This window comes from Mytilus californianus, unplaced genomic scaffold (assembly GCF_021869535.1).
Source record: "Mytilus californianus isolate M0D057914Y unplaced genomic scaffold, xbMytCali1.0.p SCAF_1, whole genome shotgun sequence".
NCBI classification, from domain to species: Eukaryota; Metazoa; Mollusca; class Bivalvia; order Mytilida; family Mytilidae; genus Mytilus; species Mytilus californianus.
The window spans coordinates 110,366,220-110,438,308 of NW_026262581.1; the positions used below are offsets into that span (position 1 = coordinate 110,366,220).

At 32.9% G+C, this 72,089-nt stretch overlaps 2 protein-coding genes across 2 annotated transcripts in view; both read left to right on the forward strand.

Moving 5' to 3' along the window:
* Positions 1-14,988: 14,988 nt before the first annotated feature.
* Positions 14,989-59,552, forward strand: LOC127730380 (receptor-type tyrosine-protein phosphatase epsilon-like). Its single transcript, XM_052238759.1, has 26 exons — positions 14,989-15,202; positions 19,774-20,019; positions 23,997-24,188; positions 24,863-25,000; positions 25,254-25,388; positions 26,379-26,513; positions 26,964-27,101; positions 36,085-36,219; positions 36,607-36,709; positions 37,689-37,879; positions 38,582-38,703; positions 39,460-39,547; positions 40,224-40,300; positions 42,488-42,524; positions 42,791-42,888; positions 43,349-43,477; positions 44,063-44,205; positions 47,312-47,447; positions 48,210-48,359; positions 52,098-52,197; positions 53,343-53,416; positions 54,489-54,614; positions 56,824-56,952; positions 57,539-57,696; positions 58,635-58,770; positions 59,338-59,552. The coding sequence occupies exons 1-26, from the start codon at positions 15,130-15,132 to the stop codon at positions 59,407-59,409; spliced, it is 3,261 nt and encodes a 1,086-aa protein (XP_052094719.1). The 5' UTR covers positions 14,989-15,129; the 3' UTR covers positions 59,410-59,552.
* An 8,409-nt stretch (positions 59,553-67,961) lies between these two features.
* LOC127738691 (DEP domain-containing mTOR-interacting protein-like) overlaps positions 67,962-72,089 on the forward strand; it is an 18,213-nt gene continuing 14,085 nt past the window's right edge. Inside the window, exons 1-3 of the mRNA XM_052250030.1 lie at positions 67,962-68,035; positions 69,134-69,312; positions 69,846-69,966. Coding sequence (XP_052105990.1) covers positions 67,962-68,035; positions 69,134-69,312; positions 69,846-69,966 — 374 coding nt within the window. The remainder of the gene's footprint in view (positions 68,036-69,133; positions 69,313-69,845; positions 69,967-72,089) is intronic.

Below are 72,089 nucleotides of genomic sequence, written 5' to 3' on the forward strand. Positions count from 1 at the left end.
TAGATTACTTAAATAGTAATAACTAATTGCAAAATCATGCAAGACCTAATTGTAATATGAAATCAACACAATTTTAACACGTTGATGAATATAACCAACACCAGTAACACATGTTTTAGAAAGTAGTTCATAGATATTGTTTTAATTATTTCAAATTCTGTTTATACATAAGAAAAAAAATCTTTTTTTATCTATTTTTTCTATAAATAAACGAAGCAAAAACAATACTTAAAACAAACAGAAACGCAAATCAATACTTACAATCTAAAGGCCGTGTCAACTCAGTTCGTTTAAGGTCTGTTTGATTCATGCACTTAAGCACTAACTAAATAATCTCATAAAGAATCATAAACAAAGTGTTCTAGAAACGTTGAAATCGTTATCAAATAAAACGTTAAACTATTTTTTTGCTGATACGCATTTCAATTCTCTTAATTTTATCATGATGAATAAAATAATCTCATGCATTAAATGATACCTCCAAAACAGCACTAACCGTTGAGTTACGTACCAACCATACCTGATACGTAGCAAATCGGGAAACCTCTAATACCACCCAGAGATCCAGCTGCACAACAGTTAAAACTTGATTGGGTAGTAATAGGAGAGACTTGCATTAACAAGCAGCACGTTCCTCTCGAACTAAAGGTAAAAAAAAAACCCAACATTTTGCCTACAGGACAACCATCAACGTTTCAACCATGTACAAGCAAGTTTGACATCCGGAAAAATTACACAGATCCTTGTAACGAAGGACTTGCAATCACCACTCTTTGAAAAAACAAGGGACGATGATAAGCCTGGAACGTCATATGAAGACAAAATGTTCATGAAGCAGACGAACAACGAATTTGTGAGAAACTCAAAAGGAAGTTGAGTAGCACTGTTACCGTTCCGTGTGTCAAGACAGCCATTGCCAAGCCACAGACAACAAGCTCTTCATCGTGCCAATCTGTTAAACGCCAGTCTTAGTAGGAACCCGGTATTCTAAACGAGAACAATTTCTCACATTTATGATAACGATTCTTGAAAACGATCAGGCAGAGCTTGCTCCACCTTTGGACGACAACGAAGAGTGCTGGTATTTACCATTATTTGATGCTTATCACCCTAAAAAATCCGATCAGATCAGGGGTGTGTTTGATTCTTCCGCCAAATGTAACGGAGTTTCACTTAATGGTGTCCTGTTTACATGCCCAGACTTAAACAATGATCTCTTGGGAGTACTATTGCGTTTTAGGAAAGAAATGGTTGCATTAACTGCTGACATTCAACACAGGTTTCACTTCACTGTTTTGAAAAGACCACCGAATCTACCGAAGATTTCTATGGCATAATAACAACGACCTAAACGAAAACCTTGTCGAATACCGCATGAGGGTTCATATTTAGGAAATAGTCCGTCACTTGCCGTTGCTACGCTTGGACCCAGAAAAGCAGCTCGGGCATCAGAACAGGAGTTCGGCAGTCACGTTACAAGATTTTGTAACAAGAAACTTCTATGTCGACGATGGTCTTACGTCATGCCCTACAAAAGAGGAAGCAGTCAAACCCAAGAAGGACACCCAACAAGCATTAGCAAAATATGGAAACTTAAGGCTTCACAAGTTCGCCTCTATCTGTGCGGAAGTGTCTGCATTTCAAGCCAGTGATTTGGCCTCCAACCTTAAGGATCTAGACTTAAAGGCCGACAGCAAACCCCTGCAACGTAGTCTTGGACTTAGCTGGGACGTGAAAACTGACAACTTCCTATTTCAATTGTTATCAGAAAATAAACCGATAACACGGAGAGTAATTACATTAACAATATACAGCATCTACGATCCTCTTGGATTTTTAGCGCCGGTGATTTTACACGGAAAACTCCTACTAAGGAAAATAGTATCAGAAACCGTCAATTGGGATCAACCTCTCTCTGATGACACAGCAAATGAATGGAAATTTTGGAGAGATACTCTGATAGCTATTGAAACCCTACGCATTCCACGAACATACGTGCCATATCTCAGCAAGCCTGTCATCAAAAAGCTACATGTCTTCTCTGATGCGTCCAAAAAACCATAGCAGCTGTTGCAAATCTCCGCACGAATGACAGTAGTGGTGAGCCAAACTTTGAGCTCATTCTGGGTAAAGCAAAAGTTGCTCCAACAAGTGGTCACACATTTCCACGACTAGAACTATCTACTGCCGTACTATCAGTTGAGATCGTATAATGAATCCAGATTTACATATAAGGACTATGAAATTCTACACAGACAATAAAGTGGTTTTATGTTACATTAGTAACGTGAAAAGAAGATTCTTTATCTACGTTGCAAATAGAGTGGAATGAATAAGGAAGTTTAGCGTTCAAAGTCAATGGAACTATGTACCAACAAATCTTAATTCTGCAGATTCAGGAACAGGATCCGTACCAGCCCACGTAATTCATAAAAGTGATTGGTTACTAGGACCTAGACAACTTCTTTCCTCAAAACAGAAAGAAAATTCCGAGGACGAATATCGACTCGTCGATCCAGATGAAGATCGAGAAATCCATGCAACTGTTAATGTTGCAAAGACATATGCCACATCTGAGTGTAAAGGTATCGGAACTGATAGATTTCATCGATTCTCTAATATTCTTTTTGGAACGTTTTTCCCGTTTACACGGTTCAAAAAAGGCAGAACCAGTGACTTCTCTGGAAAGTTTTTCGAATGCCGAAAATTTCGTTTTAATGTCCGTCCACACAACACGAAGTTTACGGAAAAGAAACAGATACCATTCAATGTAAGGTACAAATTCCTAAGCGAATCCCGGTAGCGAACCTCAACCTGTTTTTGGACGAACGCGGACTATTACGAGTAAGAGGCCGTATCGTCAAATCTGACTTGAACCTTCGTGAAAAGAAACCAGCGATCGTCCCCGGACGCCATCACATAGCAACACTATTAGGCCGACACTCAAATAACAAGATTAAACATCAAGGACGCCACTTCACAGATGGAGCGATTAGATCCAAAGGATTTCGGGTCGTTTGAGCGAAACACTTGATCTGGTCTATTATTCACAGATGTGGCATGTCGCAAACTAAGAAGAAAACCCGAGTGTCAATTTGCAAATTATCTCTGATTTGCTAGATGACCGACTTGAACCGTTAACTCCGTTTACTAACGTTGGAATAGACACCTTTGGGCCAAGGACAATTGTTTCACGTAAAACCCGTGGTGGAAACGCCAACTCAAAACGTTGGGCGGCAATTCTATTCACATGTTTAGTGACAAGAATTGTTTACATCAAACTCATCGAGGAAATCAGCTCTTCAGCCTTTAAAACGCCGTCAGAAGATTCATAGCTATTAGAGGCCAAGTTCAGATTTTCCGATCCGACTGTGGAACAAACATTATTGGCGTAATCGATGACTTGAGAATCAATCAACGTTGAGGACGCACCCTTCAAGAACTTTTGAGAATGATTGGTGTCGCCAGGAGAATACTTGATTCTATGCTTTTGAATGCCGCCAGACGGAGCTCAACACGTTAATAGCAGAAGTTTCAGCAATAGTGAACTCTAGACCTCTGTTAGTGGTATCGACAGATCCAGAAAATCCGTTAATCTTAACTCCAGCTATGTTAAAGACAAAGGAGACTGATTACATCTTTACTTCAGATCAACTTGGAGAATTCGACAAACGGGACCCATGTCTAGCCAAATAGAGACGTGTACAGGCTCTGGCCAGTGTTTTCTGGTCCCGTTGGAGGAAAGAAAAACTGCCGTTACTACAACAACGACGAAAATGGACCGAAGATCGCCGTGATCTCATCGAATGAGACGTCATTCTTCTAAAATACAAAAACCTTTGCCGTACTCAATGGCTATAGGAGTTATAGTGAACTCATTTAAAAGTTCCGACGAACATGTCCGGAAACCAGATGTACGAATAATTGTAAATGGAAACGCCACCATCTACACACGACCAATCGTGGACATGATTCTTCTCATAGAGAACGATTGTATATAATTTTGTGTTAATAGTGAAACTATGGATTTAGATATTGAAAAATCGTCTTATCAATATTGGCTCATTTTATGGATTTATATAGTGAGATATTCAAGTGTGTTATTTTTGGAATAGTGATATCAGTTAGACATCAGACGGGGCGTGTTCTGTTCCACATTCAATGTTTTTATATGTATTCATTCATTTCTCGGAACAAATCGCACTGGACCAATTTCTTACATCATCGTATTTATTTTACTACGTGACTGCCTTTAAATTTCGTTTGTACACCGTCTGCTCCAGTATTTCAACACATGTTACATGGACGGCATTTTTAATTTTCGGAGGAAATCGAGACATATCAGTGTCAAGTACGTTTGATTCATTTATAAACTGTGATTATTAAATCTGTTTAACTCCGTTAATTTGTATAAGTTATTTATCAAATGCATACGAACTGTAAGTTATTTACATCTGAGATTTGAACTGTAAATTCTACTTTCGATTTTGGTTGATTGATATATATACTTTTTGCAATTAAACTTTAATATGTTCTATACATTCACATTGTAAGTAATGAGTTTTGTTTTATTGCAGCTTATCAATACACTGACTACAGTAACCATTATGGTGAAATATTATTATTACAATTTTCAAAACAAGCTGTTTGATTTATAATTCGATTGCGATTCAGTCACTTTGTTATACCTACTGGTCCGGTCAGTTCAACAGTTGAGCCAAATAAGGAACTCTTAGGTAGAAATGTTAGATGTTCATTCATTTATTTTCTGTATAAAAATAAGAAGATATGGTATGATTGTCAATGAGACAACTCGCCACCAGAGGCCAAATGACGAAGAAGTTATCAAGTATATGTAAAACAATTCAAACGAGAAAACTATCGATCTGACAAATGTACAAAACAATAAACGAAAAACAAATATGATATACAGCAACAAACGACAACGACTTAATTACATGCTCTATCTTGGGACAGGCTCATTCAGTATGTGGTTAAACATGTTGGCTGGCGCCACCCCCCCCCCCCCTCCCTATTCTAGGACAGTGATTAAACAGTACAACATAAAAACAAACTATCCATACAGGGAAAATGAGTTTGGCTGAAAGACAAATCATTTGATTCGGTCAAATGTTTACAATATGTATGAAAACAACATAAAATTATAGAATTTCCGCGCTTATATCAAAATGTGAAGGTTACAGCCGTTATTTGTCGCACGATGAAATCGCAATTTTGCGACATTAGCGAAGAATAATTGTCGTATGGGTAATCATACCACATCTCCTTATATTTTCAAACATATTTTATAGACTTATAGAATATCTCATCCGTGGCTTTACAATAAATGCACGCAAATATGAATTAACAATAGATGTGGATGCATGGGCTTTAATTGTTTCCGTGCTATAACTTGTGAACCGTTCATCACAATTTTCAAATTTTAGTATGTCGTTATTGAAGACAAAATGGAGGTCAAGTTCGATGTTGACGCGTTTCACTTCTTCTGTTCAGGATTTATGGTCTTAGTTATGGTTTGGATATTACATTTTATGTGGTTTCCGTGCAATACGTTTAGAAAAGTTTAATCAATGCGTTTTAACTATGGCGATACTGATGCAAAACTTATGTCGAGATAGATATTGACGATTTTCGATTTTGCAGTTCAAAGTCCCAAGAGTTATGGCTCTTCATTGCTTTAACAATGACACTAATAAATGAAATTAAAACCGGTTTGCTGTCATTTTGACAGCCTCAAGTTTTTTGCGTGATTCACGCTTATATATTGGCGAGTTTTGGAAGTGTCTATGGGCCACTCGATATCCTCAGCATCACGATTCTCGGAACGTCTCGAAAATTTTCCATCATTTATACAGGTAGTTATTCATGTCTTTGATACGGTCCCTCTAGGGATAGGCTACCACGTGACATTGTATATTTCAACAATCCGGCAAAGTTCATTTGTAGATTTGAAAGTAAAACAATAAAGACTAGGTTGCATTCTAAAATCATTTATATGTTAGAACCTATCTGCCTTTTTACAAAACATATGTTTTTAATTATGTGAATATTTATTGAATATCAAGTATAATGATAACGCAATTATATAATTCATGCTTTGAGACGGTCCCTCTACGCGTTGTGTGTGTAGTATTTTATAAACCTGGGAATAGTTTATTGATAAACAATGACTCAGAATAAACTGATTATTTCTGAACGTTTATCATTTGATATTTAGTATTTCAGTCATAGCATGAGAAAATGTCGGAAAGCATGAAGAAAATTAAGAAAACGATATTTCTGTTTAAAATATTTATCTAAGATCGGAAACACAGTGGTCGGAAAGCAGAAAGATAATCAAACAAAATGATTTTTCTTTAAAAAAAATACCTAATTTCATTAATAGATACTACCAGACTAAGAGAATATTCATTGTTAGGGTAAAACTGAGACTGAATTTATTCCTAATAATTATAGAATATAATTAAAATTGTAATGTATACGTGCATTATGTCTCACAGGTTTGATCAGTCATTACATTTATGAAAATTATATGTAACGTATGAGCACCAATGAGCAGGGGTGCGTACCCAAAGTTAGCTAAATAACTAAATTTTAAACGGTTGTGAATGAAAAAATACTTGCGTGGTTTCAATTCACAAGGATTTTAAATCCTTGCATCTCACAAAAAACGTAATTAATATTTTACAATAATCGTAACAAAATTAATTGCTATATATCATAATGCCAATTATTTTATACTGTTTAAGAAGGGATTTATAAGTCTCTACTTATATTTTGTATAGCAATATATTCATATAGTGGAATGTTAGACTTTAAAAAGAGATTCATTTAATAAATAAAATGTCCATCCGTAAATACTTGACATTTGTGTTTATTGATATTATATTTAAGCCATTTTCGGAAAAAAGTTCACTAACAGGAATGTATGTTTATTATAAAATTTCAATTCTTTTTTTCTTTTATTAGTTTTACCTTATATCATCTAAATATTTTCGAATTTTCTCTTTTCTTATCTGAATTCAGGACACGACAATAAGAGCTTGACATGTGACTTTCAAGCACGGTCATCATTGCTTACGGTATTCTGACCTCTAGCTGTTTCTCTTTTGTTTTCTTTTTTGAGTCACTGTCCTTTTATAAACTTTGACATTTTCGAAATGCCAAGGAATTTCTACCCAAGGAATAGATTACTTAACTTCGTACTTTATTTTGTCTTTTTAACTACTTTTATTCGAGCGTCACTGATAATTATTTGTAGAGTTAACTCGCGTCTGGCGTACAACATGTTAATCCTGGTATCTTTTTATATCTACGTGTCTTTTTATATAAATTGGTTCTTTTGAGAGTATTTTCAGGTATTCATAAAACTTCTGAAAATAAGATATTCTTCAAAACCAAGTTTCCCTGTAGAATATTTGGATTGATTTAAGTAAAATCAGGAAATCCTTAAAATTTGAGATGTTTTATGAGACCAAAATAAGTCTCTATATAAGAGGTCCAAATGAAGCTGGTGTGTTACTCTCAAGAAAAATATACGAAACCTTCTAATAAGTTGCATGCCACAGGGTTTCACTTCACATGGAAAATGGACTTTAAATGTATCTATACAATATCTACCATGAGTACATACAGCTTCAATAACGAGTTGGGAATATTAAGAAATGTACACCCTATTACATATATTTAATAAAGGTAGTTAAACTTCATCATTATCTTCTTCTATTCACAGTCAATTATTTCAATTCAAAAGCAAACAGAAATTCAGCAACAATGTTTTGGTGACCAGTCAGCGGTCTTAGGTTTACGTATTGCTTTTCTTTTTTTAAAGAAAGCAACTTGTCTATATATATATATAGCCTAGTCAATTTAGCTCTAAAATCACTCAACCTGCAACTAATTGCAACACAAGTTTTTTTTTAGTGCAAATTATAATATAGACTTGTACTAACAACATATTAAAAATATACATTGATAAAATTTGAGGAAAAGGTTGTTTTTGGGTGAATTATGTGGTTTTTAGAGAAAAAATGCTGAAAACTGGAAATGAAGAAAAATTGTTATTTATGGTTACATTTTTAGACCTAAAGCTTGTTGAAGACAGGAAACCTTATTTTAATAGAGTATTATGTAGTCCTCTAGTTTTTATTATTCATACTGAAGTAATTTTGAGGTGAAATGAGTGATTTTTAGTGAAAAAACGCTGAAAACCGGAAACGTAGAAAATCTCCGTTGTTAATGGTTAATATTTTTGAAATTTGATCTATAAAGAAAAAATAACATACTATTTTATGTTTATTTTGTGAAGTCCCTTAGTTATTAATATTAATATTTGGGTAATTTTGGTTGAATATATATTTAAGAGAGAAAAACTCGGAAAACTGGAAATGAAAAAATCTCGGTTATTGATGGCTAAAACTTTCGAATTTGGATCTAAAAAGAAAATAGAAAATACTATTTGATGTTTATCTTAGTAAGTCCTATAGTTATTACTGTCTAAAAGAAATTGTAATTCTTGGGTAAAATGTAATTTTTAGAGAAAAATTGTGAAAAATGGAAATAAAAAACTCGGTTATTCATGGTTAAAACATTTAACATAGGATCTTTATAGAAGACAGACTACTAGTATATTATCTTATGTTTTAATTATATACATATGTATTCCTCTTTTTATCGATATCAATAGTAATCTATTTGTTGTGTGAAATATTTGGTTTTACGAACTAATTACAAAACAAGAATGTGTCCGTAGTACACGGATGCCCCACCCGCACTATCATTTTCTATGTTCAGTGGACCGTGAAATTGGGGTCAAAACTCTAATTTGGCATTAAAATTAGAAAGATCATAATTATCATAGGGAACCTGTGTACTAAGTTTCAAGTTGATTGGACTTCAAATTCATCAAAAACTACCTTGACCAAAAACTTTAACCTGAAGCGGGACAGACGGACGAACGGATGAACGGATGAACGAACGGACGAACGGATGCACAGACCAAAAAACATAATGCCCCTTAGTGAGGGGCATACAACAATGAAAATTTTAAAATCTTGGTTATTTCTAGTTTGATTTTTAAAAACGTAAAATGGAGAATGGAAACAGGGAATGTGTCAAAGAGAAAACAAGGCCACTAGACAATGTAGAATAAACAAACACACAGTAAAACTCAGTTTTAAAGGACATTTTGTGGAAGTTTGAAATTTAATCTTATATGTTTCTGTTATGTATTTATAGTAATAATACGTGTAGGTATAATAAACAAAAAATGATTGTGTTAAAAAATAACTGTAAATCAGTTTGATTACCGACTTTGATTTTGTCATGTTAATTGCTGGAAGAGTTATTTTTCTAGTGTCCTTACATCGTCATTGACTGTAGTCCTTTTTTTGTATTTTTTCATTAGCTACTTTTACAACATTTGATTTGCATAAAGTCAGAGTTAAACACAGAAGATGTGATTGTAGATTTCTCTTAATGTGTTGCTAATTTTATTTAGCAAGCACTATCAATACCCACGTTTAATTTCAGATGTATACGCATTTTTAAATTTGGGAACCTATATATACTAGTTCACTGAATTAGCATGAAATGTAGATCTGATACTGTTTTAAGGCAATTTCAAGGGAAGCTTTGTCAATAAGATTATAGTTTACCTCAAGAGCTTGAATTTAAAAAGTAATTGTACCAAAATGGTCCAACTTTGTATGTTGAAAATGAGATAAGCATTTTCTAGATATTTAATGTCGGAGAATTCATACAATCAGTTGTCTCAGTCTGAATATAATGGATTCACTGTTGAAAGAATTGATGGGATCACTTCCTGGAGAAAGTGTTAATAGCAACTGCGCCTTATGTGTGTACCCTGTAAACCTGTATGTGGTGGTCTGAAACATCAACCAAATGATAATGACAAAGAATTCACATGGGTTGTCTGCTATATGAAAATAATACAGCACAAACAACATTTTCCAAAAGACCAAAAGAGTGAAAAAGTATATTTTAACAAAACGCATTTGACTAACAGGTCGAACAACAAATGTTCTTAAATCCTGCTGACTGCCATTGGCGATTGCCAAATAAACGGATCACCGATGTAATAAATGGATCTTAATTATAAATTTAATACTAAACAGAAAACAATGAACTTGCGGAAAAGATGGTATACCGCAAACAAAAGGTGCAAAGGTTTTTGTACACCATATCCGGATTTCGACAATTAATGTCTCTTCAGTGATGTTAGGGATCGAAACAGTATTTGGAAAGCCATACAATTTATCTCAATCTAGGATAGACTCTTGAATTTTGAGGAGTCAAAATAGGATGAACGGATCATATGAACCCGAAGGCATATATTTATATATATACGCTATCTCTGGCCATATATAAAGTAAAGCATTACCAAGTTACTTCTTAGATATCTCATTGAATTAATTTAATTTCAGTGATCTCTTGGTAGTATGTTTGATCGCTTGCCAGTGAAACTATGATTTATTGTAAAATCTCCCCACTTTAAAAACATAATTAGAAGATGTTGTAGGATTGCCAATGAGAAAACTTTCCACAAGAGGTAACAATGATGTGGGTGTGGATGTAAACAACTCTGGCTCAACGTCAAAATATAAAACAAGTCAAACGAGAAACCCAATGGCCTGATTAAGGTTAAAACAATAAACGGAAAAACAAATATGACGGACAGCAAACAATAACCACCAAGTAATAAGGGGCCACTGACTTGTGATAATCATATTCATAGTGTACAGGGTTAACCATGTTTGCGAGCACTCAACCCTCCCATAATCAGGAACAGTTTTGAAATAGCACACAACATAAGAACAGATTGTAAAACTCAGTTGGAAAGGGCTCGACTCAAAAAGATCAGCGCGGAGTATGAAACCAATTAACAAAAAGACACTGAGTTCTCATAGCTAGTTCAAAGCTAATTACAGTTGATGAATAAATACTGTTCGCACCGACTTTAATATAAATCAGTACACATCCGATCAGCAACCAAAGTGAAAAGTGAGAATCAGTGTTACATCCAAAAAAGCTTGCAAAGCGAAAGCTTTACTTATATGGTACTAGTATGTGAGTACTGAGATCGTCGCTAATAACATGAGTAGCTATTTGCCTCGAGGAGCGTGAAATTTCCTTTTCGAAAGATATTAAACATTAAAATCATTGAACACTCATCATTCTTATTTTTTTATGAGATACATTATTGGATTCTAAATCTAAACATGTTTGTTCCAGAAGGGAAATGAAAAAAAAAACCAATTGTTTTCTTTATAAAGTTGTGGGGAAAAAATACATTAAAGACTTTGAATTTCAAAAATTAAGTCTTGCATTAACATTTTCTTTACGAAGGACAAAACATGTGTTTCGATAACCCTTCCCCCAACATAAAAATAACTGTCAGTGCCTTTAACACAGTGGCAGAATTCTTTCAAATACCGAGTAAGGTTGTGACAAAGATGGTTAACTTAATTCAATACTGTTTACCAATATTGTAGGTTATATACCAATATTGTAGGTTATATACCAACACTGTGTAGGAGAATTAGATTCTTGGATTGTAAAATAGCAGTACACAATCTCGGTCTATATCTTTATTCAAATATACAAATTTTGAGAGAGGAAAGTGATTCATTTGTAATATTATTTTTGAAATTGAGACAATTATGTATTGTATCGTATTATTCAACTGTTTAAAAAAAATACAGAACATTTTTTGTATAATTTTATTTTTTTCAACTTTGGCAAATAAGGGGAAGCAACTCATATAACATAACTTTTACTACCAAAAAGTTTGATTAATTACACCACTTTCCGCAAAATATATTTTTGTATATTTTTAGTATGTTGTTCATAGATAGTAACAGACTTGTTTTTCAGAGAAAAACTTTGTGTTGCAATTAGTTTTAGGTTGTTTACTAAATTGACTAGACTAATAATAGCTAACGCCACGAGAGGTATATATATTTTTCGAAACAACTATTCCTTTTCTTATTCAATAGTTCAAAGTCATTTACTTCCCCTTTTTTACACTGTTTTTCTCATTTTTAAAGACAGATTGAAAAAACTAGTTCAACTTTGTTTTCATAAAACATATTGGCAAAAGTAGGTTTAGAAATGGACAATCAAATCTGTGTAACCAGTCTGATTATAATGTCACAAAGTTCTCTGAAACTGACATCATCAATTAAGATGATTGTTTATTGCTGACACCATTTTTTACGTTTTGCGTATCCTACCATGATTTCCATGACAGAGAATGGCTTCAAAGGAATCTATTGAACCGAGCATTCTTGATGGTATAACTGAACTTATTCCTTTAAATTAAAGTTTTTTCTGATGCCAGAATAATTCTGGTTGATCTTAGTGGAAGGTTAAAAGATGTGTTCCATGTGTTGAAATATAATCTCCTCCTCTTTTTATCCGTTTATTACATGATCGACAGCGAGTATCATCAAGAGTTTGGCGAAGGCACTACTTAAACTTCCGGAGTACCTGATTTTACTTACGGTTTTAGATGGGATGTGTGTTGCTCAACTTTAGTTTTCTGTATAGTGTTTGTGAAATGTTTCTAGTCTGTTAGTCTCTTTGTCTATGTTTCTGTTTGTCTTTCTTCAAATTCGGGTTTCGATTTTCCCTTTTGTATCTTCTGTTTTATGTAAATTAAATGAATGATTGAAGTTAAGTATTAAAAGAACTATTCAAATGAATTATAAGAAAATATAGAAACAATCTCTATTTTGTCCTTGATTTAACAATGGAGATTGAGAAGAGTACTAAAATCGATCCTGGTCTGCATTCAGCCATATTTATCAGTTTATTGCAAAACATTTGATCAATCGAGGAAAGGCTGAAAAAATATCCAGGAACTTAACATATTTTGAACAATATACGCGTATAACAGTGCCATTTTGTTGTCCGAAAAGAGAATGAAGTTTAACTTTCATTGTGCAGACATCAATATAGAAATACGGAGATGTGATATGATTGCCAATGAGACAACTATCAACCAAAGTTCAAATGAAGAGAATATTAGCAATTATCGCTATTTTACGAATTTTTCCTTTGATCTTGCTGACTGATAATTTCCGTTCTCAGCGGAGTCGAGTGATATGAAAATTATCGCTAGAAACTAAGGGAACACGTGCCGTTGTCAAGGAAATTAACAACGTCTTCATAGGGAAAATAGCGATAAACAGATTATCATTGGTCATCTCAACTCGATTGCTTTTCTCGCTTTCGCCGTACCGGCTCAAGCGAGAAAATCAATCTCGTTGAGATAACCAACGATAATCTATAATTATAGGCAACCGTACAGCCTTCAACAATGAAAAATCCATACCGTATATTCGGCTATTAGAGGCCCCGACATGAAAAATTTAATTGTGAAAACTAACGGCCTAATTTCATTTGAAGTTTAAGTTAAGTAGCTTGGTGACAGGGTATTTCGTGTAGTTTCATAGCCCATGTTTACAAATGTGTGTTTGTGAGCCACGAAGTCCTTTCAAATGAAGATTTTGTTACCACTATTTATATATATCACTTAAATATATAATTTACACTCGATGACAAGAAGATTTTACGGATATTATAATAGTTATCTCGTCAGTGATTTCCGTTTTATATTTCTGTTTCATGATAGATTATTGTAATATATAAAACGATCAAGACAATCATTAATATGTCATTATCAAAGATTAATTTTATTTAAAAAAATGCAATACATATAACTGGACATTCATTTTGTGTTTTTCATTTGTTGTTTGACAGATCATTTCTTGATTCCGTGCGATACTTGTTTGACCATTGAAGTACAATGCACTATTTTGAGTATTTACAGATGTCAATATAGTACATCCAGAATTTGAACCCCTAATGTTAAACTTAGAATAGAAATATGGTCACTTGGATTTCTCAATCCTGCAGTAAAAGCCATTCTAAATAGATAGTCGTTTGTTTTGCTGTATGGGATGTGTAAATTCGCAGCTACGTCTGATATGTATTGGACCTCAAATCTGATGCCTCGTGTAGAGAGAATGCCACGCTCTCTGCATGTTAAAGAACCATCGCAACCAACTCATTGATATGTCCGTTTTAGACATGTTGTAAGGCTAAATGTCTGCCCGTGCCCAAAGTATTATCTTTTCCTGGGGACAGTTTGAATATTCCGCCTTTCATCCATGTCGATCAACATGGTGATGCTCAGATATCTCGGTCATATTCCAGATGAGAACAATTTAACAATAAATTCAATTGGTAGGCATTAACATAGTAACAAACTTAACCACACATACATTTTTCATTCGGGGGAGAGTTGTCTCATTTGTAATCATGCCACATCTTTTTATTTTTATATTTAACTTTGGTTTTTATTGTTGAAGCGCTAGCTACATCCATGTCCTCTTATACATACAAGTGTCTGAGGTTAATAAAGCACTTGAATCTTGAAACTTGAATGATCATTTTTAAGCTGACAAGTTTCTTCATTTTTTACAAAACAGAGGCTTAAAAAGTTGATCTTTAGTTATTATGTAACTCACCATGAATGTATACATCATGGCTTTCCAAACTTTAAACCACTGGTCAGAACATAGACGATAGATGTAAACAATAGATATGCATTTCTACAGAAAATAATGAATTTATAAAACGGTTATTATAAAGAAAGTTTGGATATTCTATTTGATCCTTGTGATTTTTACGATTGTAGACCCACATAATTTTTATATTAAAACTTCAACATTCAACCAGTAGAGTTGATATATAACTTATATGTACAACAGGAATAAGAGATTTAAAAAATGAACTTATTTGTGCCCGATGATTTTTTTCTTATTACCAGTTTCTGAAGATTGATATATACACACCAATGTATGTAAAAGATTCATGTACAAATGTACAGTGACTCCACGTCTCCATTACTACAGGTTTATAAACATTAAGTATGTCCTTTACTAATTACAGATGATTCAAAATAGGATTTACACGTCAGATTGGATTATATTTGTGTATCCTGTATGTAGATAAAAGGAGAAAAGAAATTGTAAAATGAAAATGTTTGTTTTATGAAGAATATGGGGACAAATTAAAAAGATGTATAATTGGAGGACTGTGAAGTATTCTGTTATTATTTGTATATGCTGTTTAAGATTAAGTACATGTTCAGGTAAGTAGATACGTAATACACATTGTTTACCGTTTCAAACTGTAGATTTGTAATTTTGATAGCCATATAAATTTTATTTATTTGAAGTTTTATCAGGTATTTGTTAACTAATTACCTTAAAAACATATAAACCACAGATGATTTATTATGAAGAAACTGTTGATGTGTTACATGAATACGCGTTTTTTGACTGACTGTTGCATGTGCAATTATGACCAGAGACATTTATACATATGTAAACATGTCTCTGTTATGACTATGTTGTATTAATTATTTGCTGTTTAACGGTTGTTTTTCTATGGTTTAACAAAAAATCATCTTAAGAGAGAAAGAGAGAAGGATCTTATGTGAAAAACAACTACTTATATAAGTTAAAAAATAGGGAAATACTAAATTTCAATTCATACAAAGGTTTTTAAAATACAAAAGTGCTTCAGGCAAGATAAACTTCCATTACAATAACTCAATAGTGTCCAGGTTAAGATTTGACAATTTATTGTTAATGGGAGATGGATTAAAATGAGAAGAAATTACCTACTGACCCAAGTGAATATTACACAGTTTTAATTTTGATGTTTATAACAGTTGAAATATATTAAACCTATATCTACTTTAAAACAAGCTCTGATGGTCTTTGTCGTTAACTTAGTTTCTATGCTAAATGTTGACGAGTGTTACTTTATTAGTTCAAAGGAACTTAATATACATACATTTCCGGCCAAGTAGTGCTGACACCATCGAATGCGCCTAGTATCAGATTTTTACATATAATGGGCAACACGAAAACAGTAAAAACAACAAAATCCATCGAAAATCGAACCAGTGAAGACTTAAAACCTTATCTTTTGGCAATAAAAACTTCTATTAAAACCAATAGAGTGAGCATTATTATCCTGCTTCCTAGGCAGGTTTGTTCGTCTCGACTTTGGAGTCGAAATCAGTAAAAGATTCGGTCATCAAAAAAAATTCAGCAAGTATATTTGGACGTGTCTTCCATCGTTCTAGAAGCGGTTACGGATTGAATACGCTACAAAGAAAATCAGAAGTTAGGTGTTCGACTTTTGGTTCCTCTGTCCCCTAATAGGTAAAAAAACAACCACAAGAGCTACACAACATCTGTTGGCACATGACTCTCGTGAAAAGAAACTTACAAAATGAATACATTCCAACTAAAATTGGGCAAAAAGGTTAAGTTAAAAAACAACCAAAATGGAATTTATTTACTGCCTTTCGACCCTTATAACTACACCAATTCCATAAAATATTGTTAATTATTGTAGTTGATTGAAACCCCATAGAAATCCCCTGCTTAATTAGAAGATGTGTAAAACAAATAAAAACTTTATATATTATTAAAATGGGATACATTTAGTCTTTTGATGCTAACTTAGAGACTACAGTGGATTTTCATAGGCTAAAATTTCATAAATTGATTATGAAGATACAACTCAAGGTAACAAAAACAAACTGAAGGAATCGCATTAACTCTTACTAAAGGAGCGAGCCCGGATGCGTCGACAGGGTAAGCGTCTCCTTCTATCAAAAGTTTGGAATAGCTATTTAAAATATCAGAACGTAAAACATCGGTAAAAATTTATTTGTTATCCCATATTTGGAACCATAAATACTCGTATAGCTAATGATTAGTCACCGTCAGGACTATCAAAGAGTTATTACAATGGTTCGCAGTTTTACGTACAGAGAGTGTGTCACTTCCCAATACGGCTCATAGGATAAACATTCGGCTTCATTGAACGAACGTCGTTCAGTGTTAAAAATGCTACAACTGATTTAAAAAACTTTGTCTTCAAATGAGGACTATATATGAAAATAAGAAGATATGGAGCTAATGGGACAAATACAAATCAAAGACCAAAAGGACGAAAAAAATTTAAAAATAAACATCTACAGATCACAACACGTAGCCTAAAACAGTGTGCAAAGACCCTCTTTACACAATGCTGTAAAACCAGACATGTTTTTGTTTTATTCTCGCAAAAGATTGGCAAAAGACGGCCTTATACATGTATCATATCAAGGTAGTTTGGTCATCTACGATTGTGTTTGAAATAGTGAGCATGTTGATTTTTGATAAAATGAGCAAACTTTCACTAAGACGTACAATTCATTTGCATAAACTATATAGATATAAAATTATTTTACGTTGTTTTATTGTAAAGTTATAAAAAAACGTTTGATTTATTTGAAAACATGTCTCATTGTATCCAAAATCCCGTCCCTTTTATGCTTATCTGACAACATCAAATGCGCCAAGTATCAGATTTTTACATATAATGAGCAACACGAAAACAGTAAAAGCAACAAAATCCATCGAACAGCGAACCAGTGAAGATATAAAACCCTTATCTTTTGGCAATAAAAACTTCTATTAAAACCAATAGAGTGAGCATTATTATCCTGCTTCCCAGGCAGGTTTGTTCGTCTCGACTTTGGAGTCGAAATCAGTAAAAGATTCGGTCATCAAAGAACATTCAGCAAGTATATTTGGACATGTGTCTTCCATCGTTTTAGAAGCGGTTACGGATTACATAAATAAACATAGAAATTGAATACGCTACAAAGAAAATCAGAAGTTAGCAGTTCGACTTTTGGTTCCTCTGTCCTCTAATAGGTAAAAAAAAAAAAACCACAAGAGCTACACAACATCTGTTGGCACATGACTCTCGTGAAAAGAAACTTAAAAAATGAATACATTCCAACTAAAATTGGGCAAAAAGGTTAAGTTAAAAAACAACCAAAATGGAATTTATTTACTGCCTTTCGACCCTTATAACTACATCAATTCCATAAAATATTGTTAATTATTGTAGTTGATTGAAACCCCATAGAAATCCCCTGCTTAATTAGAAGATGTGTAAAACAAATAAAAACTTTATATATTATTAAAATGGGATACATTTAGTCTTTTGATGCTAACTTAGAGACTACAGTGGATTTTCATAGGCTAAAATTTCATAAATTGATTATGAAGATACAACTCAAGGTAACAAAAACAAACTGAAGGAATCGCATTAACTCTTACTAAAGGAGCGAGCCCGGAGGCGTCGACAGGGTAAGCGTCTCCTTCTATCAAAAGTTTGGAATAGCTATTTAAAATATCAAAACGTAAAACATCGGTAAAAATTTATTTGTTATCCCATATTTGGAACCATAAATACTCGTATAGCTAATGATTAGTCACCGTCAGGACTATCAAAGAGTTATTACAATGGTTCGCAGTTTTACGTACAGAGAGTGTGTCACTTCCCAATACGGTTCATAGGATAAACATTCGGCTTCATTGAACGAACGTCGTTCAGTGTTAAAAATGCTACAACTGATTTAAAAAACTTTGTCTTCAAATGAGGACTATATATGAAAATAAGAAGATATGGAGCCAATGGGACAAATACAAATCAAAGACCAAAAGGACGAAAACAATTTAAAAATAAACATCTACAGATCACAACACGTAGCCTAAAACAGTGTGCAAAGACCCTCTTTACACAATGCTGTAAAACCAGACATGTTTTTTTTTAATTTCTCGCAGAAGATTGGCAAAAGACGGCCTTATACATGTATCATATCAAGGTAGTTTGGTCATCTACGATTGTGTTTAAAATAGTGAGCATGTTGATTTTTGATAAAATGAGCAAACTTTCACTAAGACGTACAATACATTTGCATAAACTATAATTATATAAAATTATTTTACGTTCTTTTATTGTAAGGTTATAAAAAAACGTTTGATTTATTTGAAAATTAGCTTTTGAAGAAAGATATTCAGATAATTTAGATATACAGTTTTTAATTATAGGTATATGTGTTCTAACGCAACAGGAAGACGAGATTAGCATTTTCTGTATAAAAATAAGGATATGTGGTATGATGGCCAAGATGAGGATGAAAACAACCAGTTTTCTTATTATAAAAATCGTATTTTTGTAAACATAGTTTTCTAACAATAAGATAATTTTTCACAGCTTGTAGATCAGGAAGAATAGATCAACAGCTAACACTTTACAGGATATGTATTTTAAATGCAAGATTTTATATGCAATTAAGTCTAAGCATTAAAAATCTCTAGTTTGAAGTTAAGAGTCAGAAGTTCATTTAGCCCGAATTTCTTTCTCGAATTACCTTAAACCATAACAGATAAAATTTTCATCAGTGTCAATAACTGTTTCATCAGACTCAATAACTGTTTTGTCAGTCTCAATATCTGTTTTAATAACACCAATAGAAGTGTTTATAACTGTTTCATCAGTTTCAATAACTGTTTCAAAAGTGTCAATAACGGTTTCATCAGTATAACAATAACTGTTTCATCAGAATCTTATATAGCTGTTTCATTAGTATCAACTAGTGTTTCATAAGTGTTAATTAATTTTTCATAAGTGTCAATTAATGTTTCATCAGTGTCAATAACTGTTTCATCTGTATCAATAACTGTTTCATCTGTATCCTGTTTCATCAGTGTCAATAAATGTTTCAAAATAATCAGGTTTCACTCGTTTTTTTGTTTGTTTCCGTAATAAATCATTTTAGATTTGCTTTTTCATTTCTTTTAGTTAACTTAGCATTTAAGAAACCAGCTCTTCTCAGTTCCAATTACACAGGGTCGGATGGGATGATATATTTTACAGCCGATCAAGCTGTAGATGAAAACACAAGTGATGTATTTGGGACACCCGAAGTTCCTGCAGGGACATGTACCCATACCCGTCAGACTACAAACTCGAAACCAGTATATTGGCAAGTGGACCTCGGACAGCTCAGTATTGTAACACGGGTGAAAATAGCGTACAGAAATGATCGTAAGTATAAAAATTCAATTTTTAATTCACACTAACTTCAATTTTTTGGGGATATGGAACTGATATGAAATTGCAAGACCGGTGAATCTGACAAGCAGATGATATATATTTTGTATAAGCATCAGATATTTGATACTAAGTTTAATCCATATTTAAAACTTGTTTGTTTTGGAAAGATATTCTGCACCGGTCTTTAAATCTCCGTTGGTAGATGAAGCAATTATTGAGAAACCATAAGGTTCCAACTCCTTTCAGGCAAAGTTGAACTAAGTTTGATTTTGCTCATTTCGCTCCTCAGGTATTCAAGTCTTGGAATATTAGCGTTCCTGATGAAGGTACATCAATAATCTTCGTCTCTGTGTTCTCTTGTAGATACTAGTAGTTGTTTACATCCTCGTCTCTGTGTTCTCTTGTAGATACTAGTAGTTGTTTACATCCTCGTCTCTGTGTTCTCTTTTAGATACTAGTAGTTGTTTACATTCTCGTCTCTGTGTTCTCTGGTAGATACTAGTAGTTGTTTATATCCTCGTCTCTGTGTTCTCTGTTAGATACTAGTAGTTGTTTACATCCTCGTCTCTGTGTTCTCTGGTAGATACTAGTAGTTGTTTACATCCTCGTCTCTGTGTTCTCTGGTAGATACTAGTAGTTGTTTACATTCTTGTCTCTGTATTCTCTGGTAGATACTAGTAGTTGTTTACATCTTCGTCTCTGTGTTATCTGGTAGATACTAGTAGTTGTTTACATCCTCGTCTCTGTGTTCTCTGGTAGATACTAGTAGTTGTTTACATTCTCGTCTCTGTGTTCTCTGGTAGATACTAGTAGTTGTTTATATCCTCGTCTCTGTGTTCTCTGGTAGATACTAGTAGTTGTTTATATCCCCGTCTCTGTGTTCTCTGGTAGATACTAGTAGTTGTTTATATCTTCGTCTCTGCGTTCTCTGGTAGATATTAGTAGTTTTTTACATCCTCGTCTCTGTGTTCTCTTTTAGATACTAGTAGTTGTTTACATCATCGTCTCTGTGTTCTCATGTAGATACTAGTAGTTGTTTATATCCCCGTCTCTGTGTTCTCTGGTAGATACTAGTAGTTGTTTACATTCTCGTCTCTGTGTTCTCTGGTAGATACTAGTAGTTGTTTACATTCTCGTCTCTGTGTTCTCTGGTAGATACTAGTAGTTGTTTACATCCTCGTCTCTGCGTTCTCTGGTAGATACTAGTAGTTGTTTACACCCTCGTCTCTGCGTTCTCTTTTAGATACTAGTAGTTGTTTACATCCTCGTCTCTGCGTTCTCTTGTAGATACTAGTAGTTGTTTACATTCTCGTCTCTGCGTTCTCTTTTAGATACTGGTAGTTGTTTACATCCTCGTCTCTGCGTTCTCTGGTAGATACTAGTAGTTGTTTACATCCTCGTCTCTGCGTTCTCTGGTAGATACTAGTAGTTGTTTACATTCTCGTCTCTGTGTTCTCTGGTAGATACTAGTAGTTGTTTACATTCTCGTCTTTGTGTTCTCTGGTAGATACTAGTAGTTGTTTACATTCTCTTCTCTGTGTTCTCTGGTAGATACTAGTAGTTGTTTACATTCTCGTCTCTGTGTTCTCTGGTAGATACTAGTAGTTGTTTACATTCTGTGTTCTCTGGTAGATACTAGTAGTTGTTTACATTCTCGTCTCTGTGTTCTCTGGTAGATACTAGTAGTTGTTTACATCCTCGTCTCTGTGTTCTCTGGTAGATACTAGTAGTTGTTTACATTCTCGTCTCTGTGTTCTCTGGTAGATACTAGTAGTTGTTTACATCCTCGTCTCTGTGTTCTCTGGTAGATACTAGTAGTTGTTTACATCCTCGTCTCTGTGTTCTCTTGTAGATACTAGTAGTTGTTTTCATCCTCGTCTCTGTGTTCTCTGGTAGATACTAGTAGTTGTTTACATCCTCGTCTCTGTGTTCTCTGGTAGATACTAGTAGTTGTTTACAACCTCGTCTCTATGTTCTCTGTTAGATACTAGTAGTTGTTTACAACCTCGTCTTTGTGTTCTCTGTTAGATACTAGTAGTTGTTTACATTCTCGTCTTTGTGTTCTCTGGTAGATACTAGTAGTTGTTTACATCCTCGTCTTTGTGTTCTCTGGTAGATACTAGTAGTTGTTTACAACTTCGTCTTTGTGTTCTCTGTTAGATACTAGTAGTTGTTTACATTCTCGTCTTTGTGTTCTCTGTTAGATACTAGTAGTTGTTTATATCCTCGTCTCTGTGTTCTCTGTTAGATACTAGTAGTTGTTTATATCCTCGTCTCTGTGTTCTCTGGTAGATACTAGTAGTTGTTTACATTCTCGTCTTTGTGTTCTCTGGTAGATACTAGTAGTTGTTTATATCCCCGTCTTAGTGTTCTCTGGAAGATACTAGTAGTTGTGTAATTAACAATCATACCACATCTCCTCATTTTTATATTTACGGGTCTGTTAAGGTTCTATTGCTTTTAATGTTTTACAACGTTTCATATATTTGGCATTTCAAACTTTTGATCTCGAGCATACCTGATGACGGTTCATGCAGAAGCTCTTGTTGTGCGCACGAAAATCTCACGTCTCTTTCGGTTTTATTGTTTTTATGGATAGTTGTCTCATTGACATACTCAAAATGTACTGTATGTTGTACATCGACTAACTAAACGCATAATACCAGTCAAAATTCGTGCTGACAACGCTAGGGCAGTTATAATTTTTATCGCAATATATGTGTATTATTTTTTTTATCAAATATAATCACCATTGGTGCACATTGGAATACTGACTGCTACATCAAATTTTCATTCAACCAAACGCGATAAATATGTTGTTAAAAAAATCAATATACAAAAAAGAGATGTGTTATAATTGCCAGTGAGACAAACTATGAATCCATCAAAGTCTAAATGACGTGGATGTAAGCAACTGTTGAGAACTTGTTTGGCCTTCAACAATGATCAAACCCCATGCCGTATAGTCAGCTATAAAAGGCCCGATATTTTAATTATGATTTATCATCTTCGTTGTATTTGTTGTAAGAGTCGGTATGGTTCTAAGCAAAGTAAGATTTTACGTGACCTAATACAAGAAACGTATAAGCACGTTTTCCATTCTAAACTAGTACTTGGGGTTTTAATTGAGCATGAGCAATACTAGTGTATAGTGTAGAAAAATTAAAGATTTTGATACAGTTGCAATTATTTGAAATAATCGTGTTTGAATGAACATGTGATTGACACCGATAGTTATATATCATCAAGATATATTTAGATAGTCTTTTACTTAGAAATAATGTTAGATATGATTTAAGAAAGATGTTTGAAAGAAAATCTAGACAAGCCTGCAAAAAAACGGGTATTTTTTTTATATTGTGTGAACCATTAAAATCCAATAATACGACGAAAAACATAAAAAAGGACGATCAAAATCTGTCGTCGTATTATTGGATATAAAAAGTTCACAAAAATATCATATTCCTTCACTCCAATTCCAGAACTTTATGGTACCACTGTCAACGTATATTTGTTCCGCCTAACAGAAGTTCCTCTGGAAACTTTGTTATAAACAATGTCATAATATCTGTTCCTGTTGGAACAAATATTCTATACCATTTATTCCGTTAGGAACATTTACTGTAATATTTATTCCAGTGGAAATAATATTCCAGAATATTGTTTCCATTTGGAACTTATATTATGAAGGAACTTCTATTCCGTGACACCACAACTTCCACATATTTCCTTTCCCATTTCCAATACCTCATTGTACTATGTCTTGTTCACAACGTCATCATTTTCCCTCCTCTCCACTTGATTAAAAGAAATGATTTTCACATTACCCCATTTGTAATTGAAATGGTCCAAAATGATACCCAAACCTACAATACGACTACTTTCATTACACTCGATGGGTTTGATAGAGTACATGCAACTGTATTGGCTATGCTTCATGAAAACTTGTATAACTTAAATTGTTTCAGGCAGCGATAGAATGAATGGTTATACTATTACATTTTCAAACGAGACATTAGCTAACGGTATAGTGTGTTATCAGGATACATTTGCTGGAAAGCCATTGACAAATGATCAGCATAATTGTACAGTAATTGGTAGATATGCTCGATACGATAACAACATAGGGTTCGCCGAAATTTGTAATTTTGAAGCCTATGGTATGTATGCATTTTATTTTATTGATATTTTCATTACATATATGAAAATGATTTGGTTAAGGTCTGATACATTAAAAGATACATGTAAGTTTGCAAATTCTACCAAGAATCATAAAATTACTGTTTTTATTTAGTTCCCGGGAGCTAAATGTTATCAAACAAATATTACAAAACATTGATACTTTTCTGTATATATATATATATATATATATATATATATATATATATATACGAGAAGTTTTATATTATCGAATCCATAAAAAGAATTCATATTTCATGTCCAAGTTGAAGAAAGAGACAAGGAAGATACGAATTTAATAAACCTCGAAAGATGATAGCCTTATCATACTGCGACTTTATCTTATGATGCCCTTAACTTGATGGAGGTTTTAAACTGTTAATATAGGTTTGAAACATGTATTGAGCAATTGTTTGTCTATAGGGTCTGCTATTAAGCATATGTAAAAGTTTCTTGATTATTTATATAATTCACTTTAAAGCAGACCCTATTGACAAACAATTGCTCAATGCATGTTTCAAATGAAAGAAGTAAACCTTTGTCTGACTTATCCAGATAAGTGAGTTTTATTATTATATATCTAATTGTTACTTTGATTTCAAATATAAATGTTATCATGGTTATGCTATATTTTGATTATTCAAATACAATACAGGTTGTCCAGTTAGTTTATATGGTACAAATTGTGCAATGTCATGTCCAGCCAACTGTTTGTCTTCTACCTGTAACCCTGACGACGGATATTGTATTGGTGGTTGTCGACCTGGTTGGCAGGGAAATACGTGTCAACAAGGTACTATTAATTTTGGTTATAAGTAGATATGGTATAACATATAATCATTTCCAAACTAATTTGTTGTTTGATACTTCACAAATAAGAGTAACTTTGTACTTTGATTGAGGAAAGGCTGTGTGTCGCATATATTTGATATTTTAAAGATTTTGTTAGTGACATTGATATTTTGCCACGGATAAAAAAAAATCAACAAGTAAGTCATCTAATTCGTTTAACATATCTAAATGCTACAGTTTAATTTAATTTGTAGTATGCGATGATGACACTTACGGATTAGGATGCAGCAATAATTGTTTCTGTAGAGGTTCTGCTTGTGATAAGATGACAGGAGTATGTCCAGTCGGAGGATGTCTCAGAGGCTACAGTGGGATTTATTGTAATGAAAGTGAGTAAAAATCATTACACTTTGTGATTTGTTTAGTATTATTTCATATCGGAATTTCAAATATATAGATCGGAAGCGTTCATTTTACAGTATGAGAAAAACAGACCAAAACACAAAAACTTAACATTGAGCAATGAAGTGTGAAAATGAGGTCAAGGTCAAATAAAACCTGCCAGACTGATGACATGTACATCGTAAAATATTTCCATACACCAAATATAGTTGACCTATTGCACACAGTATAAGAAAAATAGACCAAAACACAAAAACTTAACTTTTACCACTGAACCATGAAAATGAGGTCAAGGTCAGATGACACCTGCCAGTTGGACATGTACACCTTACAATCATTACATACACCAAATATAGTAGACTTATTGCTTATAGTATCTGAGATATGGACTTGACCACGTAAACTTAACCTTGTTCACTGATCCATGAAATGAGGTCGAGGGTCAAGTGAAAACTGCCCGACAGGCATGAGGACCTTGCAAGGTACGCACATACCAAATATAGTTATCCTATTACCCATAATAAGAGAGAAATTAACATTACAAAAAATCTTAACTTTTTTCAAGTAGTCACTGAACCATGAAAATGAGGTCAAGGACAATGAACATATGACAGACGGAAACTTCATATCATAAGGCATCTATATACAAAGTATGCAGCATCCATGTCTTCTACCTTCTGAAATATAAAGCTGTTAAGAAGTTAGTTAACGCCGCCGCCGCCGCCGGATTACTATCCCTAAGTCGAGCTTTCTGCGACGGAAGTCGTAGGCTCGACAAATATAAAAAAAAGTACTAAAATAAGGTCAAAATTTGCACGACTTCATTTACCCTCAGGTTCTTAGAATAATGGATTAGAGATACAACAACTGTTACCATCCAAACATATAAGTAACATATGAAGTGCTATTTATATTATTAATGATACTTTATTGTATTAATTCTGCCAGTTTACAACTTTAATGTAATTTGATTTCAGCATGTACAGGTAACCTGTTTGGGTTCGACTGTTTGTCTGTTTGTAACTGTGCTGGATCTGACTGCTTTCCAGATAACGGAACGTGTTTTAGTGGAAGTTGTTTGCCTGGATGGAGCTTGGATTCTTGCAGTCAACGTAAGTGAATTATGTTCTATATGAATAAACGGAGATGTTGGATATAAGTCAGTGAGACAGGCAGATGTGGAAGATATTTCAGACAGCAACCATATAACTTAAAATGTAGTCAAGATATTATTTTTAAAAGTTTGATTGCTTCTCTGTACTGAAGTAATTGGGACTATGAGATATAATTTCAAAACGGTTTCAGGTAGCAGTTCATAAAGTTTTAAATATGGGTTCATACAATATACATAATTGCCTCGATTACAACTTAATGTGCATTATTATGTTTCTGAATCATTTTATCTATATTTCCTCCTTATAGGAATATGTAGGATAAACGTTAAGGAGTCAGTTACCTTACAACAAAAACAGACCGAAAAGGCCTATAGATGTAAAAAGAAATTCGTCAATTTTCGATAAGCGCTCATACATTCTTTTAAATAACGGATTTATCACTTTCAGCATGTCCTCCGAATATGTTTGGTCAGAACTGTAACAACAGCTGTGGTAATTGTGACCGCGGAAGAACATGTAATCCCGTGACTGGTATATGTGATAATGGTTGTGCAGATGGTTGGTTGGGAAAGTATTGTAATATTTGTAAGTAGAAATATTGCAGAAACACATAAGTATTGTTCAGTTTAAATGCTTTAATTCAATAAGGCTTATGATGGAAAAAATTTTAAGTAAATTATCTGTTGTTTCTTTTCATGTTTCACTTTTTGTACTCAGCATATTATTTTGTTTTAAACATCGACAAATTAAGGTTTCTGTACTTGTTTTGACATTGTATTTCACATCAAACTAACTGTCTGTTGCTTTATCCTCACTAAACAAATTTCTGAAACTTTGGTTTACAAAATGTAAAATCTTTCAGCAGTTAGAGTTCAAGCAGTCAATTAACAAGTCCTAATACATACTGCAATTTTCATTTCAAATCGATGTAAATTCAATGCCATGAGTTCTATCTTTGACTTTCTATGTAGCCTGACTTTCACATAGTAACGGAAGTCCGTTTGTCTGGAGTTTCTCCTGTTGCTTTCAATACAATTTCATATGTTCAAAAGACATTTCATTATGCACACTTCTTTATTTAATTGGATAAATTTTAAGAATTAATCTTAATCCTATCATCTTACTAGGTGTTGCTGTTTACCTTTACCTATTGTTCAACCAGATTGTAAAATTGACAATACAATTGGGACATTTAAATTGACCAGTTGGTATTGTTAGAGTTGATGAATAGATGATCACTCGTGCATTTAGAGTCTACCTGGATGCTGTCCCATCACTACACCTGTTCTATTGTAATTGTTGCAGTGTAACTGGGATATGTCTTTTGTAAAAGTTATCCATGTGGCATTAAGGCTTCAATTTTTATCTTTGTTAAATAACATAACATGCATGCAGTTTAAATTAGTATATATGGTATGAATATTGCTAGAGTATGATCACCAGATGCAAACTTATTTCATGTTCTGATATTTGTTAAAAACTACTGATTTAAAAAAAAAATCATTTCCCAATGTTTTTCATTAGAGAATCCTAAAACAAGTAAAGGAAATAAACATTGTAATTACAGTATTTTTTTTGAAAGAAATGAATGTACTACTTGAAGTAAATGGCCATACAGTTGCCAAAGAAACACAACATTTAGCAGGAAAAAGAGAGATTTTTATTTTACTGTCGTTTCAATTTTTGGAGTGAGCAAGCCATAACAAGAATGCATATATGTTTTTTTTTTGGCAGGGTATTTAATTGTATGTGGTATAATGCCCTACATTTCCTCTTAATGTTTTCATAGCCAAATACTATTTATGAGTGCTTGAATTTCTTTTATATTGTTGAAAATATCTCTTTTTATCTTTGGCTTTTTCTAATGGGAGATAACTCAAATTTTTTTGTTTTACTCTTGTGGAATTCTTAATTATTTTATAATTTCAATAATTTTCCAGGATTAATAAACATCAGAACAAATGTGTGCATTCCTTCATTTTGACATTTTTTCAATACTTATTGATATGAGCCTTGTCCAAAGTGTTTATGCATAGTGAAATATAAAAAATAATGGTTATGAATAAACTGTTTTATTTATGTATTTATTGACACTGATATTTGATATCCCATCCAGTATTCCAGTTTCACTATTTGAAATAATTTTAAAATATTTTCCTAATTTTAATAACTTTTTGGAATATTTATTACATTTTTCACAATATCACTAGATTTTCTTCTATATTCACAGTATTCTGTTAAATTACCCATGATATATATCTCAATTTAACAGATGCAGAGTCTTTTTATCAGATCCAGAATTTTGAAATTTTTGATTATTTCCAATATCTCATTCAAAATAGTTATCCTGACTTTACAAATTTTTTTGAATATTTTATTGATATTTTTCACTATATCACTTGTTTTTACTTTATCCACAGTATTCAGTTTTTATTTCATTTCCCATGATATATGTCCCAATTAAACAATATAAGATCCAGAATTTTATAATGATTATTTCCGATATCACATTCAAACTTGTTATCCTCACGTTGTGAATATTTTGGAATATTTTACTTTTATTTTTCACTTTATCACTAGATTTGACTATATCCACTGTATTCCATTTTTTTTTCCATTTCCATGATATATATCCCGTTATAACAGGTGAATCATCTTCGTATTAGATCCAGAATTTCATAATGATTATTTTCAAAATCACATTTAAAGCCACGGAAACATGTTGGATGAAATTATTTCTCCTACTTGCATTCCAGTTTATATATTTTTTTTATCTTTTAGATTAACTAAATTCCATCTTATAAAAAGTTAATGCCCTTTAGTGAACACAGTATTTTTATGCACACAAATCCTATTATTAATAGATTTCAAAGAAAACCACTGCAAGGTATACTCCAAAACTATTTCGAATTTTACATGTACATCATCATGTGAAAGCCACACAAAACATTTTGAATGAATTATTTCCTCCTTGATACATTCAATACACTCAATTCTTGGGAAAAAACAAGTCACATTTTAAGAAGCAAAATTGAATGGCATCTAAGAAGTGAATTAAAATAAAATAAATCCCAATATTTTATGCACATTGATTCCAACAGATTTCAAACACTGCGAATACTACTCCAAAATGATAATGTTGAAGGGATATATGAAGAAACACATAACATATCCATCTGAAAACTGAAACTGAAAACACCTGAATAGCTATTTGTTGTTTCACTGACAGCTGGACAATACTATGTTTAAGGGTTAAAAATTAAAAGATTCATTTATTTTGTAAAAAAACAGATTTAATTTACATACATATTAACTTGCAGTTAAGATCCCATCGAACTTGAGATAAAGGATACAACAGATACAGTTAAGTCTGCCTTATATCTTGACATACATCTAGAAATTGACAATGAGGGTCGGTTGTAAAAAAAACCAAAACTTTACGACATAAGAGATGATTTCAGCTTCCTAATTGTGAACTATCCATTTCTATGTAGCAAGATTCCAGCAGCGCCTGCATACGGAGTATATATTTCCCAGTTGATACGATATTCCAGGGCTTGTATTTCCTATCATGATTTCCTTGATAGAGGATTGCTGCTCACAAGGAAGCTATTAAACCAAGAGTTCCAAGTGGTGAATTTGAAATCATCCCTTCGTAAGTTTTACGGAAGCCATCACGATTTGGTATGGAATATCCGTTTCACAGATGATAGCGGATATGTTCCTAATGTCGTAACCACAATCCCCTCCCCCTTTTCCCGAATGTGATCTACCGAATTAGACTTATTACCGGGTTTGTACTAACATTAGCAACACGACGAGTGCCACATGTGGAGCAGGATCTGCTTACCCTGCCGGAGCACCTGATATCACCGCCAGTTTTTGGTGGGGTTCGTGTTGCTCAGTCTTTAAGCATAAAGGTAGACTCAACTCTAACAATACCAACTGGTCAATTTAAATGTCCAAATTGTATTGTCAATTTTACAGTCTGGTTGAAAAATAGGTAAAGGTAAACAGCAACACCTATAGTCAGGTCACAGTAATATATATGACACATCTTCGTATTGGTAACTTGTATAAAGTAAGATAATGAATGATCGTTAAACTAATCTAAGACAATCAGTCTTGATTGCTGAAAAAATCAAGACCAAGAAATCACCCGATATTTTATATCAAACTAAAGAACGGTCGTCATATCATTTATTTTACAAGGAGATCTTGCTAAACAGGTTTTAATGCCATATAAAATAAAAAAAATAACTTTAAAAGTCACCAAAGATACAAGACTTATTAGAGATTTCCAATAAAATGACATACGTACCTAACTCGACGTACGCACGTAACGGGGCCGGTTATTGCTAACATATTAATTTTGTTAAATGCGTCACTCAAGTTTCAACTAAGTATTCCTAAACTATTAAACCCATTCATGATAAATTTTATCAATATCAATTATTTCTAAGATGATGAAAAACGAAAGAAATCATGATTTTTATATATCACGTGATAATTAAGATTCCCGCCAAAACTTCACTGTCATAAGACCACGTATATACACGTATCTTTACCTATCATAGTAACGATTGATTTGAGTTGTCTTTCGTGGTTTTGACCATGACTTAGCTTTTCGATAAACTTTGCAAATGAACCTTTTATTATTTAATATTTGTCGTTATCAGATTGGTGTCCCATTTTCCTTTCGTCTTTTAATGGTTTATAATATTTAATTTCCGTGGGTATTTATTATTAGACAGAGATTTTTCTAGCAATTTAAGAAATATCGAATTTAAATTGTTAGTCAGATTTGTCTCTGTTAAAGTTGATAAATCAGATTGCATCATACTTTATTAAGCATCATTTCAAACGTTCTCTTCTTCTGCAGTTAATCTTGCTTATTTACAATCTCCGATTTTTCCCCAGGGAAAACGTACGACAAAGGGATGTGTATATTTTGAACAGATATATCATGTTATGGAGGGGTATTTGCGAAAAATACCAGTCAAGGGACGGTAAAATTTCCCAAGCCGCTAGGCGAGGGAAATTTGGTCCCAAGACTGGTATTTTTTGAAAAAAAATGTCCTGTTCCCAAGTATCTCTGATTAAAAGTGGATATGAATGCCAATTTACATTTTTAAGACAACTATAATGCCACTTCAGTCTTTACAATGATTTTCTGTTTAAAATGTACTTTTAATTAGTAAGGCTTGATATTGAGGATTTTTTTGGATTAAGACAACTCTTACTAATCCAATTAGAAGTGGATTCTAAAACTATCACATATTGATTGAGTAAAGCAAAAATTTCGAGTTTCAATTTTTGTCTGGCCTTAGAGGTATATATTTATATATAAAAGTTAAACTCTACGACATATCCATGCATAGGATCATCAGTGAAGGTGATACACGGCTGAAAACACATTTTATATTCATAAGTACTTTAAATATGTATATATTTGTGTGAACCAAGCTCTCTGAAGGAAGGTTTTTCCAGGTTGTTATTATGTCGTGCTGTTGCACCACTGTCCCAGGCTTAGGGGGAGGGAGGGGGGGTTGAACATTCACAAAAATGTTTAACCCGGCCACATTCTTTATGCGCGGCTGGCTATCCCATGTCAGGAGCCTATGGTTCACTTGTCGTCGTTGGTTCATATCTGTTATATTTGTTTTTTCGTAAATTGTTTTGTTTTAAATCAGGCCGGTAGTTTTCTCAATTGAGTTGTTTCATATTTTTTAAGTTGGCTCCTTTTACAGTCGACTATACGGTATGGATTTTTCTCATTGATGAAGGCCGTACGGTTGTTCATTTTTGTTTGAACTGTTTTTCAAAGTCAATGCCTTATAAACTAGTATCTGATAATACGGTATGAGTTTTTGCTTATTGTTGACGACAGCACGAGCCACTGTAGTCGTTATTCAAACCAATTGGACTCTGTTTGATAGTTTGACGCTCCATACGGATCCAGGTATATACATGTCGGAGTGTGAGGAATAAATCGAATAAAGAATGCATGCTAAGCATACTAATGCTTTTGAAGAGAAAATTGAAAGTATTTGTTGAACGGACAGACTGGCAGATGGACAGACAAGACAGGGTGATTGTAATTTGAATGCGGGTACAATATTTTGTCAGTGTATGTATCTTAGATGCTACATGTAGTGGTAAGGAAGTCTGGATCAAAACGGGGTAATCTTTACTTTTAATTTTTTTTTATACTATTTAAAATGATAATTGCATGCCTACTGGATATTAATACAATTGCAAGTCACAAGGATAATTGAAGCTGTGCTTTTTGATACAAAGAAACAAGGAGAAAATCAAATAAATTATGCAAAAAAAAGTGTTATCAAAACAAAACAAGTGTTGCTAGAATAATAATATATGCACATAAAACATAAAATATATAAACAGATTTTTTATTAAATATGGGATTGACTGGTACATGTAGCAGGCTAGCCTCGATTACGGGTTCAATTATTTTGTTGGACCCCCAGATCAAATGATTTTACGACTAAATTTTATGGTTCTTAACCAAGCATAATGCATTCACGAGTAAGAGCATGCACTGGTTTAATCGAAGAAAGACAAGTGTGTCTTTGTATCGGGTACGCTATCTTGTTACCTAGCATATAAACATGCGACTCTAAGTGTTGGTAATGTACAAAAAGGTACATTCATTTATCATCATTATTTCATCATCCTTGATATATATGTAATATTTGTCGCTGGATATAAGACATACATCATTATCATCATCATCATAAGTATTATAGCTTGAGGCTAAATCTTCGTCGAATGTATTATGGCTTGAGGTTTCTTCGTCGTAAGTATTATAGCTTGAGGCTTAATTCTGATAGTTTAGCCAATTTATGTCGAGAACTTATTTTACGCATGCATCTCTTTGCTACATAGTTTTTATAAATGTCCAAGTTAAAGCCAATAGAGATCATAGATGTTTATCAAATGATCATGTCTACTCACAATTAAGAAAGGGGTTAACTCGTCCGACTAAAACGAAGCACAAAAACAGCAATTACTAGTATTTCCAAATAAACTCCATGAACCGAACTTAGAGTATTCACAGTTACTGAACACTATCTTAAAACAACTACAACTAATAAATACAGAATAATTATCCAGTCTAGAATATTAATCAATTATTTCGTACTGTTACACCACTGTCCCAAGTAAGTGGGCCCGCTAACATGTTTAACCCCGCCACAGTATACATGGGTGTGCCTGTCCCAAGCCAGGAGCCTGTAATTCAGTGGTTATCATTTGTTGCTGTGCTTTCGTTCATTTTTTTGTACATTAATTAGCCGTTAGTTTTATCGTTTTAGTTGTTTTACATTTGTCATTTTGTGGCCTCTTATAGCTGACTATGCGGTATGGGCTTTGCTAATTGCTGAAGGCCGTACGGTGGACTATAGTTATTAATTTCTGTGTCATTTGGTCTCTTGTGAAGAGTTTCTCATTGGCAATCATACTACATCTTCTTTTTTGTACATACCACAAATTAAGTATAAAAAGTACATAAACAGTCAAGACCTTTTGTCATGTCAAAAGCACAGAGTGTCTGTATGACATAACTGTATAGCAAATTATATGTAGTTTCTATAAAATGTAATGATAATTTATCGACAAAAGATACATGATGATTTGTAAGTGGAATTATATATAACTAAATAAATAAATATTTATATTAAAAGAAACATCAGAAACAAGAATATGTGTCCATTAGGTTACACGTCAGTATCACATTTTCGTGTTAAGTGAGCTCTAAATCCAGGAAAAATTCAATTCAGTATGTAGTCTGAAACTTTGAAATATCATGCGAGATGTCTAATGTTCAAACATTGTTGTTTTTAAAACGTATTTATCAAAGTCAAACGACAATCATTTATTTTTTTTTGGTGCTATACAATTTATGATTATAGCCGGATCCAAGATATTTGAAAGAAGGCGTAGTTCCCGATAATTGAATTTATACTGCCGAGCTGAGCGATGCGAAAAAAAAATGGACGATTTTATACTAAAAATGTGTATAGATAACGTGAAAAGCGTGAGATTTTAAAATTTATTTGGCGATCAAAAGGGGGGAGTACGCCCTCTACCCATGTATCCGCGAATGCACGTTAAAGTATACATGGACAAACACCTCGTCCCATGCATTATTATAGTTAAAGACGAAAAAGTACTCTTTGATAAATGTATCAATGATATGATTTTTTTCCCACGTCAAATTATCTTGAATTAAATTATAGAAAAATAATTGTTTTCAAAAGTTAGTCGCGTACACCTTTTACATTCGGGTGTGTTTGGATCTACTTTTTAAACGTTAAAACTTATAAAAACAAAAAAAAGAAATAACCTTCTCGCTTCGGATTTCATTATTTTAATATTGTCATGCTAAATATTTACTTGGAAGTTTTTAAAATTCATATTTTGAGAAGAACTGAAATATGGGTCAAGTGAAATGACAAGAAACGATGGGTGTATTTGATTACAAGTTGCTAACTTACTTATTCCCTTAACATATTTTTGTCAATAAAATCATTCAAAATTTAATAACAAAATATATAAAGATTAAAAAAAGTAGTTGGGTTGATTTTTACATTAAGTCTATATCAGCAAAAAATGCGTGGTCAAAGAGCAAACAATGCATGCAGTGTATGCTCCCCTCCGTCATGCTTCAGTGCAATAGGACGAAATACGTTGAGTTAGGTCGGTTATGTCGAGTAAAGTCATTTTATTGGAAATCTCTATTATGTGGTTATTCATCTTACAGACTGAGCTGTTACATCTGTATATCTTATTGCTGTTACATCTGTATATCTTATAGCTGTTACATCTGTATATCTTATAGCTGTTACATCTGTATATCTTATAGCTGTTACATCTGTATATCTTATAGCTGTTACATCCGTATATCTTATAGCTGTTACATCTGTATATCTTATGAGCAAATCAAATATTTTTACTTGGACCTTGAAATGTTCATCAGTATGTTTCAATGTTTTACTTAAATGCCTTCTGAGTTTCACATTATGCTCTGTTCGACTCCCAATTCGTCATATATCATTGATATGATTGACTCCAGAGAGACATATTGGTAAACTGGTCCTGGTTGTTAAAATGATTAAAAAAAAATCCGTGAAATATTAAATATATGTAATCATATTTATGCTATCGGAGAACAACTCTTCGTTTCAAGAAGAAGATCAAGTTTAGATCAATGGGATGGCATTTATACACAGTTGAATTGGATAGACGTTTTTATGTTCAAAGTCTACATAAAGAATGGTGCCATGCTCTGAATTTAAAGGAACAACGACATTGCTTTTTCTCGTTATACTAACGTATCGTAGACTTTTACTGGAGCTGCTCTTTGTAAACTCAAAATAACTAAACTAATGTCATACGTGATTTATTTTCTTAAAATGGGCATTCTGGATTTATTTCATGCAAACATTGCATATGTATAACACGCATGTATGTGTTCGAGGGGATATTCAAACACCCGTTACTTCGATATTTGCTGTAACTAAATTAATTGAATTCTTTATTTCAGCATGTGATCCAGGATATCATGGTTTTAATTGTTCGAAAGAATGCGGAAATTGTTATAATGGCACAATTTGTAATCATCGGAATGGACATTGTCCTGGGCAGTGTGATCCTGGTTGGCATGGCAATACATGTCGGGGTAAGCAAATCTTTCCAATTTCACTCGTGACTTCGTAGTAAGTGTTGTTTAAAGAAAGGAAGAAAGAAATGTGTAAATATACCAAAGGGCAATGTTTACCACACTTCAATTTATATTAAAAGATAGACAGGAACCGGATGAAAAGAAAAAAGACAAATAACAATACGTAACTCAAAAATCGAAATATTAAAAAAAAAAAAAGAAGAACAAACAGCCTTATCCAGAGTTGTGTATTTGAAATACGTCAGCTATTTCAATAGTTAACTGAAAAATTTATAATCCTCCGTGGATTTCTACTTTTTTGGTGTATCTGATTGTTTACAAAGAATCCACATCACGATTTTATACGTCATTTCTAGGTTATGAGATGTGCATTTTCTATTTCAGCACTAACAAGCGATTCTGCTGGGTCTTCAACAGTGACAGCCGTTATAGTGATATTACTTTTATTGTGCCTAGCTACAGGCCTGATCGTAATTTATATAAAAAGGTAGACAATTATTATCATTGTTTAGTTTTAATTCAATATGTTTTGAAAGAAACAAATATCAGATTTACATATTGATATATCCTTTCGTAAACACATTACATCAATAGACAGAATAATAATTATCACCTAGGATCCATAAGATCGTAACTTTTTTATTGAGTACTTTCAAGGTTTTATATGCATGTTTATATTGATCCATGTGTTTAAGAAGACTCTCAATATCAGTAGGGTTTGACTCATGTCTGTCATTAAAGACAGGGTGTATTTATTTTCCTGGTCTTATTTTTTTGTTCGTTTGGATGCTGGTTAATTTACATCTCTATTTTGAAATGCAAATTTTCCACCTTTAATAGTATTTTGAGATGTCTGCAGTTATGACCATTATTTGTTTTATATATTTGAAAGTCTCGTTTGCTTTTGTTGTACTACTGTTGCCTTTATTTATTTGTCTAGACGAGCAGTTTGACATATATTCGTAATATCGCTGTGAAAGAAGAAGAGCCATTTTTCAAAGAGTTTATTATTGCCTTGATCATTTTAAAAAGTTTTTCAATCTTTATTTGATTTAAAGTATCACAGCGTCATGTTTGTATAACTAATAACAATATATCTGAACACTATAAGATATGATTTCGTTAAAATTTGAAATACAGATTCAAAAATAACATTTTATTGACACGTATGTTTTGTCTTACTGATACACATCAGTTGACGTTGGTTTCTGATGGTTTTTTTTTATGAAAATATAATTATAAAATCATGTAACATTTGTACTATTGGGTCGAAGTATTTTTGCAACAACAATGTATAGCGCGGGGAAAAACATTCTGATTTGATTAAAACCTACGAAACTTTGGAGAAAAATATGACGGTCTGAGTGAAACAAATATGGCTATTCCCCACTTTTTGCAATATTGATGTTCATTATTTCTTCCTGTAACTTTTAAACTTAAAGATGCAAATGAATTGACCATTTCAGAAGAAAAATAGCAACAAGACAAAGTTTTAAATACAGTAAATCGTTCGTAGATTCCAGAGGAGACAATGATGACCAGAGCAGAAACTCAAATGCACAGAATACAAATGAAGCAATATATTACAACACGTCCCAAACAATAGTCCCAGAAGAAAAACACAATGACCTCCAAAATAATATAGCTTTCACACCAGGTAAAAAAAAAGCGTTTAAGTTAACTATAACTGTCCACAGAAAAGCAAAGTTTTTATTTTATTTAACAGAAAACGTCTTTGATAATGCACCCAGAAATTTTGATCATTTACCTTCTCAACTCGAGCTATCCCGGATATACGCACTGAAATCAAAAGATAACTTTTATATATTTACCACTTGTTTAATATTCCTGTCAGTCCCTGAGGGTACAATATTTCGCATTGTAGTAACCCAAGAGTCGATACAGGGCAATATTTCTATATAACTTACTGTGCGTCTAAACTTCTAATTTTCAGTTTTGAAATAAAATAATTATGCTTCAGCGAATGTTGCTACTTTATCAAATAAAGCGGGCTGTGTAGAACCAAATACAGTTGATTAATTGATCAATGTGTTTTATCCTAAATATGCATGACACATTTCTCACTGTATATCAATATGACGGACTGCGGGAAAAAATGGTCAAAAACGAATTAAAGAAATGCAAAGTGAATTCCACGCTTAATGCTTTTGAATATACTAGGCTACGAGCTTTCCTCTTATGCTTTTAGTAATATGAGTTTGAAAATGAATAGTATTATAAGCACGATTCGTTTTATATAGAATCTGCCACTGCATCGATTGAGAAACTAAATTTCTCCACTCGAGACAGTTGAATTATGAAATGTTCATATTCAATGATACCATTTGTTCAATTTCAGATGAGGTTATTTATTCAAATGATGAAGGGGAAGATATTTGTACAAATACTAAGATAGAAGTTGACGAAATGGCTGAAGTGATTAAAAATAAAAACAAACAAATATTTACTGAAGAATACAATGTAAGCTTGTGTTGTCATAGTCTCTTTTATTTCAGTATCGAAGTAAATCAAAAGAGTATCACTTGAACTAAGTGTCATGTTATATCAAGCCAAGGGACTGGACGCATTTAGAATAACAATGAAAAAAATAAGAATATACTAAATGAACAATCAAAATCCTACGCCGAAAAAAGAACAAACAACACTTAAGCAAAATTTATCAATACAAGATAAATAACATCTTTATACAACCACTTAATGAATACCACTGTTGGTGGATGTTTCGTCCCCGTTGGTTTCACCAGTAGAGTAGTCGGCACAAGTCCTGACATACAATATCATTGACATAACATTTGTTTGAAAAAGTATTTAGAAAAAAAAATTAATTCAAAACCCTTATGGTTTTCAGCACGTATGCATAGATTGACTCTACCAGATATGTCTCATTTTTATAGAATTTTTGGTTTGCAATGCTTTTCAACTTTGTAATTGATTTGGCTCACCAAATGATTTGATTTGAGCGCCACTGGTGAGTCCCTGTTATATTGGATCAGTTTTTACCTGTTAGAAATATCTCGTATCCATCTTTCTTTCAATTATTGCTCATGAGTGACATATTTTCTCGTCTCTATTGTAATACTAAAAAGCATATACAGAGATGTCAAAGATTTTGTTATTTAATAGTAAAAATATATTTATTGTTTTATTGATATATAATTTATAATTTTTTATTTATAATTTTTGTCATGGCTTTAATCATTATGTTTGTCTTTCCAGCAACTTCCAGCTGGTCATCAGTTTCCCCACGAAGATGGAAAGCATCCAAGCAATAAAACCAAAAACAGATTTTTAGCAACATTCCCATGTAAGTTGTCTCATTAATAAATTTTAATAGAAGAAAAATTTATACTTTTTTGTAAATTTGATAGCAACCTAACAGCAGAAGTACGCTGTATTTAACAATTTCCATAGTAAAATGTTAGTGCATTGTTTTATACTGGGTTCCAGAAGTTTTTTCTATCGTGTTATATCAATAATTCATTGTATACGTCAATTTAAACTGCTCCTAACACATAAACTTTTTCCAACAGAGCTATGATGAAAAGCGACCAAAATGGACACTTCGAACGTTTTACGGTCATCATCACGAATTTATTGACCGATACGATGTGTCTGTGTCTCAAATCACTAGCCATATGTTTTTTGCAGTCTTAAATATTTAGATACAAGAAAAGTCGTGCGATCTGTTATTTTACAGATTGTGTCATATTCTCGATTATGTCTTATTCCATATTGTACAATTTTGACCGAGTGTGGATTCACAAGGCGGGTGATGTATGCTTAGCAGACATAGCATGAGACGCTTACCCTGTCGACACACCCAATCCTGCTCCTTTTGAAGTGTATGCGATATTTTATGTTGTGTTTGTAGCCCTTATTTGTATCTTCTTAATCGATTTATGAGCTTTGTACATCGGTAAACTACTCATGCCTAAATTTATTGATGCAGATGATTAATGGATTACATATTTGTTTAACAGATGATAAAAATAGAGTTATCCTTCCTGCAATTAAAGGTGTGGAAAATTCTGACTATATAAATGCCAGCTATATTGATGTAAGTACGCCTTAGATATAACATAATGACCTATTTGAATTGAATAATGTCTTATGTTAAATGATAAATACCTTAGTTACTCACAAGGAAAAATCAGTTAAATACAGTGTCATTTGACAATATTACCTTGAGGCTAAAGATACCAAAGAGAAATTCAAACTCATTAGTCGAAAACAAACTGACAATGCAATGGGAAAAACAAAAAACGACCAAAAGGCAAACAACAGTAAATAAAACACAACATAGAAAACCAAAGACTGAGCAACACGAACCCCACCAAAATACCGGGGTTGATCCCAGATGTTAAAACATGAACAAAACAAAACAAAATGAATGGAGACAGTTACTGTACAATCAAATTAACCAAATCGTCAAATAAAGGTCAACATACGGGTGCTAATAGTGGTGCAGGATCTGTCTACCCTTCCTGAGCACCTGGGAGCACCCTGGTTTCAGATGGATTCGTTTTACTCAGTCTTTAGTTTTCTGTGAAGTGTTTGATAGACTTGTTTGTAATTTCGGGGTTTTCTTATCTGATTATGGTATTGTCTGTTTTTCTTCTACTTATTACTTTTTACTGCCTGCAGACTTGCAGCAAACACAGAATCTAAGTAAATTGTTGCCGCAAATGTGCTGCAAGTCTGCCGCAAACGATTTACAATGCAAATGAGTATTTACTGCAGACTTGCAGCAAACATTTATATGGAAATGAGTGTTTGCTGCAGACCTGCAGCAAATATTTATATGCAAACGAATGTTTGCTGCAGACCTGCGGCAGACATTAATATGCAACTTAATATTCCTCCTGTGTGTTTGATGCACACCTGCAGGAAATACGCAAATTATTAATTTATCAATATCGTGTTGTCTACACATCACATTATTCAAATTACACAGCAAATTCTATAAAAATTAGGTTACATATACATACAATATTTCAAATACTTCCTCATTTGCAAAATACTTAGCATTAGTAAGTACCCTTTAAGAAATAATAGTTTGTTTTATTTGTTGAAGTGCTCAAATGTATTGAATATTTAAAAATACAAAAGGAGGATTTAATAAATCATATTTGAAATGAATTTTGTGCAATCAGGTAGCTAAGTCAATTTCATTACAAAATTCAACATGACTTATCGAAACTAATATTTAATAAGTTACAATCTCCACACAGATAAGATAGTACTGTATATTTTTAACATGTTTGGACGTTTTCGTCAAACTTTAAAGTATTTGTGGAGGTGATAATTAATATTTCAGTTTCATAAGTTTACAGTTCTCTGAGTAATTTGTACTTTCAAATAATGAAATCTAAACATTAAATATTCAACCTTAAATGGCTCCATGAACACAAATATAACATATGTTACAATGTAATATATTACATGACTCAAACACCATCAACATAATTTAGAACCAAATTTAAAATCTTTATTTTCCAGGAAGTTACCAATAGGCGTGCTCAGTCATTTTATATAATTCTTGCAATGCTTTTGCAAACATATAAAATTGTCAAAGATTTCTGCAATCTAGTTGCAAACATCCCTTATATTCTCAATTTTCTCATAATTGTTTCTGCAAACTTGCCGCAAGCTTGCACCAAAAAAGCTGTAATGTTTGCAGGAGGTTTGCAGCTAGCTAGCTGCAAACATCTGTAAACATTATTTCATGGTTTCCTTCAAACTTCTTTGTTTGCAGCAAACCTGCAGCAGGTCTGCTGTAGATCTGCAGCAAACATGTAAGTTCTGTAAGGGTACAATTTCATTTTGCATAACGAGCTTGAGTTTAAATCTAAGTAGTACATTTACTGACATAATCACCGTATGAAGATCAAAATTTTATGCGGGTGATGCATGTATAACAAGAGACGCTTACCCTATCGGCAAACCCGTTCTCATTCCAATTGGCGTTCATGCGATTCTCTCGGGTTTTTTTTGTTGGTTACATTGATGTGTGTTTCTTAACTTTTAACGAGATTTGAACAACGATATCTAGTGTCGTAGTAATTTATGCTACAGTCAATACTTTATTGTCGTGTTCTGAATTGTTTTGCAATGTACAATTTATCGGTAAAGAATATAACTGTTCATACATGGTGAATCAAATACATGTATGCTCATGAAAGAGACACAATAAAAACATATATGACTTTTCACGGTGATATGCTGTTTTGGTATTTCATTTTAGGGTCTCGATAAAGAAAAATCGTACATCGCATCACAAGGTAGGTTCATATGTATGGTTATCGTTGGAAATAAGTTTATTTGTAAAAAATAGTCATTGAAAATATGCTAAATTCTGCTTTGCTGATTTTTAATTACTTAGATTGTTTATTTATAATCTTAATGTACTAATGAAATCAGGAAATAAATTTGTTTTTAAAATGACTAAGAAGATTTCTTTTGAAGACGTTTGATAATTTTTCTGAACTGTCTTTTATCAATTTGCAGTTGATTCAAGCTAACATATGAATTCTTTATTCACCTAAAGGTCCTAAGAAATCAACGGTGTCAGACTTCTGGCGTATGATTTGGAAAGGCAAAATCGAAAAGATTGTAATGGTAACCAATCTGGTTGAAGGTGCAAAAGTTAGTTTATTTAACAACCTGTCAGTTTGATTATTTTTGTACAGAAAGTAAAAAGATCTCTTGTGTATATCATCATATTATGAAATGAATAATGAATTTTAATACGAAAAGGTTTTTAATTTGTTTTCCAATTTTAGAAAGTCGTATTGGGAATTACTATTAAATATGTATTCCCTCCCTGAAATATTCAGTCATAGCAATATAAACATGCACAAGGGTAACTGAGAAATTACATTTGTACGAAATAGGTCTATGTATATATTTACACTTATAAAACATCCCTGTCCCAAGTAGGAGCCTTTTATAGCTGACTATGCTGTATGGGCTTATCTCATTGTTGAAGGCCGTATGGTGACCTATAGTTGTTTATTTGTGTCATTTGGTCTCTTGTTGAGAGTTGTCTCATTGGCAATCATACCGCATCTTCTTATTTTCATACAGATTCTGTGTTTTGTTTTAGACAAAATGTGAAAAATACTGGCCGGATACAGATGATCATTTGACACACGGTCCTCTATGTGTCAAAAACAACAAGGAGACTAAATACGCTGCTTTTACTATTAGAGAACTAACAATATCGAATAAAAAGGTAATATGATGCATGTTGAATGTATTTCTGATTATGTCTTTTTCTGATAAAGAATGTTTATATTTTGGTGGTAATTGATGAAAAAAAAAATATCCGCACAGTAAACGCACTGAAAGAAAAACTCGTCAAAGATACAAATCGTAAAATGTATTACGCCTGACGAACATATCGTTTTCATCAGACTCGTTTGTTTCGCTCGAATGTAAATATTTGGGAACACAGAATAGAGGCGTCCAGAGAAGCAAAATCTGTATCGTATTTGTAAGATATCAGTATCATGGATTTAAAACGTGCTATTACACTTGATATACATTTGAGTTCTTTCAAGTTGAGTTTTCTTTTTTAAAGGGAGATGAGTATTTTTGTTTGAAACGAGTGATAAAAAATTTGAAAAATATTTTATCGCCAAATATATATGCATTATACGGTTTCTTTACTAACAGCAAATATAAATTATACTTTAAAGACGTCGTAAATTTTAACAGATAATTTGTACGCATGTATTATCTTTGCCAAGAAATTATAAAACATAGATTTTTTTTCACAACACATATAAGGTCAGTTATGAAAATTATTTCAATTTAGAGTGAAAAGGAAAGAACAATACACCAGTACCATTTTACCCGGTGGCCTGACCATGGTACACCTGATCCATCACAACTGGTTCACTTCAATAGCAGAGTACAACTTCGTAATACAAACTCCGGACCATTACTGGTTCACTGCAGGTACTTTGTAATATGCTAACCAATAAGTAGAAATAAATAGTTCTTTTGATTTATATTACATCTGTATGAATTTTATGTTAGAAGAAGTTTCGTTGCATACAGTTAAGTTACATATTTTCAATTTTTTGTTCTATATCTGTCTTATTTAAAATTTGAATTGTTTCAACATCGAACGGTCCTCTTAATCCTTGACAACACTTTCTTAATTGATAGTAAGTGTAATCGAGGAGGTTGTAAATAAATTACTTGGTGTAATTTAGTGTGCCTTTCATCATAATTAATTATGTGATGATTTGTGTTGCTTATTGAAATAAAAATGAAATGCAAATCAGGAGATATTGCATCTTGATTCCGTTCAAAGGATTTGTAGGGCTTGTTGGACTCTTTCTTACTTTTTCATTTTTTTTTGAAGCCACACGCCAAATTGGTTTTAAACTCAGCACATCCATTCTTATTGGATGTCTAGTTTCCAATTAATATATAATGCTTCAGTTGATCAACTTAGATAGAATAAAAGGATAAAAGCAGTAACAAAATAGGTAAACGATATATATTGGGTATTGCTACATCCGTGGATAATAATGGTTGTTTAAAAAAAAAAAACGTTGGCAAACAAGACTACGGGCGTAAATTAAAATAAACAAAGTAAAAAAAAAAGGTACTGTATAGTGTCAATTGTTTTTAAAAATATCAAACATATATTCTGGAGTGTTTTGGGGCAATTAACTACCACTTGCAAATACGATACATTTATGATCATCTTTAAGAATAATTAATGCAGTAGCGTAGCTTGTTAATTATAATGAGACCAACTTGGCAGCACGGGCTTTATGGGGGCTGCTAAATACCCCCCAGCGGTTTCAGGATCGAGTGCTGTTGGGTTTTCAAAAAGGGTGCATTAAGAAAATTAGAATTGTTGGTCGATGTAACGAGTTTTCAACTCGAAAAAAGTAGTTTAAAAAAAAAAAACTAAAATCATACCGCAGATCCACAAATAAATTTTTTTTTGTTCTTTGTGCATTTCCTTGACTTGGATTACAATTAGCATAAACACCAGTGTAACTGCATGACTTACTGAAGATTAGAACAATGCATGAATTAAGAGAACACATTTGTATTACAAAGTATTGTACAGTCTAAATTGTAATGTTTAAAGGTCCAACATGGTGATTTTTGCTGTGGCAAATTTTCTCTTTGGAAATTTCTTTGAGGATTAATATTTCATATGATAAGTTTCTTTCAAATGTTTAGGTTTAACCGTTCCTGATGAAGGTAAATCCAAAATTGATAAAGTGTTTTTTTTTAAAATTTACTAGCTTAGAATCTATTCCGCTGCTGACGGACTGTTAATCCCCCAGGTTATAATCAGTTCAGCAGTTGCAGGTGCTACGGTATTGACATGCTTATTACACTTTATAATTTATAATTTCCCGTTCAAAACTAAGAAATCATTATGAAACTAAGGTTCCAATTCCCTCAGCAAAGTTGACCTAAGACGAATTTGGCTAGTCTGTTTTTTAATCATATAGCTCCTAACGTTGCAGCGTATTTACGCATCCCTGTCTTTCAAATGTTTAGGTTTTAGCGTTCCTGATGAAGGAATACCAAGGAAAAAAATGCTGCGGACGCCCGAGATTTATAAAATGTTCACTTCATTTCTTAGCACTAAGACGATATCTCTGCTGATGAAGTGTTAAGTTTCCGAGGATATAATCAGATTAGTATGCAATGTTTTGTATTGACATGATTTATAACATATACTTATCTATAACTTCACGTAATGTATGTTGCAAGTCTTTTTAGTTTGTTTTTGGTGATATGCTCCTACCTATGCAGCGTTTTTTCGCATCCCTGGCTTTCCAATCTATAGGTTTGAGCATACGTGATGACAGTAAATCAAAAAAAGCACTTCGGACGTATGCAATTTATAAAGTGTTTATTCCATTTACTAGCACTGGGTCGATACCGCTGCTGGAGGACTGTTAGTCTGTGGTGGTATTATCAGCACAGTAGTCAATGCTTTGAAACTGAAATGTTTTATAAAATATAAAAAAATACTTATTTAAAAGTCCTCGTTCATAAATTAATTAATTATTAAGAAAATGAGGAACCAACTCTCTCAGGCAAAGTTGACTCGTCCGTTTATTGGTCGTTTTTGGTCATATAGCTCTTAACGTTGCAGTGTATTTACGCATCCCTATCTTTCAAATGTTTAAGTTTGGACGTTCCTAATGAAGGTAAATAAAAAAAGTGCTGCGAACGCACGAAATTTATAAAGTGTTTATTTAATTAACAAAGTTAACTTTGAACCTTTTGTTTTTCCTCTTTATTTTCTCTCTGCCATATTTGTTTTGTTGTTCAGCTATAAACTTACTTAGAGGAATACCACAGAATCACGTGTATAATTAAACATAATTTATGTAACAGTATTGTTAATTAAAAAGTGGTCTAGGTTCACATCTCATTTTCATATCTATCTGTTGTATTGGTAATTTGTTTAAAATTCATAAATTATTCGGAAAAGTAGAAAGCTGATCAATCTAACAGTTTTCACTTTAAATGAACTTGGTGTTCTGTGGACTGTTTTTTAACGGCGTTTTTCGTTTGGTCATAGTACTATTGTCTTTTTTTCAACCTATGAGTTTTGATTCCCCGCTCCTCCCTATTAACAGACAAAGAAATCCCGACACACGATCAAGCTTGATACCAAAGTTCATCATTTTGCTTTACAATCTTAGAATAAAATAGTTTAATTATGAACAAGTAATTGCAATAACTAGTTATTAATAAACTCATAATGGATACCAGGATTACAATTTTGTACGCCAGACGCGCGTTTCTTCTACAAAAGATTTATCAGTGACGCTCGAATCAAAAAAGTTAAAATGGGCCAAGTAAAGTACGAAGTTGAAGAGCATCGAGTAGCAATTCCGAAAGGTTTTGCAAATACAGCTAAGGTAATCTATTTCTGTGGTAAAAATCCTTAGTATTTTGAAAAATTCAAAGTTTTGTAATAAGTTAGTTACTCCCCCCCCCCCCCTTAATAAAATAAAAAATAGATAGAAAAAGAAAGTCATGAAATAATGTAATGTACAATGTGTTTTAGTGCTGGAATAGGAAGGACGGGGACGTTTATTGGTTTACACGAGTTAACAATCCACGGTAGAAAAACTGGTTGTTTAGACGTGTTTCAATATGCAAAGTTGATGAGACAAGGACGAATTAACATGATACAAACTCCTGTAAGTTTTGATAAGGAGAAATTGGGTAAAACATGAAGACAGAAATATGAAAGTACAATCAAACTTTTTTTTAAAAATTTAAATGTGCCAATATGTAACCTTTTCTTTGTTGATTGAAAATGCAATGTGTAAAATGACTTAAGAAAAAAAAATAAGATGGGAAAAAACGATTAATGAATAAATATATTTAAATAAGAGGATATCAAACAATGTCCGAAGGATCTTACGCAGAGTAACATATGGCCTCGACATTTGCTATACTATTCTACGCTACCTGTAACATTCTTCGATTCATGGAACAGAAATTTATGAACAATAACACAAAAAGATGCAGTACATTAGACACAGAGTTGAAACAGTTGGAAAACCACTTTTGTGGGCATGAGTTGGTTATAGGGAATCTATCAAAAACTTAAAAGATTTATGTGATTTTGTTTGTTTTTTTTTCGTCACAGAATGTTATCAAAGGATTAGGATGCAAACAACTTCATCAATTAGCAAAAACCATGCCGTACAGCAGGCCATAAAAGACCTCGGCAAAACATCAAATGTAATAACAACATCCTGATTAAATCAAACACAATAAACGAGAAACAAATATGGTAGACAGGATCCTGACTTTGGACAAGCACATAAAGAATTATATGGCGTTAACCATGTTTTTGATCACTCAATTTCTTAAAAAAAAATAGAACATGCAATGTTAATATATGAATACAATTAAACGCATTTATCTATAGATTTTATTACATTGCTATTCAGGAACAATATATATTTCTGCACGAGGCTTTATTAGAGGCTCTAACTTACCCAGAAACAACATATTTCCGTGAAGACTTTTCTGAAATTAGACAGGCATTATTTTCCTGTGACAGTCCTATGAATCAAACTAAACTGTGGAATCAGTATGAGGTAATAATGTTTTCAAGATAAAAGTTATCAAAGATATTTAAGAATGATTATTGTTGCAAGGAAACACCTTAAGCAAATGTGGCCATTCTTCTCATCAAGCTGCGAATGCTTTTTAAGTATTGTCCCCTATTATTTTAACATGATATAAGAACAACTTCATCAATTGATCAAGTCCAACTTGTAGACATTATATACGCAATTATCTGATTTTATAAGATGTTCAGGTATATAACATACTGAAAGCAATGTGCAAACTTCCCAAACAATTGGACAATTATATTATTGTGGAATGCAAAATTTGTTTGATTTTAAGGATTTATTTTTATGAGGAATCCATTGCTTGTGTGCAATATCTATACTGGTGAATCTCATTCAAAGTTTGTACGATCGCGGAAAATAATTGAATTAAATTGGATTAAAAAATTACAGACAGTCTACCCTCTCGGTCTTAATGATAATATCATGGGAATTGGTAATATATCAAGAACCGATTCTGTTAACATTTTGGATATAGTTTCTAAAACTGTTCGTAAAAACCGTTCTCATGGTCGTAGAAAAAATCGCAATCAAAGAAAATTTCGGACCAATCATACCAATATTTCGGACCTAATTTCTATTTCAAAAAACAACGGCAGACATTATCTGTTAACAAAGCTCTGTTCATTACCGGTTAATAAGTTAAATAAAATTTTAGAGGATTGCAACACAATTTTATATAGCAGTCCTAAGTATGAAATCGTTCAAATTATAATGGCATATTGTTATTCTAAACTGTTTCCCAAAATTGATCGCCCTGAAGATCATAAAAAACAGTTTATTAAAATAAAGTATGTCAATAAAGGTTTTGATTTTGTAAATATTGCCGGTATTTTTAACGACCATTCTGTTAAAGAGCAAATTCCGGGATATTTTGATAATACTGAGCTCCCTCTTATTTGTTATATTTACAAGAAATCTACCCGGAAATTTGTGTTTAATTATAGCCAATTGTGTAAAGATGTTAATATCAGTGAAAATACACCTACTTCATGTAATTGCAGTAATTCCGAATACATTTATGGACCCATTTCCCATGTTATAACAGGAGATCTTAACATCGTTCAAGACCGAGAGTTAAAATCATTCCTCAGTAAAGGACCTAAATATCGTCCCCCGTCAATTATTAATTGGAATGAGTGTCGTAATATCATCCACGACTCACTCCATACTTACTGTTTGAAATGGATAAAACGGGAAAAAGCTGACAAAAAATCTTTGGACTCTTTTTTTAAATCAGTAATGAACATAGTTGATATACGTATTCAACATTTTAAAGAACATTTTACTCTTAACAATAACCACAATAAACCTATTTCTCGTATCAAACATAAACTAAAAGAACTAGCCAAGGAATTTGTTTTTGTCCCGGCCGATAAAGCTGCTAATAATATTATTATTGTTTGACGTAAATTTTACATTGAGGTTCTGAAAAAAGAAATCACCAATTCACCAACATTCCAACTGACTCCATTTTCAGAAAACGACATCTGTAACAAACATAAACTTTTAGCTACCGCTTTACAAGCAGAACCAAATACAATGAAAGTCCCAACTATGTATTGGCTTCCGAAGCTACACAAAACACCTTACAAATATAGATTCATTTCGTCTTCAAGCCATTGTTCCACTACTAAATTGTCTATTCTTCTTACCAGTACACTTGGTACAATCAAAAACCTGATAATAAATTGTTCAAATAAGGCCTTCGAAAATAGTGGAATTAATTACTTTTGGAGTGTCAAGAACTCGTTGGAAGTACTTGATAAATTGCATGCATATATTGGTGATTTTGAATCTGTTCAAAGTTTAGATTTTTCTACCCTATATACCACATTGCCTCACATTCTCATTAAGAAAAAGTTCACACACCTAATTAAATGGGCATTTAAAAAGTCAGAATGTGAATATATATGTTCAAACTCTTTTAGGTCATTTTTTAGTAGCAATAAACAAAAAAACTATGTCAATTGGACATGCTTTGATACTATATATGCCCTTGAATTTTTACTAGATAACATTTTTGTTCGCTTTGGAGATTCCGTATATCGTCAGGTTATCGGAATTCCAATGGGGACTAACTGTGCACCACTTATTGCGGACCTTTTTTTGTATTGCTATGAGTTACAATTTATGACAAAAATCAGTAAAGACCCATCGAAACAACATCTGATACACAAATTTAATAATACTTTTAGATATTTGGATGATATTTTGGCTCTCAATAATGACGACTTCAGTATGTATACTAAAGAAATTTATCCTGTTGAACTTACTTTAAATAAAGCTAATACTAACAATGACCACTGCCCTTTCCTCGATCTTGATATCTATATCATTAACGGAAAGCTTAATACTAAAATATATGATAAAAGAGATGATTTTTTATTTCCTATCGTTAATTATCCATTTTTAGATGGTGACGTTCCCTTGTCACCATCTTACGGTGTTTATATATCTCAACTTGTACGATTCGCTCGTGTATGTAACAATGTTTTAGATTTTAACGAGAGAAATTTATGTATTACTGAAAAATTATTACACCAGGGTTTTCGATATCACAAACTAGTCTAAAACATTTACTAAATTTTATCATCGGTATAAGGACATCATTCGTAAATACAGGCCCAACATGCAGACTTCTTATACGTTCAGGTATTTCACATCCAATTTTTTATGGAAATATTCTTTATAAAGCACAAAAATGTCAGTATTCACCTCTGAAACTAACAAAACCTTTAAATAGACTTATTAAGAAGGGATATAGTTACGATACTGTTGTCAGGTCATTAAAGATTGCATATTTTGGCGTTAATATTGATTCACTTATAGGGTCTTTGCATCGGCACTTAACACATTTATTTAAAAACCAGCTGTTGGCATGACACGGGTTATGTTCTTCTCATATATGTTATGATGGTATGATACTAAACCCCTAAGGGAAGGATTGTGCCTGATATTCATATGATGAAGACATAATCTTTCAATCAGTTTAATTGAAGTCTGGAGCTGGCATGTCAGTTAACTGCTAGTAGTCTGTTGTTATTTATGTATTTGGTCATTTTGTTTATTTTCTTTGGTTAAATCTTCTGACATCAGACTCGGACTTCTCTTGAACTGAATTTTAATGTGCGTATTGTTATGCGTTTACTTTTCTACATTGGCTAGAGGTATAGGGGGAGGGTTGAGATCTCATAAACATGTTTAACCCCGCCGCATTTTTGCGCCTGTCCCAAGTCAGGAGCCTCTAGCCTTTGTTAGTCTTGTATTATTTTTAATTTTAGTTTCTTGTGTACAATTTGGAGTTTAGTATGGCGTTCATTATCACTGAACTAGTATATATATTTGTTTAGGGGCCAGCTGAAGGACGCCTCCGGGTGCGGGAATTTCTCGCTGCATTGAAGACCTGTTGGTGGCCTTCTGCTGTTGTCTGTTCTGTGGTCGGGTTGTTGTCTCTTTGACACATTCCCCATTTCCATTCTCAATTTTAATATCATAAATAACATGATATGTATTAATAACTTAAATTTTCATGTACGTTCTGCATGCATCCATCTATAGACAAAGTTATATTTCAAGAACGTGCAATAAGTGGGTGAATACATTATCAAATTCTTAACAGACTGTGAAAGCAGCTTGCATTAAAATATGTTTGACAGAATGAAAGGTGTTCATTTAATATTTTTTTCGATATGTTTTCAGCATTTGAAAGCCAAAAAGCCTGTGTATGATGATAATTGCTATACTGATGCACTGTCGGAGAAAAACGAGTGTAAAAACCGGAACAAGGAAATAATTGCACGTATGTTGTGAGAAAAACATTTAGTTTTCGTTATGTAAATATATGTGATACGTAAATACTTGAAACACAACTATGGGTAACATACTGTTATAAATGATAGACATATGACCATGACATATATACTCTGACCCTAGATAAAAAAAATATCATGACATATATGATTGTTTTTCAAGTTCTAAATTACTCCAACACTACATTAAAACAATTTTAATGACATGTACGTCAAGTTCTAAATTACAGCGATCCAAAAAAGTTCCTAAAGTGAATGAATTGATCAGAGAGGGTAGCTCATGAAATTCAGAATACTTAATCGTGAGCTACCAAAAACCTTAGCAAGAAAGGGTTTCTTCTCGTTTTCCCCTAAGATTTAGCATTTCTTGCTCCACTAGTGGCATCTATTGTGTTGTTAGTGGCAAGTAAAAAGCTGGTGTTAAGTTACTTTCGGCAATGGAATATTCATTTAAAAGAAGTCGAATTTGTGGCTACGACAAATTGAACCCATCCTTGGTCATCTGTGATACAGCCTGGTGCTGCTAAAATGTTGTTACCAGAAGATTTCAAACAATGTACAAAACATTAAACCATTGAATGAAATAATCAAATTAATTTAAATTGCATTGACAATTCTAATACCTTTTAAACATTAAAGTATGTTTCGAGATGCTTGATCCACCCTTTTCAACAACACTGCATGTCTATTGTGTGTTGAGAGGTTTAGCTAACTATAGAACTAGGTTAAATCCGCAATGTTCTACATAAGGAAATGCATGTACCAAGTCAGGAATATGACAGTTGTTTTCCATTCGTTTGATGTGTATGAGCTTTTGATTTTGCCATTTGACAAGGACTTTTCGTTTTGAATTTTCCTTGGAGTTCGGTATTTTTGTTATTTTACTTTTAGCGGACATAACCAGCAAGACTGACTTAAAATTGTCTGATTGATGTCTACTCTGCATCTCCTTTAATGTGTGATTATCTAGACTTGAAGAAAAGGACAATATTAAAATACACATTTGTGATGAAAATGATGAACTTTTTTTATTTCCTCTCTATGGAATTTAACACATTAATAAAACATATGATGAATGGCTGACCGAGGTATCTATAACATATAAAGTTATAAAATTCATATTTACTTTTTGTAGACAATAGATATCGTACCTACCTCAATACATATGCTCCACCAAGAACAGACTATATCAACGCAATCACTGTCCCAGTAAGTGGTTAAAATGTTTTGGTATACAATTTAAGGCAAACCATACCCATCTGTTAAAGGCGTTGTAGTGGTTTTTAGAATGTAATTTGTCATTTGGTTGTTGTTTGGTCATGTTGTTGCCTGATTTCTTTGACTACCCTTGGTATGTTATCTTATCTTATTAAATATAACATTTGAAACTTTATATATTCTGACAACATTTAACATATATGTCATTATAAAATGAGGAAGACTGCAATCAAAAAGTAAAAGTTGAAAAACAGAAAACACCATAACCACAAAAAAAAAACCCAAAAAACTCTTGGTTCGATGTTTATACTACCCTCTAAGGTTTGATTCTAGGAAATCGTACCGCAAAACCAGAACACACTGACATTTAATAATAACATATTTCCTCCACAATAAAAGCAAACTCGTGTTTATAGAAATAAGAATATTTTTTGAAGTGATCAATTGTTCTTTAAATTTTGTTTACTAATTTCGATATTTATTTGAACAATTTAGGAAACAGTAATTTACTGATGTTCAAATCTCATAAATCGATCATGAAGAAACAAATCAAACAAAAACTGAGGAAATTGCTTGAACTTTAAAAGGGGCGAGACCGGATGCGTCAACAGGGTTATTATCTCCTGCTAGTCATAAATCACCAGCCGTGCGAATGCGAACCACGCCAGAATCGAGAATAGGACACAGTCGATACGATTACAGATCAGACGACTATTTTGATATCTAAAGACCTAAGACCGTAAAAACATGTTGCTATTGAGTTGAGACACAAATAACCAATTATGAAAGGTGATCGTAAAAACTTTATTGAATACTGTGTAATTTAAAAGGTACAAATATGTATTGACCACTGCATACCTCATTTCTTATGCAACATACAAGCTTGTATTGAATACAGTTACGATAAGAGCTGCAAACCTTATTTCATCGTATCGATGATCCATTTTGTCTATTTCATTATTTAGCTTTTTAGTTATTATATGCAGGAGACAAAAGTACATTTGTAGTTCTTTCAGACATCAAATATTCTGTGGAAAATAAATTGAATAATTCTGTTTTACAGTCATACAGAGATTTAACAGGTTATATAACAACACAAATACCTCTACCAGATACTGTAGAAGATTTCTGGAGTATGATTTACGATCACGATTGTGGCTGTGTAATAGTGCTAGATAAAATACCAAATGTGAGTTTTTTTTTATCAATCATACAAGCGACTACCGGAAAAAAGGATCATTTTGAAATATTTTGTTATTCCTTCCCTTTATCAGTATACAACTGTATTTTTTTTTCACATTTCATTTATTGTGTACCATTTGGTCAGGTGCGAACAATGTTGCTTATATTCATAGAAATTTAAGATTCAAGAAAGGGCAGAACGATTTTTTTTTCAAATGAGCGTCATATTATCACATCGTCGACCAAAATTTTTGAAGATCTGCGATGGATGCCCATTCCAGATTATTTTTTATACAGAAAGACCATTTTAGTTTTTAAAGTACTTCACCAAATAACTCCGGAATCTCAATGTATATTGTCGAAATCCGGATATGGTGTACAAATTTTTGCACATCATGTTTGCGGTGTACCATCTTTTCCACAAGTTTGTTGTTTTATGTTTGGTAATAAATTTATAATTAAGATCCATTTTGTTACATCTGTGATCCGTTTATTTGGCAATCGTCAAAGGCAGTCAGCAGGGTTTAAGAACATTAGTTGTTCGACCTGCTAGTCAAATGCGCTTTGTTAAAATATACTTTTTCACTCTTTTGGTTTTTTGAAAAATGTTGTTTGTGCTGTATTTAGATCCCTCTACCAAGACATTTGTTTTGCATGCACACGTATAAAAAAATTGCGGTTTTTATCCAACGCAATCATATAGGTTTGAACGTTGTTTTCAATTTAGACTTGTATCTGAATACCATAAACGATCCTTGTTTATATCTGGATGTATTTTATGGAACAATTTGTCTACATAGTTAACACTATGTAACACAATTGAATCTTTAAAAAACATATATTGAAGAATATGTTGTTCAATCCTAATAACAGTATAATAGTTAAAAATTTGTATTATTGAATATCATACGTTATGTTGAAATATATGTATATAATGCAGTGCCTGATTGTAAACTAGTCTTTAAACTAAATATTATATAAATAACACATAGCTGAGAGGGTTAACAATCTGCTCTATCACCCTCTCAGATATGGGTTATTTAATTTATTATACTGAATGTTCTGTTATTACTGTCGATCAAATTTCAAATTCAAAGTAATAAACTATGACGTCTTGTACATAACAACCATCCGTATTTAATAAAGCGCACACTTGATCAAGCGTCTCCGTGAAGGGTAATGGAGTATTTGCCATAGGATAAAGTCGTATTTAATAAAGCGCGCACTTGATCAAGCGTCTCCGTGAAAGGTAATAGAGTATTTGCCATAGGATAGAGTCGTATTTAATAAAGCCCACACTTGATCAAGCGTCTCCATGAAGGCTAATAGAGTAAATTAACACCCTCGTATTAGCCAATCAAAATATGGCATTTTAACGTGAAGTATAATAAATTATATTGTTGAATGAAAGGAAATTATTATTATTATTATATCCACAAGGAGTATTTATGTTTTTCACAACAGAAATAACTTGAGATAATTGCTTATGGCATTCTTTTTAGGAGCACATTCGATTGGTTGATACTTTTAAATATGCCATGACAAGCAAACTCTGTATCTTTATAATTTTTCTGTTTACATTTTTTTTCTGTAAATAGTCTTCTGTTTGTTTCCAAAAGAACTAGAAGTAATGAGATTCTGTCATAATGCCGTGTTATGTATACTAAGCTTCACGTTGATCAGTTTACCTATAAAAGAAATATTGTCCTTTGCAACTTGATTATTGACTTCAAATAAGTAAATAAGGTGATTTTAAGCCACTCTTGAAGAAAGATTTGTTGATACACAAACAGTTGGACACTGATAAATGTGTGATACAGCAGTTCAAACTTTAATATAATGTTACCATCTACTAACAAATTGCTGAGATTATCATTAGCTGTATTACCTGTCATAATTTACCCTTTTCTCATTCAACCCTACCAATCAGTGAAATGCGCAGATTTGAAATTTTGAATTAAGGATTTCAAATTATGGAAATGCTTTTTACTAAAAACTTTTACAAAAACATTTTCAAGTTATTATTTCACCAAAATCACAACTTAATTAAACCAATATTACCAAAGTTCGTTCATGTGTAAAACTTCAATGGTGGCATAATCAAAGTTGATTACTTAATAATATATTAAAAAATACCAAGAAATAAAATAACTTGAGAAAGAATTTTGGCATGAATGACTAACCTTTGTATATTTTTTTCTTTTTGTGAATTGAAGGATGTTACTTTTACACCACCAGAAAACGAATTTATGCGACTTAAATCTTTTGTTGTTTATTCTGAACGTGAATTTCCTAGGAGTGAAAACATTACAGATTTTGATGTAGTTCTAAGTCCCCAAGGAAGTGTGAGTATTATATTTTTTTTCATCTATACGATTTATCTAACTACTAAAAAAAGAAAGAGGATATAGAGTAAATATTGTAATGATCTGTTAAATATTGAGATCAACGAAAAGTGACATATTGTGTAAATTTTATATGAAAAAAGTTTAAAAGATACCAAGGGGACAATAAACATAGGTCAGAGAAAAACAACAAACAATGAATTGCCAAAAAAAAACGACGTAAACATAAACAACAATACACAGAACACTACACAGAAAACTAAAGATTGAGCAACAAGAACCCTATACACTAACCCGGGGGAATTTGCTGTCTCCGGAAAGGTAAGCAATTCTAGTTCCAATAATGGCAACCGCCGAATTAACGAATGAGTGTAAGTATTATAATGTTCAATACCAGGTACTTACAAAAAAACGAACATGAACGTAATGATAAATATAGTTAATAATCATAGTTCAAAATATGACTATGAAAAAGAAAAAGAAAAAGGAAAGTATTGAAATATCTCACCACATGATTGGAGATTTTCTTTTTATAATCTTGACATTTGAAAGCATAATATGTTCACATATGTGTTTTATTTTCTAGAGCAAAGAAAATGACAGGAAAATAAAAATGTTTATTAGTACCAGAGAACAACATGATGTTATACCAGACAACACAGAACTGTTTGTATCATTGTGTGAATGTGTCATTGATTTTGAAACAACAAATACACAAGATTTCCCAGTAGTACTTGTGTGCCGGTATGTTGACAAATACAATTGCATGCAATTCATATATTTTGTGGATGTGTCAATTTAGTTCGAAAAATGTGTGGGTAAAAAATTAATAAGGGATGACCATTTGATTTTATGAGGGGGGGGGGGGGTGAAAATGCATACCCTGGCCTGTTAAGAGCTGAACATATATAACCTTGCATTAGACTTGTTGAAAATGAATATTCTGCAACACAAAAGGCAGGAAACAATTATGAACAAAAGTAAAAATAAATTTGTGCCCTGGCCTGTTAAGAGCTGAACATATATAACCTTGCATTAGACTTGTTGAAAATGAATATTCTGCAACACAAAAGGCAGGAAACAATTATGAACAAAAGTAAAAATAAATTTGTGCGCGGCAAAGCCATGGAGAAAAAAAACATGCGCAGCAACAGAATAAAAAATGAATAGTCAATCCGCAAACAATCCTGTGGATATATGAATTCAGTTATTTGATAGACTCTTCTTAAAAAACAAGTTGAAATACCGAAACAGTTTGATTAAAAAGATATGGTAATGGTCCGGATCATTTTGGTCAACTAGAAACGTTTGTTAACACTATGCACTTGAAATAAATTTGATTTTACAGAAGTCTCGGATAAGACCATTTCATGAACATTTCCTGACAGACATAGTTTTCTTACGAAGACAGTTTGACTTTATTACGATCTTATAGTGTCTAGTTATATTAAACGGGGTTTGGTAGGAGTAAAGTAAATGTCGTCTGAACAAAGTTCCATATGAAAAGGATTTACGACAGAGTGACATCATCACTATGACTGAAGTGATAGAAGAAGTTAAAAGCTCAGTCCACAGCAGCATAAAATAGTGACCAGAAAAAAAACCCAGAAAAAATATAGATAAAAGAGCAGTACTTCAAATGAGTAATTTTGTATTTTATGATATTTTTCCCATTTCAACAGAGACGGTGCTTCAAGGTGTGGTATATTTGCTGCCATGACGATAACCATTCAGAGAATACTAGTGGATAAAGATCTTGACATTTTCCACGCCATAAAAACAATTCAACAAAGGCAGCCTCGATTTGTTGATTCATTTGTAAGTAAAATAATAAGTATAAAATCAGTAAATGGAACTTGATGAAGCTTTAAGGAGAAAACGTATTTTAAAAATGTTTCTTTATTTATTTCCAATTATAGAAAACGAATATTTGGTTCGTCTTCTGTGAAAATATTAAAATTTATGCAACTATATTATTCATAAGGACAAGTAAATTTAAAACATTAGTTATTTGATTGAGAGAAATGTCTAATTTCATTATTTTACCGTACGATGTAAAGATCAGCTTATAATACGGTAAAGGTGCAAAAAGGCATTAAACAGTTGAGTAGGCAGTGAAAACGTCAATTTTTTTAGCAGGGTGTCGGATATATTTAGTCAACTCCCTTTAAGGTTATCTAGATAATCTTTCAATTTTCCAGAATTTTTGTCTATACGTAGAATATGTGCACCACATTTTGAACACATTCAGATTAATTTTGCAGATATCCAAATAGTCAATTTTCAGCAACATATTCGATTGGAGGATACATTATTTTTGTTGTATCGAATCTGTATGTTTATAATTATGTTAAATTAATTAATTCTTTAATTTTATTGTTTTAGGAGCAATACAAGTTTATTCATGAATTAGTAGATGATTATATGGATTCTAATCAGCTGTATGTGAATATATGAATTTTGCGTGAATTACTTACCAGTCCAACTGTTTTATTTTAAATTTTAATCTTGCAATATCTGACAGTAAATTTGTTGATTAAATATTTGTCTCATTTTTATGTTTGTGTATATTTGTATTAATAAAGATAATATGAAAGAGATATGTGTATAAAACTGTTTTTCAAATCGTACTTTCGTGTTTATTTGACCTGTTGATACAATTTGTAATGTATTTTTGTTATTTAATGTTTACTTATTCAGGGTTATATCTAGTCTCACTATTTTTAATATATACCACCTTTGGTAAGTGTTTAGTATGACGATAAATCTTCACTTTTGTTCTCGTGCTAGGAACGGCAGAATTATTTGTTTTGTAAAGATTATTTCCGTACTCCATGTATACCTTACAACAAAATTATTTTTATTTACCTGTGTACGTTATTTTATTTGTCGGCTTTTTGTCCAATGTTATGGTTGTATTTACCTTGTGTCATAGATCAAATTCATTCGTTCAGTGTATGTACAATTGTTTTTGTTATAATGTCTTTTGATTGAGTTAAGCCATTTCTTCAATTGATATTTTATAGTGTGTCTTTCTATGTTGTGATGTTACACTTTTGTTTCAGATAGGGTGAAAGTTGGCGCCTATTAAAACGTTTAAACCCGCTGCATTTGTTTGCACCTGTCCTAAGTCAGGAACCTGATGTTCAGTGGTTGTCGTTTGTTGATGTGGTGCATAAGTGTTCTCGTTTCTCGTTTTTTTATAGAGATTAGACCGTTGGTTTTCCTGTTTGAATGGTTTTACACTAGTCATTTTTGGGGCCTTTTATAGCTTGCTGTTCGGTGTGAGCCAAGGCTCCGTGTTGAAGGCCGTACTTTGACCTATAATAATTTACTTTTACAAATTGTGACTTGGATGGAGAGTTGTCTCATTGGCACTAATACCACATCTTCTTATATCTATCTATGATTATCGAATTTGAACCTGCCTGTTGTTAGAGATCGTGTGCTGTCGTTTTGAGTTTTATTGTTGTGTTTCGTTATTATCTCAGTAGTGTTCATCCCATATCTTTATTTCGTCGGTTTCAGTAAAAAAAGTCTATAGAGTGTTATAGGTTCGCAACACGTCATATCTCAATCAACTTATTTGTCCCTTTTTCATGATAATGCAAACTATAGTTCTTTTACTGATTCACATCTCAAACAGATCCCAACAGGCCTACGAGGCTCCGGGGAGATTCGAGCGGAGTAAAAATAATACATTAAAATACATAATTGTTCCTGAGGAGATCCCGGCAGGAAATAACCTATCTGATGTTTTATTGTATGTATGATTCCTCTCGAAAATAAAGGCCAAATTGAATGAGTTCATAAAATGAATGAGTGAAAGCCCCAAAGAAATAATATTAATGCTACCAAATACAAAAATAAAAAATAAAATATATTGGTAACATGTAAAATATAATAGAATTTCCAAAAAAGACACATTTTCTTCTGTGCTTTACAAATAACCATCTTATCAGTTCTAATATATCTGATATAACAGGCAAAGGACCATCGACCAAGTGTTTGTATGATATGATCTTCAACTCCAGCCACTGCAGCTGAAGTAGCAGCACCAATTCTGAACGAGTGACCACAGAACTTACTTTCGCTATAACCAAGACGGATACAAAACTGTCTTAAGTAGTAGATGGAAATAAACTCATCACAGATACCAGGATTAGAATTTAGTATTTGCGCCAGACGCGCGTTTCGTCTTCAAAAGACTCATCAGTGACGCTCGAATCAAAAAAAGTTTAAACAGCCAAATAAGTACGAAATTGAAGAGCACTTAGGACCAACACTTCCTAAAAGTTTTGCCAAATACAGCTAAGGTAATCTATTCCTGAGGTAGAAAAGCCTTAGTATTTCAAAAAATTCTAAATTTTGTAAACAGTTAATTTATAATTATGACCATATCAATGATAATTCATGTCAACACAGAAGTGCTGACTACAAGTTTCCCTAGATAATGGCCTTGTATCAAAATCACTTTCAACAAATAAAGGAAAACTTTGTAAGGCGCCCATTTCTAAGCGATACTTGTTTATAGTATCAACTGGTCCAAATATATCATTCTCATTTATGGTTATATCTACTCCTACTCGAAAAGGGTCAGTCTTAGATTTCTTTGTTTTAACACAAATTTCTTAATACCCCTTTCTTAATACCCCGCATGATATACGGAAGTCGTTCTGTCCCTGCTGTAGGGTCATTATGACCTGCACGCAAGTAATGGTATCGTATACCGGCTATGTACATTTTGATCGTATCATGCTGCAACTTTTTACTATTCTTACAGTGTGTTGCAAAGTAAATCAAATGGTCCTCTGTAATTGTAGGTAAACAATTCAGGGAGCACTGTATCCCGCTCATATTCATGAATGTTACAAAACTCTGTAAGGCTGATTTATAAGTTTGTTTTGTTCTCCGACATAACGATAAGTCCCATAAATTACGTGCTTGTTGTTCTAAAACATCATTATGTGGGAAGGCAAAAGGCAAGGCACTGGCTTTTCTTCTGCTTCTGGTGCTAGTATTCTGAATTTCTGCATCTGGTAACGAGATAACGAGAAAGAGAGTCCGCAATATTATTATTAATACCAGGAATATGTTGAGCATGAAAAATAAAATGGTTTGTAGCAGCATGAAAAGTCAACTTTCTCATAAGCTTCATCATACTGGTATCTTTAGACCTGCCTTTGGAAATAATATCAACTGTAGTCATATTGTCACAATGAAACAAAATACGCTTTCTGTTCCAGTTACACAAGCCATGACTATGGGGTAAAGTTCAAAAAACGCCATAGATGTTTGCTCATCCATAACTTCTATAGGAAAATCCCCCTGAAACCACAGATTTTTGTAAAAACCTGCAACGAAATTAGTGTAGCATCAGTATAAAGTTCCATATCAGCGGCTTCCATTAAAATACACCATTCCATTTTTTCGAAAATTTCAACCACATATCCAAATCTTATCTACAGTCAAGATTTAATTGTATTCGATGGTGAAGTTTCTTTACCTTGATTGATAAAGCTATAAGGTGTGACACAATGGATCTTCCATGAAAAATAACTCTTGAAGCAAATTTGATGTGCCCTAAAAGACGTAGGATTTTTTTTTTCATACAATGTTCGCGGTTGCGAAACGTCCCAATTAATTCACAAATCCTGTTAACTTTTTCTAAAGGTAGTCGGTCTTCCATCGGTTCCGAGTCTAAAAATATACCTAGGTATTCAATAACTTTACAAGGCCCCTCTGTCTTCTTAGCTGATACAGGTATTCCTAATGAATCAAATATAGACAACAAAGTTTCTTTGGTTTGAAATGCATCAGCGCCCTGTGGCTCTATTACTATGAAATGCATGAAATTATTAAACCTGTTGTTTTCAATTTTTACTAAGAAATCATCTCATAAATGAAGAATGTTCCTTATGTTGTAATTGTTAGTAGCAACCCAGCACACTGCTTGCGAAAGATTGTCAAATATTTTTGGACTTGAACGCGAGCCAAAAACTAACTGTTTGAAAAATAATATTTGTCGTTCCATTGAATACCATGAAAAGGCCATAAATCAGGAGACACTGAAATTATTCTAAACGCATCGGTTATATCGGTCTTGATTAGTCATGCCCCTTGACCTAATTTTTCGAGGATGTTAACTGCATCATCAATTTTAACATAGTGTAAGGAAAATTCCTCCTTATCTATTAACTCGTTTAAACTAGGATTTAGTTCATCATCATGTGGCGCTGATAGATCAACTATGAGTCGTTTCTTTTTGGAATACTTGCCTTCAGCTACACTAATTGGAATAATACGAAAGTGTGTCTACGGTATTATGTCAAAAGGTCCACACAAGTAACCTTTCTGAATTTCTGTATCAATTAAGATGCTGACACATTACGGCTGAGAAATTACTGAAACTAAGTTTTTGCATTCTATAGAAATGTCAGGCAAAACCCTAAACCCTGTATGGAAACCATGCTATAAACCATGAATCAAGTAATCAGTAAAATTTATATCGGGGTGTTTGATCAATTCATATTGTAATCTGTCTACGTTAATAGGTGTGTATAATGACAAATCGTAATTTTGTGTCCTATTTACCTCTTCCTGAACTGATTTGCCCCAGTTTTCTGGGGCCCTTCCTCGTTTTTTGACCCCAGGCAGCCAGTTTGTCAGTGGTCCTTCCTACATAATAGACAAATGTGAAGGTTGTTACACCTTAATGCTTTGCATCCTCTTTCCCCATTAAAATTGTTGCATATTTCCTTTCCATTATGATATACTCGTGATCTGCCATATGTATCAGACTTATTGCCTTTTGTGCTTGGAGAGTTGAGCATACCAATAGTACCTTCCTTTAGGAATAATGAGGGACAAAACCCAGATAGATGAAGGGTGCTATGACGATGTTCACAGGTGTTTGGCCTCAGATTAGCAAAAATGTTACAAAATAACGAATTGTTTCGTACGGACCAATCAACCATGATATTGTTGTAACATAAATGCGCCGCAGCTTGTAAAGAAAACTGCCTGTGGTACTCATAAAATCCCCTGCCTCCATACCTGGTGGCCATATCCACTATATCTCTTTCATAAAGGTCAAGCTCATTCCGCCTCTGGGGATATGCTGAACACATTACATTTTTGTAAATGCTAAATGCTTGAACAAATTCCCCTATTGTCAAGGATCTATTTAATCTGGGATCCGGTTTATTGGGATACGGAATTTGTCTAATGTTGTCACTGCATGGACCAGTGTAATAGGGTACTAAGTACTATTAACAGGGATGCAAGATTAACGTCTCTACCTGCTGTAATATTTTGCCTAAGTTGTGGTGAAATTGTTTCCACCAAAGGCAGGGATTCTGCAGAATAACCGTAACAGGTTCGTATGTATCCTCTTATATCACGATCATTGACCTCTTGAGCCTGCGCTTCACTGCCTGCAGCAGCGGTAGGATCATGCCTTTTTAAAGACGATGCTTGAAAGCTTTGGAGAGCCGACGCAATCGAAAAGTTTCTTGTAGAACTGGGATTTGTAATTGATACTGATGTAGCAGGAGTTGTAGTTGGAAATATTTGACTGCCCCCGACAGAAGTTGTTGAAACTGGAGAACTTGAGGGAACGGACGGACTTGTAATAAGACTGTCATTGCGAGGAATATTGTTGGACAAAGCAGTAACTTTATTGTTCAAAGAAATAACATTCTGCTGTAGATTTTGAACATTCGACGAAAGTTTTGACAGTAAATCTACTAAAATAGCCTTTCTATTCCCATTGTTTACATTTTGCGGTGTATTGTGGGATCGCGCACCTGTATCTTGTGATGTAACTGATGCTTACATGCTGTCATGGCCGCCGCTTATATTCCTCGACACTGAAAGGTCTTAATAATCGAACTAAAGCCTTTCTCCTATCGTTAGTTGGAATTTGAATGTTCCTTCTTCTCATCTCTGCAAGGAGTCTTGTTAAAGTCCTGTTTTCCAAAAGTTCTGGATCATATGGAGCCGGTCTCTGTTTACCAGGGCGTTTAGGACCCATTTTAAACACTTGGATATTAGATAATCAATTCCCAATCAAATGAACAATATATCAAATAACTATTTCAAGACATCGTGTATATCCATGTTAAAGTTACGATATTAGATAGATATTTCGAATATAGTTCGATAACAGAAAATAATAGCTGATTATAAATACATCCGATATGTCGGTGTGTACTATCAATTTCATCAACAACACTCTTATTCCCCTCTAGGGCAGTATTCCCAATAAGCTAAAAGTAAATTGTTATGTTAGTGCCTAAAAATAGACTGAGAGAATTGCCTGCTGAATTCGTTGATAAAGAAAGATGCATTGTATTGTGTATATACTATAATTTAATAAATCAAATTTCCTTATTTTCATTTTCTAGCACTATGGAGATACCGCTGCAGGTAGAAACCTTGTCTACTCTAACGATGGTATCATGATCTCAATAGTCGGTAATATTGACCGGAACGGGACGTTTGCGCTTTTTGATAGGACATTTGCGCTTTATAAATGTACATACGCGCTTTTTTTAATGTACATTTGCGCTTTTATAAAAGAACATTTGCGTTTTTTCTATAGGACATTTGCGCTTTTTTACAGGACATTTGAGTTTTATACACATAGCATTTCAGTTATCATGGTTAAAAATTTAAAAACTCATTTAATATCCAAAAACACAACACATTCATTGATTTAAAGTTGTCCTTTTCTTTCTTTAGTTATTGGGTTACTTTTCACTGACCAATACCCCCAGCATTCTTCTGTTTTCGGGGAAATTTTAATGTCAATAAGTCCATGAGAATTTTGAAAATTACATTTTATTCAGGAAGTGAAAAGAAAAAAAAATAATAATTTTTTTTAATCAAGTAACTCTAATAAGTTTATTTTGTGAAATAAAAATAATCTACTGTGTAACATATAACCATCGCACTTTAAAACTAGACAAAGTGATGCCCCCGCACTCCACTCTGAAGTAACTGTATTATAACAAAGTCAATGTAGGACTTTCTTTGAGATATTATTGTACCTGGGAGACACAAATGATGCCCCGGCAGAGTTATTTTAAAATACAAAAAAATGACAAAGTTCAACTATCTCCCAAAAGAGCAAATATTAATAAAAATCAAAACCCTGATCACATGCACACCTTCAATATATGTACAAACAGCCAGCAAAGTGAAAACTTCCTAGCATTCAAACTGTAGGAGGAGTTATGTGGAATAACTATAAACCCATAATGGGACATCCTTATTACAGCCATGAATCTTTCTTCAAAGTAAATATGAACAGCAGGTGGTTAAAAAATCTAATCTCAGTCTCTACAAATTGAAACAATCTGATAGAAACTATGATGTAAGAGTTCCTCGGACTTTCCAGACTATAGAATGATCATACGGGGAATATTGTTTCTACTTTTTGCCATGCCTTGACTGGTAAATCTGGTTAAGCTTACAGGTAAACATATATAGACAAAAAGCGCAAATATCCGGTCAATTTGGTTCAGGTGTATTAAAGTCTCAATCGCAAATGTCCATATTGTTTGAGTGTCCTGTTGTGTTACAGGTAAAAAAAGCGCAAAAGTCCTGCGCCCTGATATATACCATACCTTTTGATATCATCCGCTGATAATTTTAGAAATGATTAAGGAACCATTGGTTATTTGACCTCTGATGTTCAGTATTGTAACACAGGTAAAAATAGCATATAGATTGATCGTAAGTATTTAAATTATTCCAACTCACTCAAACTTGTCCCCTGAAGAGGACTGCAATTTCTAAAGCACTTAAGAATCATGATATGTTTGATTTGAAAAAAAACATTGATTTGTTGTCACTTAACTCAAAATGTATATTGTGTTATTAAACAAAATTCCCTATGACGATAACTTTTATCTTAACATTTGTTTGTCACCTTTGTTTATTTTGTCGAGGTTTTATCATATCACACATGATTAATAATTTATATCATTCATTCAGTATCAATTAACATCACGTTTTCTACAATGATGAACGTGCACACAATTTTGAAAATTATCCGTTAGAATAGCTATTTCTAATTTTTTAACATTGTTAAAACCAGTTTAACTTATTCTTACATTTTGATATAAAAAAATTCTCATATAGATACATGAGTGAATTAAATAAATATAATGCATTGTACATATATCGTGCAAATATTTTCAATGTTTGAGTTGTTCTACCAGGCGTGACTACCTTTGGATATTGCGTGTTTTCATTTCGAATTTTCTCATTCGGTAAAATTTTAGGGTTAGAGAATTCACATGACCGATGGGTCTATGAATTTGCTGATTGCTCCCCTGATGTCTCCTCACTCTTTTCACCGAAAATACCACTACTAATCACATTTTAAACTTAGGTTAGAAGCCCTCAGAAAAAGGTAAGTTTTAACAAATTTTATTCCATTGTGTCATTTACGTGGAGTCACAAGGAATATTCCTCATTCTATAAACAAAAATAAGCAAACAGGAATTTTTTTTTGCGAAAAATGTAACACAGAACACACGTAATGTCACTGAATTTATTATCATTTCATGGCTTTACTTCCCATGAAAGGAAATATTTTATACAAAACTGTTATGTTTATTAATGTATTCTATATTCATGTCTGGAAATCGGACCAGGTTTTAGATGGATTTTATTTGACCTATTTGGGCATAAATCGTACCTTCAGATGACGACGTTCTTGTTGTCAGTTATAAACCGGGATCGTCATTCCTAATATGCACAAAAACCCTAAAGTTGTAAGATATACATGTATGTTCGTGATTTTTATGAATGTTATTAAACACAAACTGGTTTCCCTATGTGGATAGCTTTTATCTAAATATATCTTCCTCGCCCTTGTTTATTTTGTCGAGGTTTTATCATATTATTAATAAATAGTGGTGTGATAAAATTCATGCAGTATCATCTAATATCACGTTTTCTGTAATGATCAACGTGCACATAATTAATGTCAAATAATGGATGTGAAAAGAGAGCGCTCCAAAAGCTTCAGCAATAAGAATGAGATTTTTTATATTGGAGACCAATTAAGGTAAATATAGATACACCATATTCGCTGTGATTTAGGGCTTGAATGATGTTGGAACTGGTTCACTTTTCAAGGCCGTTTGGTATCATCTGCGTAAAAATCAGAAAATTTCAACAGGGCATATTTTACCACAGCTCCTTCGAGCCTTTAGTTTATCTTATCTAACGTATTCTGACATTCTTTATATATATATTCCGAGGGTCCTTTCTGTGCTTTATAAACGCCAAAGAGAAAGAAAAAGTTCAATATGTTTCTATCATATACACATTGATAGCAATAATTCACTTTGGCTTCTTGGCGATGACCTGAACGTCTTTGGTAAAGACTCCAAGCCTATTGATTGTTATTTCTTGTAGATCTTGTATTGCTGATGATTTGTGCCACATACCTTATCTGACCTTCGGCCAGTGTGACCTCTTGCTATCATTTTGCGCCCGGCGTCGTCAGACATCAGCATTTTTTGTTGAAATGACATATCATGGATATGGTAATTTTATGTTGATAATATCTGGCACAACTTTTCGGAATTGTTGGCTTGCAATACTCTGCAACTTCGTGTTTAATTTGACTGATAAGTCTTTTGTAGAAGAAACGCACGTGTGTCGTGACAAATTATATGTATCAGCCTTGTATCTTTTATGAGTTTTTACCACCAATGGGTCGATTTCCCCTGCTGGTGCACGTTTCGTACTCGATGGTATCACCAGCACAATAGTCAGCACTTTGTATTATGGGTATAGCCATTTTCTAAAAAATTTCTGTTCATAAAATTTTGAATCATTCGAAACGCTAAGGTTTATCTATTCTCAGGCATAGATAGCCTTATTCGTATTTGGCGCAACTTTTTGGAAATTTTGGCTTGAGGTGCTCATCAACTATGTGATTGATTTGGCCTTTCAACGTTTTTTTAAAGCGCCACTGATGAGTCTAGTGTAGACGAAACGCTCGTCTGGTGAAACAAATCATAAGTCTGGTATTTTGATGGGTATTTAGTACTGTAATAGAATATTATTTTCAGGCATGACACAGTTTAAGAACCGATATAGTACGAATTTTCATTGTGAATATCTTTGGTCTATTTGTCAATATATATTTTTTCAGGACACGAATTAACTTTTCGAATTTACTGAAAGACAGAAAATATCACTTCAAAACGTATAAAAATTGTTTTGTTGGTAAGGAAGTTGTATCCTGGCTAGTAGACTGTAAACTGTGTGATACCCGATCTGCAGCAGTTACAGCACTGAGAACTCTACAAGACCATTATATTCTCCACCACGGTAAGATAAAAAAGATCTCAACAATTTGTTTTGGTTTTCAAAGAGAAATATTAAGGCTACTCTTCTCCCTCTCCCCGAGACGTATAATGAAATGATTTACCATGTGCAATAGACATGATTAAGAGACTGAGATACCTTCCTGTTACAAAAATACAAAGTGCGAAATTATTGAGTGTTATAAACAATTAACATAACAATATTTGTAAAATTAAATAATCCCCTCCACAAACCCTATCAATTCTATGGAAAAAAAGATTTCGGTAAACTATTACACAAACATCGATTAAAAATATTGTCATTTTATTAAGACACCTGCAAATCATTGATTAGTGCAGTTCCAAAAAAGAATTCATATAAAAGACATATCACATTTTCTTAATCTTCATAATCGCAACAGTAAACTGTTTATAAACAAAATAACTAAAGTTTCTATATTTCACAAGACTTTTTTAGATTTTCATCACTCCTATTTTCCGCTCTTATTTTTCGTAAAATTTAAATAGTATTGTAATCACATGTATTGCTGTTTGTAGTTTGTGATGACCATCTATTCAAGGACGACATGTTATTCTACAGATTTAGAATTGATGATGGGACACATAAAATGGATATGGATCTCAAAATGTTTTATAAAGGCCAACAAATCTATAGACTGTAAGCACAAATATACTTGTATTATTGTGTTCAAAACATTATGAACATTAACCGCGCGTAACGTCACACGAGATAGGCGATTAACTCACACACTGAATAAAAGTCCGAGCCAGCGGCCCAGTTTACACATCAATAACCTCTAGACAAAATGTTTTTAATCCTTATAATTCTACAATAATTCTATAATACGTTACACGAGGTAGTCTCAATGTGATATGATATACTAAGTGGAAAATGGAGTATTATTCAATGGCACATGGATCAATATTTACATACAGTGAAATAAAATATTTCCCGCAGAACGCAACGACAATTTAGTGTGCATTATTCTATCATCTTGCACTAGTGTAAATATAGCTTCAAAAATGGACGTCATTAGTGACAAAAATATATTTTAAACAGTTTTTCAAAGTTTTGGTCCATACAATAAAAGGGTTATTGCATGAATATTTGTGAATATTATCCCTCGTAGAATACATAGTGCACTCGCAAGATCGCGCAATACAAAAATCTACTCGAGACAATATTCACCAATAATGAAAGCAATAAACCATATCATACTGCACACAAACGGGTATATAATAACTGCAAGTCACGTATATCTGTTACAGTGAATTTGTATAATCAGGGATTATGTAGAATCCCTGATTTTTCAGGGAATATGTAGAATCACTAAAATCATTAGTAATTATATATAATCCCTGAAAATGACCAGTGATTTTACATAATCACTGAACATTTTAATAATTATTCTTCAAATTCCCTAATAAAATTTCAGGGATTGTCAATAATTTAAGGATCCTTTGTTTGATAAAAAAAATTAATATAGACAAATTATCATTTTTTTCTTTCATATTCCTTTTTAATTGCCAGATAAAATAATTTTACTTTTAAACACAGAAAATGGTCTTAAAGATATAACCATCACAGGGTTTCGAGATAACGTTGAAGACTTCAAAATTAACAATAATCAACATTCCCTTTATAGCGATAACTTTACATGTATTGTTTGTTTATTAAAATCCAGCGTCAAATGGATATTCAAATCCACAGAGCATGTTACTTGTGGTACATGTAAAACAAATGGTGAAGAAGATTATGGACCATTTGTTTTGTGTTTTTTTTTTTGTGTTTTTTTGTTGTTGATAAAATGAACAAGAAAGTCAAACTGAGAGAACTTACGCATCTAAATGTATAGAAAAACAGGAAGAACTAAGGATTGACAAAAAGGACAAAATTTTAGAGGAAGCTGGCATTTGGTGTAATATTCTCAGAGCAGGGTAAAAAAGGAAAGGGAAACCCGAAAAACATAATGGCAATTGCTCACAAAAAGTCTGAAAAAGGATATCGCCTGGCCGCAAAACATGGTATCTTGCTCAAACCAGCTGGAGGTTGTTAATTCCCTTTTTTGGGGGTACCTTCAGATGTTTTTACTGAACACTTTATTTCTCTTAGGCGTGTCGTAAAATCTGATTTGATATGTGAAGAAAAAGGTTTTTTTAAATGTGGATATTGTGGTAAAAACAGATGTGAAGCATATTCTTTTAATATATTGTGTTTAACATTTTAATGTGTTGCGCCTAACATTTTAAATAAAATGCTTCGCTGGGCGCAGCTTGATACGACCGCAGAGGTCGAACCCTGAACAGTTGGGGCAAGTATGGACACAACATTCAAGCTTGATACAGCTCTGAATTTGGATTGTGATTAAATATTTGACACAGCATAGGTTTCTGACACAGAAAGAATGTGGTCTAAGAACTTCAATTTTTTTAATTTACCTATTATGGTCCAATGTCCAAAATCAAAATACATGGTTAGATTCAGCATATCAAAGAACCCCATATATTCAATTTTTGTTGAAATCAAACAAAGTTTAATTTTGGACCCCAAATTGGACCAACTTGAAAACTGGTCCCATAATCAAAAATCTAAACACATGTTTAGATTCAGCATATCAAAGTACCCCAAGAATTCAATTTTTGTTAAAATCAAACTAAGTTTAATTTTGGACCCTTTGGACCTTAATGTAGACCAATTTAAAAAACGGGACCCAAAATTAAAAATCTAAAAACACGGTTAGATTTGGCATATCAAAGAACCCCAATAATTCAATTTTTGAT

Bases quoted from the DNA above. Each gene is read 5' to 3' on its own strand.
- LOC127730380 (XM_052238759.1), top strand. From the start codon at position 15,130: ATGTATAATTGGAGGACTGTGAAGTATTCTGTTATTATTTGTATATGC. The intron at 42,525-42,790 runs GTAGGTTCATAT...ATTCACCTAAAG, and splicing joins ATCGTACATCGCATCACAAG to GTCCTAAGAAATCAACGGTG. The intron at 52,198-53,342 runs GTATGTTGTGAG...TACTTTTTGTAG, and splicing joins GAACAAGGAAATAATTGCAC to ACAATAGATATCGTACCTAC.